At 44.1% G+C, this 72,089-nt stretch overlaps 1 pseudogene; it reads left to right on the top strand.

Annotated features, from left to right (window-relative positions):
- The first annotated feature begins 12,248 nt into the window (after positions 1-12,248).
- LOC122930510 lies at positions 12,249-69,191 on the top strand (annotated as a pseudogene).
- The last annotated feature ends 2,898 nt before the right edge of the window (positions 69,192-72,089 follow it).

Below are 72,089 nucleotides of genomic sequence, written 5' to 3'. Positions count from 1 at the left end.
TTGGAACATAAGCTGAACCATTAATTGAACCAGTGAGGGACATCTTGAAAACCAGAGATGGATTTTTTCTTATAACAGGTTTACATTCATTATATTCTATCACAAGATTCTTAATATTGACAAATCTGTCAATCAGTTGTACGATTGATGCGGTATAACATTTTTAATATATGCATAAGACTTAACTGGTGTAAAATAAATAAAATCCGGAAAAAAACGCATGTGCGGTTTTGGTGCGTTTTCAATGCGTTTTTTGCGGAATGATGTTAAAATGGGTCACGAATAAACGATACATTGATGATATATAAAAAATGATAGTAATAAATAAAAACATTAATAAATAAAATATTGTACATATATGGATTTTCAGATACTAAAAGGATGACTATCATAAAACATTGTACATATTACATCTTGGTACTGTGAAAAAACATTTTTGTGGGATGTCAATTTCCTCAGTTTCAATACCTGATTTGGATATACAGATATGGATGTAAAATATAGACGTAAAATGTAGATGTAAAAGAGGACACCTGAGCTGGCGGGAGAGAGAGATCTGGGTGTTGATAGACAACCCGACACAGATGTCACTGTCCCACCAGATCAAGCGCCCCACCTATAAAATGCAAATAGTTCCATATCTGAATTCAAACCTTTTGGCAATAGGGTATTGAACTCAAAAATCCTTTGGACTCCGTCCTGGACATCTGGAGGATATGATTACCTCCTCTCCATGTATATTTAACTTTTTCTAATGCCGTGTATTTGAGGCTAGATGGATCACTATCATGGCAATCTTTATAATGTTTTGATAGTGAGTGTAGTTCATATCCCTTTTTGATGTTTGCCACATGTTCCGACACTCTCTTTTTCAACGTTCGTTTTGTCCTGCCGATATATTGCTTGCGGCACGGACATTCAATTAGATATATGACACTCATTGAATCACATGTCAAACCTTCTTTAATATCCATAAAAAATGTATTTTGTGTCGACTGAACTTTAGAAGTTTTTTTAGGAAAATTGGTAATTTTACAGTTGGAACATCGTCCACATCTATAAAAACCATTAAAGGACAACCAATTTTGTTTTTCTACTACAGTACAATTCTTCTTTTTTACCGATGGGGCAACCCTAAGACCCAAGTTAGGGACCCTAGTGTACGTTATTTGGGGTATAGTATTTAGTAGGGGCCCAACAATCTTGTCCTCAAGCAGATGATGCCAATATTTCTTAATCACTCTCTCCATGCCTTTATACTGTGCATTGAAGGGTAAGATAATTCTCAATATGTCATCTGTTATTTCCGTCTGTGTGGGGACAAAAAAGTCTTCCCTTTTCATTACTCTAACCTCCTCCAAAGATCCCTCCAATAAGTGGATAGGGTATTTTTTGTCCATAAATTGTTGTTTCAAATTTTCTGCTTCAATCTCAAATTGTAATTCCTGAGTACAGTTACGCTTTATTCTTCTAAACTGACTTTTCGGTACATTCGTCAACCATCTTGGTAGATGGCAGCTTGTGTACAATATGTAACTATTTTTGGTAACTGGCTTTTGATATGTGTTACATATGAGTTTATCATCTTGTACTGTAATATTTAAGTCTAGGAATTGTATATTTGTCGTACTTATAGTAGAAGTGAACTTGAGGTTCCAATTATTTTCATTTATTCCTTCCAGAAATGACAACAATGTTGTAGCCGTATCCTGCCATATAAATATTATATCGTCTATGTACCTTCGCCATAGTACCAGACCCGCCCCCAGTATTGGTCCAATGGTGATGTCCTCCCACTGGGCCATAAATAAATTAGCATAACTGGGGGCGAATCTGGTACCCATGGCGGTTCCTTTTCTTTGCACATAGAATTCTTCCTTGAAAGAAAAATAATTGTGTGTCAATATATATTCAATTCCCTCTATCGTATATAGAATCTGATCTTCCTTCATACTATTATGGGCAGTGAGTTGTTGATGTATAGCTCTCAAGCCTAATTTATGATCAATTATCGTATAGAGTGAGTTGACATCTAGGGTACCCAATATCCACCCATTCTTAAAATTCACTTCCTCTAATATTTTAATAATATCAGTGGTGTCCTTTATATAAGATGGTATATTTTTGACCGCCGGTTGTAACAGCCGATCAATATATCCTGATAAATTTGAAGAAATGGAATTAATCCCAGATATTATGGGTCTCCCTGGAGGATTTTTTGGGTCCTTATGAATTTTCGGAATACAGTACAAGATGGGTAATCTTTTTTCAGTATTTGTAATGTATTTGGCCTCCTGTACCAGTAGGATCCCAGATTCAGTACCCTTTTTACAATATTGCTCTAATAACTTAAAATATTCTTCCGTAGGGTCTCGTTTAAGTTTCATATATGTAGTTTCATCCTGTAGTTGTCTTAAACATTCCTGATTGTAATCTTCTGTGTTCAGGACTACAATAGCTCCCCCCTTATCCGCTGGTCTAATAGTTATATTGTTCGCGGATTGTAACTGCTTAATAGCCTCAGTCTCTCTTTTAGTAAGGTTATTTTTTATATTATATCCTTTCAATTTTCTTAAATCATTTTCAACACATTTTTTAAAAGTTGCCATTTGATGGCTAATCTCTTGTTTTGGATATTGTTTAGAACCTGTTTTTAATCCTGTATGTACATATTTTTTATAATTAAAATCTTCATTTAATTCTTTAATAATAGGATTTTTAATAAAATATTTTTTCAAGCAAAGTTTTCGGATAAATTTCTCCACCCCTATATAGGTGGAAAATTTATCTAGCTTAGTGGTTGGAGCATATTTCAAACCTTTATTGAGCAAGTTTTTTTGTGCCTCTGTAAGTTCAGTATTGCTCAAATTAACTATGCTCGATATGGGTTCTGTTTCTCGTATCTGCTTCGTCTTACAATGTCTTCCCCTTCTGATCTTTCGTCTCCTCTGTGTGGTTGTGTCTTCCTGTATGTCCTCGATTCGTAATCCTGTACTGGGTAGTGAGTCTGTGAGGAGTAGTGGTGATTGTGATTCCGTCTGTATGGTAATTCCTTTACTGGTGTTTGTCGGTGTCGTAGGTTGTAATGATGTGTCTGTCTCTGATCCCTCCCTACTTTCCTTTTTGGTGATGGGGTCCGGACTTTTTTCATTTTGGTTTTGTGATGTGGGGGTGTGTAATCTAAAAAAAGGGGTGATGAAAGTGATTCATATCTGTTGTTAGTAGGGACATTATATGTATTTATATGGTCCTTCTTATTAGTCTCCTGTTGTGTTTGTGACTGTGTACATTGATTATGATGGTCATTGTTGGAATCTTCTTCCATACTTATATTTTGGACATCATTAGGATTAGAATTTTTCAATTTCTTTGATTTTTTATGAATGATATCTTTCTCCAGAGTATCTAAATTTCTACATATTCTCTGTTGCCATCTTTGTGTTTGGTCATTATTGGGGAATTGATCTATCACCTTCCTCAATTCAATCACCTGTTCTGAAATATCAGCCAGGATTTGTATACGTCTGTTAATAATCATATGAATTAGATTAATTGACTGTGTTTTGAGGAAGGTGTCCCACTCCTTTTTAAAGGTATCATTCATTAAATCTAAAGCTGGAGTTTTAGTTAATGTTAGCCCTTTGGGAACAAAACCACTTTGTATATATTGGTTAAGTGCTTTTATTTCCCATTTATTCCGCAATTGTTTTTGGACTAATTTTTCTAAATTACCAAACGTATCATCAATATTTCTTATAGGATCATCATAATTCTCTACAGATGTATCAAAATTGTAATTATCAATCATCTTGTATTTAGTATCCATGTGTTGCCAAATATCCATGATGGATCAGTGGGAGCTCAACCAATGGGAGATAAAGTACAAAATAGAAAAGAAATGGTGGCTCTCTCACTGTTCCACAGTTGACACACAATTATTTTTCTTTCAAGGAAGAATTCTATGTGCAAAGAAAAGGAACCGCCATGGGTACCAGATTCGCCCCCAGTTATGCTAATTTATTTATGGCCCAGTGGGAGGACATCACCATTGGACCAATACTGGGGGCGGGTCTGGTACTATGGCGAAGGTACATAGACGATATAATATTTATATGGCAGGATACGGCTACAACATTGTTGTCATTTCTGGAAGGAATAAATGAAAATAATTGGAACCTCAAGTTCACTTCTACTATAAGTACGACAAATATACAATTCCTAGACTTAAATATTACAGTACAAGATGATAAACTCATATGTAACACATATCAAAAGCAGTTACCAAAAATAGTTACATATTGTACACAAGCTGCCATCTACCAAGATGGTTGACGAATGTACCGAAAAGTCAGTTTAGAAGAATAAAGCGTAACTGTACTCAGGAATTACAATTTGAGATTGAAGCAGAAAATTTGAAACAACAATTTATGGACAAAAAATACCCTATCCACTTATTGGAGGGATCTTTGGAGGAGGTTAGAGTAATGAAAAGGGAAGACTTTTTTGTCCCCACACAGACGGAAATAACAGATGACATATTGAGAATTATCTTACCCTTCAATGCACAGTATAAAGGCATGGAGAGAGTCATCAAGAAACATTGGCACCATCTGCTTGGGGATAAGATAGTTGGCCCCCTACTAAATACAACACCCCAAATAACATATACCAGGGTTCCCAACTTGGGCCTTAAGGTTGCCCCATCAATAAAAAAGAAGAATTGCACTATAAGAGAAAAACAAAATTGGTTGTCATTTAGTGGCTTTTATAGATGTGGACGATGCTCTAACTGCAAAATTACGAACTTTCCTAAAAAAACTACTAAAGCCCAGTCAACACAAAATTCATTTTCTATGGATATTAAGGAAGGATTGACATGTGATTCAAATAGCGTAATTTATTTAATAGAATGTCCGTGCCATAAACAATATATTGGCAGGACGAAACGCACACTAAAAAAGAGGGTGTCAGAACACGTTGCGAACATTAAGAAGGGGTATGAACTACACTCACTATCGAAACATTATAAAGATTGTCATGATAGTGACCCATCCAGTTTGAAATACATGGCATTAGAAAAAGTTAAATATGCATGGAGAGGAGGTAATCATATCCTCCAGATGTCCAGGATGGAGTCCAAGAGGATTTTTGAGTTCAATACCCTATTGCCAAAAGGTTTGAATTCAGATATGGAACTATTTGCATTTCTATAGGTGGGGCGCCTGGTCTGGTGGGACAGTGACATCTGTGTCGGGTTGTCTATCAACACCCAGATCTCTCTCTCCCGCCAGCTCAGGTGTCCTCTTTTACATCTTTCACACCTACATTTTATGTCTATCCATATCTGTATATTCAAATCAGTTATTGAAACCAAGGAAATTGACAAAAATGTTTTCAAAAATGTTTTTTCATAGCACCAAGATGTAATATGGATAATGTTTTATGACAGTTATCCTTTCAGTATCTGAAAATCCATATATGTACAACATTTTATTTATTAATGTTTTTATTTATTATTATTATTATTTTTATATATTACTAATGTATCCATCGTTTATCCGTGACCCATTTTAACCTTATTCCGCAAAAAACGCATTGAAAACGCATTAAAACCGCACATGCGTTTTTTCCGGATTTTATTTATTTTACACCAGTTAAGTCTTATGCATATATTAAAAATGTTATACCGCATCAATCGTACAACTGATTGACAGATTTGTCAATATTAAGAATCTTGTGATAGAATATAATGAATGTAAACCTGTTATAAGAAAAAATCCATCTCTGGTTTTCAAGATGTCCCTCACTGGTTCAATTAATGGTTCAGCTTATGTTCCAACCCACATTTGCCAATCAAAGACACTATAAAAACTGGATACCATACCTCCACTGTCAAGCCACTGAGGAAGGGGTCCCTTTTACCCCGAAACGCGTCTGGTGAATGACAGTGAGGGACGATCAAAGAAAAGACTCTATAACCGCATATATTTTATGAACTTGCGCTAAGAAGTTTGAAAACCCCGCCTGGAAAAATAGATCACGTGACCGCCCAGTAAACCACGTGGGACGCCACCTAGGTCCTGGAAGGTCAGAGCAGCAACATCGAGCAATATCGCTACTAACGGCGTGGGGAACTTCATATACAGAGTCTACCTACAGGTCCTGACAGCTCACAAACAGCATATCCTGTTGGAAAATTGACGTCTGTGGATTCCTTGCAGGAGCGGTAAAGTACACCATATATAAACTGTGAGATTTATCTTTACCATTATCGCTATCTCCTGACTATTGAACTTGCAGTTATCTGCCAACAGTTACAGCCCTTGGATATGGTCCAGGGCCTAAATAACCTCTGAGAGACTTTCCATACATTGGAGTGCGGCATTTTAAGTGTATTTAATTTTTATGAAATGTTTTATAAAATTGTTCATTTGTAGCCTATAAGATTCATTTGTAGCCTATAAAATTTATATGGATACTAATTACCGTGTGTTTGCCTGAATATTGAGTGACCCCCATTACAACTTTTATATTCACGCTTTTTACCAGCATTTGGGAGTGCTGTGGGGTTGTGCACCTTTCCAGAAGTGGAACAGTGAGAGAGCCACCATTTCTTTTCTATTCAGTATAGTAGGCTTTAGTCTTTCAGCTCCCTTCAGGAAGCGTTTTAATGAGTGGGTCCCGAGAATGTGGCCTGTTGAGACAGGCCGAGATGGCACAAACCTGTACCTTCAAGGTAGCTGGAGATAGGCCTCTGTCTAATCCATCTTGAAGAAATTGTAGTATTGCAGGAAGGGGCGGATCTGCGGACGCCACCTGTCTGGAATCACACCATGCCACGAAGATTCTCTTGATCCTGGAGTAGGCCTTCTTTGTAGACTCTGCTCGGGAATGCGATAAAGTTCTCAGGACCGACTCTGAAAGCCCTTCTATGTTGGGAAGGGACTGATCAACCTCCAGTCTGTCAGGTTGAACCTGTGCAGATCTGGGCAGAGGTGAGTGTCCCACGACACCAGGGTCTGCTCCGGGGGGAGTCTCCAGTATTGTCCCCGACTCATCTGAATGAGCTGGGTAAACCAGGATCTCCTGGGCCAGAACGGTATGATGGCTATTACCGAGGCCTGATCCTGACGGATTTTCATCAATACCCTCGGTATCATGGAAAACGGAGGGAAGATGTAAGCCAGCCTGAACCTCCACGGTATCGACAGAGCATCTATCGCCAGGGGGTTGTCTTCCCTGTACAGGGAACAGAACCTCAGCACCTTGGCGTTGAACCTGGTCGCCATGAGATCCACCTCTGGCATACCCCATCTGTGAACTAGCTGCCTGAAGATCTCCGGATGCAGAGACCACTCCATGGTCGGTAATCCTCGACTTAAGCGGTCCGCTATCATATTGAGGGAGCCTCGAATATGAATGGCAGATAGATGGGAAAGGTTCGTCTCTGCCCACCGGAGAATCACCCCGATCTCTGACAGAAGGGGCAATGACCTTGTGCCTCCCTGCTTGTTTATATAGAGAACCGCAGTCATATTGTCTGACTGGACTTTCACTGCTTTGCCCCGAATCTGAGGGGCGAAGTGAAGGAGGGCTAGCCGGATAGCTCGCATCTCGCGAAGATTGGAAGAAAGACGCCGCTCCAGGGGGGACCAAGATCCCTGTACAGGGGATCCGTCCAGGTGAGCGCCCCAGCCTACAAGGGATGCGTCTGTAGTCAATATGACCCAAGCTGGTTGGGCCATAGACTTCCCTGCTGGTAGCAGAAACCACCATCTGAGGGAATTCCGGGTTTGACCGGACAGGGAGCACAGGGAATCTAGCCCCGTAGGGCTGCCGTTCCATAAGTGTAAGACCTCCGACTGAAGAGGACGGAGGTGCCATAGTGCCCAAGGGACTGCTGCCGCTGACATGAGCCCCAGCATCTTCATGAGAGTCCGGATAGAGACTCGACGAGGGACATAAAGGGCCTTTGCCAGGTTCTGAATCCGCGCTTTCCTATCTAGAGTCAACCGGAGGGACATCTCCCCAGAGTCGACCACGAATCCTAAATAATGGATTGAAGTCGATGGGCTCACATTCGACTTCTGCCAGTTGATAATCCAGCCCAGGCGGAGGAGAAAGGAAATTGCTATCTGAAGATGGTGGGTAAGGATCGGAACTGAAGAGGCTATGAAAAGCCAATCGTCCAGATAAGGAATAATAGTCAGTCCTTGAAGTCTCAAGGCTGCCACCACCGACACCACCACCTTGGTGAAGATAAGGGGGGCAGAAGAGATTCCGAAGGGAAGCGCGGCGAACTGAAAGTGCCTGCGGACCCCTGAAATCTGGACCGCGATCCTGAGGAGTTTCCGGGACGCGGAATGGATCGGGATGTGAAGGTACGCATCCTTGAGGTCCAGAGTAGCCATGACGTCCCCAGAGTTGAGGATATGGCTGACTGACCTTATGGTTTCCATGCGAAACCTTGTTTTTCTTATAAATCGATTGAGAAATCTCAAGTCGATGATCATCCGGAGATCTCCCGTCTTTTTGGGAACCAGGAACACTGGTGAATAAATCCCTAGGCCCCTCTCCCCTGCCGGCACCTCCTCTAGGGCTCCCTTGGAGACATAGTCCTGAATGTAAGACTCTAGGACCACTTGTTTGGCAGACCCGAAGTTTCGTGTGGCGATGAATCTCTCTGGGGGGAGAGAGATGAGATCTACCCGATACCCAACGGAAACTATGTCCTGGACCCAGGGGTCTGCAATCAACCGGCTCCAAGAATCTTTGAAATGGGTAAGACGGCCCCCCACGGGAATCTGGGGGAGGGGTACGGGAAAATCTAGAGGAGACACTGCAGGGGCAGCAGGGCTTATCCAAGAGCCTCGAAGAGGCCCATAGTCAGGAGGGTTCTGCCTCCCTGGTGGGTTTACGGGAGCGTCTCGAATATTTACGAGACGGCCCCCCCCCAATCTCTGCGCCTAGACTGCTGCCCTGGACGACCTTCGCCTTTCTTCTCCTGTCTGGGGCGTCCCCGAAAGGGCTGCTGGGGGAGGCTCTTCCCCTTTTTATCGGAGAGCCCCTCCATTATCTTGTCCAATTCGGACCCGAACAGCCTATCCGGTTCGAAGGGGAGCCCACAAAGGTTGAACTTGGACGCGTTGTCCGCGATCCATGGTTTCAGCCAAAGTGGCCTGCGGGCAGCTGAAACTAGGGCCAACTGCATCTGGGTGGAATCGACCAGAAAGTCCATAGCCAGATTGGCTGACTTGAAGGCTGCCAGGATGTCATCTCTTGATACGCTCTGATCCACGTCCGTCTGGATTTGGTTGAGCCTGGAGCGTAAATAGGCGGCTACCTCCGTGGCCGCAATTGAAGTTGATGCGGAGGCAGCAGCCGCCGCGTAACTCCTTCTAAGGGTGCACTCTGCCCTCCGGTCTAGAGGGTCCTGCAGACTAGACCCATCGTCTGCAGGAACTAGAGTGCGCCGGGACAACTTGGCTATAGCCATGTCCACCTTGGGAACGGAACCCCATGATTCCACCAAGGGTTTAGCCATCGGGTACATGAGTTTGAATTTTCTGGTGAGTACTGGACCTTTCTCAGGCTTTCTCCACTCTGTGCGCATCACAGAGAGGAGGGTCTCATCCGCTCTAAAGACACGCTGTGTCCGTCCGGCGGGATCGGAAGACTCCCCCATGTCAACATCCTGGTCCCCCGACCTGATGGACTTGAGTAACTTCTGTGTCTTTTCTGGAGGGAAAAAGCAAGAAGTGAATTCTTCTTCCTCGGAAGAAGACCCCACAGAACAGGGGGTAGGTCTTTCGACCGGTGCGACCACCTCCATGGGAGTCTGAGAGGGACCTGGTAGCCTCTCATTAAGCAGCCGTACCACTCCCTTAATGGAATCATCCACGTATGTCTTTGTCCACTGGAACATTTCCTGCATCATGGGTTCCGTGGATGCCGTGCGACAATTCTCACATCTGGAGTAAGGACAGCCGTCGTCTAAGGGTGTGTTACATTCGTAAAACACGCCAAATGCTTCCTCTTGGCCCCAGCCTTCCGCTGATCCGGATCCTTAGGGGAAGCCATAGTCTGTAATTGGAAAGAAAAAAACAGGTCATAACACCTACAATACCTGGAGGTGGAGAAACAAGACCTTAAGGGGCCCCACCAGCACTAGAAGAAATTAGAGCTGTGAAAAAAGGAACAACAAACCCCAAGCCAAGCAATATAAGAATATCTCAAGGCACAGGGAACCCTGGAGCTAACTTGTGAAAGCGACGCAACCAGAGCACTGACTGACAGGCTCTTGGGTGCTTTAAAGGAGGAAGCCCCGCCCCTTGGGCGGTTCCTTAATCGTAATTAGCCCAGCAAAATAACAGAGCCTATAATGGCTCAGCTGTTCTAAATGTCTCCCTAGATTTAATCCTGGGTCCCAGGATGTCTTTTATAAGGAGACAGTTAATAGAAATGGTGAGTTTTACAACCTCACCGCATCGCTCCGGAAAACCGGAAGTGACGTAGCGCACCTAGTGCACGTCACTTCCGGAAGATGGCGGCGCCCATAGCGCCGCACACATGCGGTTGGAGAGACGGGACACCGCATGCTGAGATGAAAGAAGAGGGGAGGGGACACCCCCTTCCCCGACTGTACCCCAGCGACAAAAAATCACCGCGATCAGGCCTAAAATAAAGGCACTGAGAGCAGGAAAAAAGCGATGCTTTAGCTTAAGGAAAAAAGAGCCCCTAAGCACTCTTCAGCTCCCTGAGGGGGAGCGATACGCCAGTCCACCTGTCCAGAGGACAGAAAAAAACACGGTGGGCTGGGGGGTGATCTCCTCCCTTTCAGGGAGCTGAAGATCATTTATTGGTTCTTGGGCTCATTAAAATTCCGCCGGTCCTACCAGTCCACAGGGGCAGTTAACCCCATCTGTGCTGCTGGTAGGACGTAAGGGAACCTCTGACTGTATGTGATGGTTTTCTGGTATCAGGCTGCCCTCTGGTGGTCACATCCTAGTATTGCACCTGACTGGTGTTTCTACTGGGTGCAGGTCACTGAGGGATCACTGATGACTTCTGATGTCTGATAGTAATCAGGAATGGTCAGGAATGTGAGAAAATAGGGGAGGGGACTGTGTATCTGCACTGACTGAAGTCATTAGGCACTGTGCCCGTCCTGCCCCCTTTCTGCACCATGGAAAGCTGGGGAACCAAAGAAGTGTAAGAGAAATACTTCCGGTTCCCATCAGTTACATCTTAGATACACGCGGAGCTCATAGTCTCCTGCCTCCACACACTGCACTGCAAGGAGCTTAGATACACACTGCACTGCCAGGAGCTTAGATACACCCGGAGCTCAGGGTTTTCCCATCGGTGCAGATTTATGAGGGTCTCAGTTTTACGGGATGAGTTGTACTTTTTTTCTGCCTCATTATCGGGGACATGAAACTCACTGATTAACCTTTATTCCTTTTTTTGGAGGGGGGATGAAGAAAACCAGCAATACGAGCCTTCTCCTGAATGAGCCACCAAGGATGGACAGGAAGGAGATCAGCAGAAGAATATTAGACCTCACCTTGGAGATCATCTCCCTGCTGAGCGGAGAGGTAAACTTTTCTAGATTTCTCTCCTCTTTATTGTATTCTGTAACAAGTCAGACATCGGGGAGGAGAATCCATCATAGGAAGTGATAGGAAGAGTCCAGGGTCCTGGAGAACAGCCTCCAGACCTTCCAAGTGACGGAGAACCTGAAGATCAGCCCCCAGTATGGTGAGTGATGTGTCATGTGACCAGTGACCAATAGTCATGTTGTAGGAGCCATGAGAAGGTAAGTAGGCACGTTGGACCAGGAGGAGAGGGCCGGAGGAGAGCACATGGCCCCTGAAGGGTTTATTCCCTAAGTATCTCTCTCCATCCACAGGAGTACACAATAGTGAAGAAGACATCGGGGGACTGTGTGACTCCCATCATCCATCTCCAGGAGTCAGGAGGGCGGAGCAGGACCCCTCCCCCCATCACAGAGCCTCCCCCTCACCCCCTGATACATGAGCAGAAGATCCTAGAACTCACCCACAAGATGATGGAGCTGCTGACTGGAGAGGTGACACTGCTGGGAATGCTGGGAAATTCTCCAGTAACAGCACTGGAGGGGTCTGGGTGATGACGGTGTCATTGTGTTGTCAGGTTCCTCTAAGGTGTCAGGACGTCACTGTCTATTTCTCCATGGAGGAGTGGGAGTATATAGAAGGACACAAGGATCTGTACAAGGAGGCCATGATGGAGGAGCACCAGCCTCTTATATCACAGGGTAAGAGCCGTCATGTGTACTGTATACACGTGTGTGCAGTGACATGTAATGGAGGAGCACCAGCCTCTTATATCACAAGGTAAGACCCGTCATGTGCAGTGTATACACGTGTGTGCAGTGACATGTAATGGAGGAGCACCAGCCTCTTATATCACAGGGTAAGAGCCGTCATGTGCAGTGTATACACGTGTGTGCAGTGACATGTAATGGAGGAGTTCTTCAGGTTCTGTCCTTGGTGTCTTCAGGACAGGAGGAGAATCTGATCACCGGCTGCTGCTCTAGGGTTAAGCATAATTTTTTGGTGTTTTCCTTTTAAATCAAATAACAGCGGAGAAGAAAGCTCCTCATCTTACTTTTATATTTCACATATGAGGCTGGGGGCAAGAACTGAGGAGACATCTGGCAACACACAAGGTCTCCTGACAAGTCACAGTGAGACATGTTGTCTTTAGGATATCAGCAGTCAGATGTCTATAATCTAGTGCCCACTATACAGCTCTCCGGGAACATGTCTTCTGGGGGGTCTCCTATAAGGGTCTATGAGGGAACCTTTCCCCCCTTATGCCCCCTCTCTGAGCGGTGACCGGCTGATGTCTATAATCTAGTGCCCACTATACAGCTCTCCGGGAACATGTCTTCTGGGGGTCTCCTATAAGGGTCTATGAGGGAACCTTTCCCCCCTTATGCCCCCTCTCTGAGCGGTGACCAGCTGATGTCTATAATCTAGTGCCCACTATACAGCTCTCCGGGAACATGTCTTCTGGGGGTCTCCTATAAGGGTCTATGGAGGGAACCTTTCCCCCTTATGCCCCCTCTCTGAGCGGTGACCGGCGGATGTCTATAATCTAGTGCCCACTATACAGCTCTCCGGGAACATGTCTTCTGGGGTCTCCTATAAGGGTCTATGGAGGGAACCTTTCCCCCCTTATGCCCCCTCTCTGAGCGGTGACCGGCTGATGTCTATAATCTAGTGCCCACTATACAGCTCTCCGGGAACATGTCTTCTGGGGGTCTCCTATAAGGGTCTATGAGGGAACCTTTCCCCCCTTATGCCCCCTCTCTGAGCGGTGACAGGCTGATGTCTATAATCTAGTGCCCACTATACAGCTCTCCGGGAACATGTCTTCTGGGGGTCTCCTATAAGGGTCTATGGAGGGAACCTTTCCCCCTTATGCCCCCTCTCTGAGCGGTGACCGGCTGATGTCTATAATGTAGTGCCCACTATACAGCTCTCCGGGAACATGTCTTCTGGGGGGTCTCCTATAAGGGTCTATCCATCTGTCAACATGTAATTGTTAGGTTCCAATCAGGTACAATGGCGCCCAGAGGCCTCACAAAGACCCCAGACCTGCTGTGTAATAAGGAGACCCCAGCGGTACAGCCTAATAGATCGCCGGTCAGTCTACTACCGCCAGTAATGCTATGGAAAACTATGAACTGTAAAGCATTGTACAAGTGATAAAGGATCATAGCTTCAAGTGCCCTAGGAAGAAAGACATTCTTCCCCCTCCGCATAAAAAAAACAATATACAATAAAAAATAACGTCCTTACGATTGTTCTATATATTTGGTTCAGACACATTTATAACGACCCCTAGAATAAGGAGAACGTATTCATATAGAACAAAGCAGTGTGTAGAAAAACTAAAAGTTGGATTCCGTATTTTCCTTTTCACCCTCCATGACGGCATACCATGAGAGATGACCCGCCTCCAACCAGGTAGGGACAGGAAGTATAAATTAGACCCTCCTTCAGCTCTTCCTTAGTGTCTTCCTGTCCCTCCAGGTAGGAGAAGGATCATCCTCATGGGACATGCTATGAGTCCGTTCTGTTTCAGGCAGGCAGAGCGGTAAGAAGAAAAACATGCCTTATCTGCACATGAGGGAGCGACAGCACCCGTGCCCTAGTTGGGTATTGAGGTGCTGTGAAGATGGCCGAGATTGCTGCTCCTTACCTCCCGCTGGGCGCGGAAGTCCATGTGCAACCGGACACTCAGCGAGTCCCTCCGGTCTATTGAAAAGCTCCTCATCACGTTCCGATAGTTTTGGTTCTTGCGATGACGCCACCGGAAGTCGTATGCGGCTCACGTGCGTTCCAAACGGTACTTCCGCTCTGTAGAACGCACGCTGAGGGGGCGGAGCTACAAGTCGGCGCGCTGGATCATGGCGGAAGTCGCCCACTGATCTGAGGTCTGCAGGTGAGAGTATTTAAGAGGGGTCTTTAGAGGGGATGGTGCAAGCTGGTGAGATGGAAACCTCTCAGGGACCCTCTATCGTAAGTCAAGGTCTCCTGGGGATGGGGAATGCTGGTTATATTACCTTTTGCTAACCCCAGTATATCTCTCTCTCTCTCTCTCTCTCTCTGTCTCTGTCTCTGTCTCTGTCTGTCTCTCTCTCTCTCTGTGTCTCTCTCTGTGTCTCTCTCTTTCTCTTTCTCTTTCTCTCTCTCTTTCTCTTTCTCTCTCTCTTTCTCTCTCTCTCTTTCTCTCTCTCTCTTTCTCTCTCTCTCTCTTTCTCTCTCTCTCTTTCTCTTCTCTCTCTCTTTCTCTCTCTCTCTTCTCTCTCTCTCTTTCTCTCTCTCTCTCTTTCTCTCTCTCTCTCTCTCTTTCTCTCTCTTTCTCTCTCTCTCTCTCTCTTTCTCTCTCTCTCTCTCTCTCCTGTAGCTCTGAAAAAAGCTAGGCCATAAACTAAAAAATGTGTTCAGCTCGATTGCCCGACACATATAACAAAAAGCTTTGCAAGAAATGTACCTCTAATATGGTGAAGGACTTAGTCCCGTCAATTAGAGAGGAGCTGCGAGATGTAATGAGGGAAGAAATGAGATCTGCCATGGCAGAAAGTCCGGCAGTTACTCCTGGAACATCTAGCTCTAAACACAGAGATTCTAAAATGAGCATCTCCGGGTCATCATCCTCTGACTCAGAACTGGAGTCGGATTCGGAGGATGAGGATTCCGAGATCTCTTCTGGGTCTGATTCAGAATATAAAAACGTCCTTTTTTCCTCTGAGGACACAAAGGAGTTAGTAAAAGCTTTCAGGGCTACTATGGGGCTTTCAGATGAAAAAGTGCAGAGGTCCGTCCAGGACCAAATGTATAGTGGTCTAGAACAAAGAATAAAGAGGGTGTTTCCGGTCCATAAAAACATGATGGAACTAATTAAAAGAGGATGGAAATCCCCAGATAAAAAACGGTTTATTCCAAAAACCATGAAACGTCACCTTCCCTTCTGTGAAGAAGACGAGACCCTATTAACAACTTGCCCCAAAGTTGATGTATCTCTATCCAAACCAGTTAAAGGGGCTAATGCTCTCCCATTTGAAGACATGGGGACTTTAAAAGACCCCATGGACAAAAAAGCTGATCAGGTTCTAAAAAAGCTCTGGGATGCTAGCACAGCGCTATTTAAGCCAAATCTGGCGGCCACATCTGTATCGAGGTCTTTACAAAGGTGGCTGTTACAGTTAGAGGTTCTCCTGAAGGAAGGAGCCTCTTATGATACTCTAAAAGACTCCTTTCCCCTACTAGTGAAGGCCGTCGATTTCCTGTCAGACTCCGCGGCAGAGTCAGTCAGAATGGCTGCTAAGACCTCGGGCCTAGCAGTAGTAGCTAGGAGAGCTCTCTGGTTAAAATTCTGGTCCGGCGATACCAGTTCAAAAACAAGACTTTATAGTTTACCCTTTCATTCGAACCTACTGTTTGGCCAAGACCTTGAATCCATTTTAGAGAAGGCCTCGGACTCAAAAAAGTCCTTCCCTAAAGATACAAACAAAAGGAAATTTCCCTTTCGCAGGATTAAAAAAGGGAGTTCTTTCCAGGCCAAAAGAACATCTAGGAACACTGCTTGGTCAAAAGGTAAAAATCAGATTAGGTTACACCTAACGGCCTGGAACCTGAAAGGATGATTTTGAGATCAAAGGGCCTATCAGAAGCCATTATTAACACTATGTCAGCCAGCAGAAAAGATGTAACTTAGAAAATTTACCGTAAGGTGTGGAGTAAATTCTGCTGTTGGTGTATCCAGGAAAAAACTTCTTCTCAGAAGTTCTCAGTCCAAGCGGTTCTAGGTTTCCTGCAGTCAGGCTTCGAAATAGGATTACGCCGAAACACTTTAAGAGTGCACATATCAGCCTTAAGTGCAGTGTTTGGTGAAAAAATTGCGGCACATCCATGGGTTATCCGTTTTCTAAGAGGGGCAGATAGGTTAAGACCGTTCCTAAGGCCTACAGTTTCCCCTTGGGATCTCAATTTGGTGCTGTTAGGTTTGACTAACGCCCCTTTTGAACCTTTGTCAGAAACCTTGTTGAGATATTTGTCACTAAAGACTTTATTCCTGGTATCAATCACCTCAGTGCTCCAAGCTCTAAAAATAGTGAAACCTTTCTGCATCGTGTTTCCTGACACAGAATTGTATTCAGATTGGACAATTCTTTTCTTCCTAAAGTGGTATCAAACTTCCACAGACAGCAAGAGATTATTGTCCCATCATTTTGCTCAAACCCAAAAACAGAAGGTGAAGTAAATTTCCACAAGTTAGATGTACGTAGGGCCGTGTTACTCTATCTAGAGGTTACAAAAACGTTCAGGAAAACAGACTATCTATTCGTCCAATTCAGTGGAACACATAAAGGGCAGAAAGCCACAAAAAACTCCTTATCCAAATGGATAAAAATGGCAATTTCGGACTCCTATAAAGTGTCAGATATTCCTCCACCAAAGTCCTTTTACAGCACATTCCACAAGATCCGTGGCTGCATCCTGGGCTGAGAGAGCGAGCGCCTCATTAGAACCGATATGCAAAGCAGCGACATGGTCAACTCCTCATACATTTATTAAACATTATAGAGTGGATACTAGAGCTAGTCAGGAGCTCGCTTTCGTAGGAAGGTGCTTCAGGCCATAGTCCCCCCCCCCCCCCCCCCTAATAAGAGTAGTATTCTGTTATATCTCATGGTATGCCGTCATGGAGGATGAAAGGGAAAACCCAAATTACTTACCGGTAATTCCCTTTTCTTGAATCCTCCATGACGGCACGGATTTCCCACCCTAAAATACGTATATGAATAAATATATGTAGGAATATGTACATACAGGCCCACATATAGGCCGATAAATATGTGAAGGAGTGTGTGGGTTTGAAAGCAAAAATAAATAAATTTTATATATATATATATATATATATATATAAAAATCGTAGATATATAATAATCCTTTATATGTGAGGATAAGACTCTCTAGGCTGTCTCCATCTCTGGTGTTGCTTCATTCATGCCGTCCCATTGAAGAACGGTCACACGTTGTTTTTACTGTGCAATAAACGGCAAAAAAACACCAAAGGCACATTGGAGGAATAGCGGGGCTTTATGTGTGCCCTCTAATCTAATATATAAAGCGGTGTGTGTGTGTGTGTGTCCACTAAAGGAATCCGCACCGTCGCATTTACAATCACCAAATTTGGCACACAGGTACATCAGGTGTCCGGGAAGGTTTTAGACCAGGTCTCAGCTCTCTAGGACGTACCGTTCCTGAGATATTCCCAAAAAATGCATTAGCCAATAGAAGCTTGGTCACATGACCCTTATCAGCCAATAGAAGCTCGCAGGATGTTAGTCTCCACATACAGACAGTTCTACTCCAGGTTTCCATAACAACCCAGCCATTTATCTTCACTGCTGTAGGAGAGCTTTGAAGGAAATCTGTCACCAGGATAATTGCTATTGAAGTAAAGCCAGGGCCTAATAGCTGTGGATGACACTGTTAAGGGAGCGAAATTCTGTGGAGGTCACGGTGCAGGGGACAGGTTGGAGGCCACCCTCAAAAGACTAACTTAAAACCCCCACCCCCAGGTCCCGCTAAGCCACAACCCCAATCCGGTTAGGCCACACACCCTCCCACTCCTTAGCCGACAGGAATTTTAAAAATTAAGGTAAAAATCAACTTCTGTCAGCTGCAGGGGTGGGAGGGAGGGTGACTTTCTCCCTGCAGCTCATGCTCAGACAGCACAGTGCTGCTGTCTGAGAGTGAGCCGTTCAAAAGGACATCCCTGTGTGCTTTCAGTCAAGTTATGAGATAAAAAACTCTAAAGATGTCTATAAACCCGAGATCTGGTGACTGTGCGGCCATTAGACCTTACAGACCGCATTGTCATGTCCGTGGATTCTCCCTGAGACGTGCGCTTCACCTCATGGTGCATGATCTTAGTAAATGTAGGATTGTGTGGTCAGAACCAGATTGTCCATAATATTATAGAGGATCTCTGTGGAGGAAATGGCTGCAATCAGACTAAACAGATATGAGGCATTTAAGACCTTGCGGGACCTATGGAGGAAGCACACCCCAAAAACCGCTCCAAAATAGGGACGAGGACGATGAAGATAGAAGAGCGGTCTTGGTTTGGGGAAATCTCAGATACTCCCTCTGACTCTCGATCTTGGACTGTTGTCGGAATTAGGTGAGACATAAGACTCTCCCTACAGACTCGGACCAGATCTGATACTTATAAACCTACAAAAAATGCCAGACTGCTTATAATGAATGAATACTTTATTACAAAATCACATATATTTCACAAACATGATCAAAAGGAATATGGTGCAAGAGATAAAAACGACATCACTGGAGAAAACATACAGCGGATACAAGTCATATATCAGTCCATTATGTAATACATGAAAGAGTTAAGTGCTAATGCAAACAAATAATCTATGATCAAAAAGACATCGGACAGTTACCCATGCTGTGTCTCCTCCAGGATGGCGCCAACCCCAACGCGCGTTTCGGCGTCTGGTTATCATATCTGATACTTGAAAGGTTTATTACTTTCATTTTGTTTTATTTATGTTTCGTTTCCTATATGTCTCTATCAGGCAGTTTACATGTGTAATATAAATGTAATCAGGTGATAATGGAAGATCTTATATCTTTATTACTTATTACTGCTGTAACAAATGTGAGGCTGCTACATATTTGTTGGATGTAAAACTTTAATTTAAAAAAAGTGATGTTAAAAAAATAATAATATAATAGAGAATCTCTCACTAAATTTCTCAATACAGACGACATGTAGTATTAAGGAGATCTCCTAGACCTGATGAGGCCGGTGTACTTACTTACTTTGAAATTCTGTGTCAGAATGGCTGATCTTAAAATGAGCATTTATGACCCCATCTAGAAAGTAAGAGCGCTCCTGAGTCCTGTATTCATGACCTCTCCTCATTCTCTGACCATCTATGGCTTAACTGACGAGCTCCTTTCAGTGCACCTCCTCTCCTGCTGCTGCTGATATCTCACACATGCTCAGTACAATGTGCAGTAAAATAAAGCAGCAGATGGAAGCCCGCACTGAAACTGCTCCTGGAGACGGGCGCTCTCTAACCAAAGAGCCAGCGAGACCGCAGCCTGTACTGAGCAGTGTGAGATCTCAGCAGCAGCAGGGGAGGAGGTGCACTAAAAAAGACAGTGTGAATTCAGCTCTAGGTGTGTATTATGACATGGATTCTTCTAGTGAGTCCACCAACATCCTCAGGGCTAGGATCTGTTAAATAATGAATGCAGGTTGTGTTGAGGAATGTGCTGACGGACCCTTTTACATAAACTTGTTAAATTAAAGCGTTGAAGGGTAAAATGTGTCGGAAGAGTGCAGGGCTGGTTGTCAGAGATGATTGGACGTTTATATATAAGTCATGACCGGGTGTAGAGCAGAATCCTGGATTCTGTCAGGAACTTGAAGAAAGCTTTATAAGGCTGGGATCACACGTGGAGTTTGGTCTGGGCAATTAATAGAAATAGAATAGAAACCAAAATGCAGACTCAGTAACTGACCTGATCGTGTCCTCGCCCTCACCGGCTCTGCTGCACTGTAAGGAGTCCCGTCATAGGGATGGGGATTTCCTCAGGGAAGGGCCCTTCGGCTGAGCTGTAAGGAGTCCTGTGGAAGGGATGGAGGTGCTTAGGGGAATATTGCTGGGTCTCAAATCCAGGATCTGCTTTATGGGAAGCAAAACTTTATTAGTTGAGCCATTGGAAGCAGCTCAGGATGGTGGTGGTGGTAGTCCTGTAATATCCTGCTGAAAATGCTTCATTTCTTATTTATTACACATAGCTGAGTGTATTGCCCTGCATAGAAGGGTGGTACTCCCAGCTGCCACTGAATTAGTCTAGTCTTCCAAGGACAGGTGGTACACCTATATAAAATAAGCTGAAGCTGGTGGAGGTGCTCCTACCATATCCAGCTGCTGTTTACTGAAGGATACAACACATAAATATATTGCCCTCCCACTAAAAGGTGGTACTCCCTCCACTCTTTGATCGTGTTTCCTTGGGACAGATGGTACTCCCATTAAAAGGAGCAGTGCCAGTGATATGTCAGGGTATGCTTGCTATGCATAACACCTTCATATATCCCAGAGAAACCACTGCCTGCAGGGATGGAGACAGCAGAGAGGGGTGGCCGCAGTCTGCCCGCACACCGCTAACGAAATATCAGTCCATTAATTGTAACCACAGAAAAATGTTCAATTAATCGTTAGTTTGATTTAAGCTAGGGCTTCACGGTGATGGTGTCATGTGACAAAGTCGCGAGACATCTCGTAATGTATTTTAACCCTTTGGCTTCCGGAGGTTTTTTTGGTTTTTGCATTTTCATTTTTCTTCCCTATTTTCCGTGAGCCATAACTTTTTTTATATTTACAGGCACACAGCTGTCTGAGGGCTTATTTTATGCGGGACAAGTTGTACTTTCTAATGCCACCGTTAATTATGCAGAAAAAAAATTCCAAATGGGGTGGAATTGCAAAAAACTCAATCACTCAACCGTTTTACGTTTTTTTTTCCGACTGTGTTTTGTTTGCAGCAAAACTGACCCATGCCCTTCATTCTCTGTGTAAGTACGATTACAACGATACACCATATGTATAGATTTTTTGTGTGTAAATAAATTTTAACTTAAATAAATAAAATATATATATATATATATATATATATATATATATATATTTTTTTTTTTTTTACATCATATTCTGACCCCCATAACTTTTTTATACTTATGTCTACTGAGCTGTTTAGGGGCTTATTTCTGCGGGACAATTCATAGTTTTATTGATTTTTGTAGTGTGCATGACTTTTGGATCACATTTAATTTAATTTTTTTGGGTAAGAGAAGCAATGAAAAAATGGGAAATCGGCCATTTTGACCCTTTTTTCCGTTACGCCATTCGCCGTATTGGATTTTTTAATTTTTTATATTATAAGCATTTTCGGTCCCGGATGATACCCAGGAGGTTTATATTTATTATTTTTATTTTTATTTATTTTTTTATTATACGGAATGGGGTGTGATTTAAACATTTAATATTTTTTTTTTATCATCATTTTAAGGCTCATAAATGACCTTATAAGTGATATTTTTTTAATTTTGACCTATAAGGGATTTAAAAAATAACAATTTCTTTGCATTTTGATCATTTCCTATGTTGGCATGCCATCTGGCGGCCAAAATAAGAATTGCAGCATTAATGCTCTGAATTTCTTCATAGAGACTCAGCGCATTCATCGCATGTACTGAAATCCCGATTGGCCTCACAGGGCTCCATGCTTCCGGGTTTTTGCGCATTCAGGTGCTGTGATCTCATTTGATCACGGCATCTAAAGCATTTAATTACCGCGATCAGCATTATTGCAGGTTGTGGTAATTAGCCGCAAGTCTCTGCTGTTTGAAACAGTAGAGACTTGTCGGCCACGACGCCCGCTGCACACGCAAGCCGGCATCATACTTGGTAGCGAAATGGTTAATGGTGTCACCATGCAACATGCTGTGACAGTGATGAGAGTCTAAAAAAAAAAAAACAAGTGGCCGTGTAGCCATAGCTTTAAGGCAATATCAATTCAGTCCTATGTGCAGTTGTTTTTTTTTTTTTTACTCAAATCCAGGAGAATGGCTTATGCTTCTCCTTCCTGTTGAATTCACTTCTAGCCTAATAGGAATGTTATGTTTTTTCTAGTTTGGAGGAAAAAATGCAATTTCTGATTTTTATCTTTACAGAAAATCCCAGCAAGAATTCTGAGGAAAGGTTTTTGTTATCACTAAAGGATGAAGATATCCTGCAGCGGTCTTCAGGAGAAAACATCATTACCCCTAATGTACATCCAGGACTTCACAATACAGATATATCCTATAATCCTCCTAATAATGAGGGACCTTCTCCTGACCAATCACAGATTGTTACCACAAGTACAAGTCAGAAAGGGGGTGAAAGGTTTCACGTTGGTATAGAGTCCACAAAAAGCTCAGCTCTTTTTACATACAGAGGAATTCACACATTAGAAAAGCCACATTCATGTTCAGAATGTGGGAAATGTTTTAAATATAAATCACATCTTGTTATACATGAAAGATGCCACACAGGAGAGAAGCCACATTCATGTTCTGAATGTGGGAAATGTTTTACACAAAAATCACATCTTCTTACACATGAGAGATGCCACACAGGAGAGAAGTCACATTCATGTTCAGAATGTGGGAAATATTTTACACATAAATCAAAGCTTGTTACACATTTAAGAAGTCACACAGGAGAGAAGCCATATTCATGTTCAGAATGTGGGAAATGTTTTACACAAAAATCACAACTTCTTACACATGAGAGAGTTCACACAGGGAAGAAGCCACATTCATGTTCAGAATGTGGGAAATGTTTTACACAAAAATCACATCTTCTTACACATGAGAGATGTCACACAGGAAATAAACCATGTTCATGTTCAGAATGTGGGAAATGTTTTACAGACAAATCAACTCTTGTTATACATCAGAGAAGTCACACAGGAGTGAAACCATATTCATGTTCAGAATGTGGGAAATGTTTTGCAGAAAAATCATATCTTTCTACACATAAGAGAAATCACACAGGAGTGAAACCATATTCATGTTCAGAATGTGGGAAATGTTTTACACAAAAATCCCATCTTCTTAGACATGACAGTTGTCACACAGGAAATAAGCCACATTCATGTTCAGAATGTGGGAAATATTTTACACAAAAATCATCGCTCTTTACACATTTAAGAAGTCACACAGGAGAGAAACCATATTCATGTTCGGAATGTGGGAAATGTTTTACATGGAAATCATATCTTGTTAACCATAAGAGAATTCACACAGGAGAGAAGCCATATTCATGTTCAGAATGTGGGAAATGTTTTACATGGAAATCAGATCTTGTTACACATAGGATAAATCACAGGGAGAAACCATATACATGTTCAGAATGTGGGAAATATTTCACAGAGAAATCACAGCTTGTTACACATTCAAGAAGTCACACAGGAGAGAAGGCATATTCATGTTCAGAATGTGGGAAATGTTTTACACAAAAATCAGACCTTGTTAAACATGAAAGATGCCACACAGGGGAGAAACCATATTCATGTTCAGAATGTGGGAAATGTTTTGCTCAAAAATCAAATCTTGTTAAACATGAAAGATGCCACACAGGGGAGAAACCATATTCATGTTCAGAATGTGGGAAATGTTTTACACAAAAATCACATCTTCTTACACATAAGAGATGTCACACAGGAGAGTAGCCATATTCATGTTCAGAATGTGGGAAATATTTTAAACATAAATAACAGCTTGTTACACATTCAAGAAGTTACACAGGAGAGAAGGCATATTCATGTTCAGAATGTGGGAAATGTTTTGCATGGAAATCAGATCTTGTTACACATAAGAGAATTCACATAGGAGAGAAACCATATTCATGTTCTGAATGTGGGAAATGTCTTTCCCAAAAATTAAATCTTTTGGCACATGAAAGAATTTACACAGGAGAGAAACATTTTCACATTATTTAACATATTAGGTTATTCGTTGACCTTAAAAAGCCAATAAGAAGATTCATTTTTTTGGTGGTATTATCCTATATTGCTTGTTTGGTGCAAATAAATATGGAAACTTTTTGAAGACAAGGCCGCAGTTTTTTTCTAATCTTCTTGACAACTGGGAGTCCAGCAGGCCGGGACTCAACACTGCAGGCACCGCCAACGAATGGTCTTTTTGAGAAATCTCAGTGAGTAGTGCTGTCTTATACTCCTTTTTTTTTTCTCTGGCTTGTTTGGTGCAAATAAGTAAGGAAACTTTTTGAAGTCGAGGATGGCCACAGTTTTTTGAATCTTCTTATTATCCTGTATTTCCCCAATGACCTAATGATATTTCTCTGACTGGTATCCATGGAAGAAAAGTATTGTGGATCTAACTCCTTAAGGACTCTTGTAGTACATGTACGTCACAGCTGGACATAACTTAAGGACCAGTGACATACATGTACAGCATGCTGATCGGGCGGTTGCAGGAGCTGAGCCTGCACGATCAGCAGCATGGACCAGGCAGTCACTGACAGCCGGGTCCCTGCTGCATACGCAGCTGACCGCGGCACATGCGGTATCCTGCCAGGTGCGGGGTGTCCACCAGGTACCCGTGCTGCTGTGATGGGGACCCGATGGCAGGCAAGGCAGTCCGATGCCTTCCGTGACAGCCTGTGAGATCCAGCCCCCTGGATCTCACAGACAGGAAGCTGTAAGTGTATTACACAGAAGTATTGTAAAGGGGATAAGACCCCCAGTGTGGGACAACAATAAAAAGTAAAACAACTGTGTTTCCCTTAACCACTTCCCATCTGGGCCATTTGCCCCCTTCCTGACCAGGCCTAATTTTGCAAAACTGACATGTCTCACTTTATGTGGTAATAACTTTGGAACGCCTTTATTTATCCAAGTCATTCAGAGATTGTTTTCTTGTGACACATTGTACTTCATGATAGTCATAAATTTGAGTCAAAATATTTCACCTTTATTTATGAAAAAATCCCAAATTTACCCAAAAATTTTACAAATTCGCAATTTTCTAAATTTCAATTTCTCTGCTTTTAAAACAGAAAGTGATACCTCATAAAATATTTATTACTTAACATTCCCCATATGTCTACTTTATGTTGGCATCATTTTGGAAATGTTATTTTATTTTTTTAGGACGTTAGAAGGCTTAGAAGTTTAGAAGAAATTCTTCAAATTTTTTAGAAAAATGCCAAAACCCACTTTATAAGGACCAGTTCAGGTCTGAAGTCACTTTGTGGGGCCTACATAGTGGATACCCCCATAAATGACCCCATTGTAGAAACTACACCCCTGAAGGTATTCAAAACCGATTTTACAAACTTTGTTAACCCTTTATGCGTTCCACAAGAATTAAAGGAAAATGGAGATCAAATTTTTAAATTTCACTTTTTTGGCAGATTTTCCATTTTAATCCAATTTTTTCTTTAACACATCGATGGTTAACAGCCAAACAAAACTCAATATTTATTACCCAGATTCTGCGGTTTACAGAAACACCCCACATGTGGTCATAAACTGCTGTATGGGCACACGGCAGGGCGCAGAAGAAAAGGAACTCCACATGGTTTTTAGATGCCATGTTCCATTTGAAGCCCCCTGATGCACCCTTACAGTAGAAACTCCCAAGAAGTGACCCCATTTTGGAAACTAGGGGATAAGGTGCCAGTTTTATTAGTACTATTTTTGGGTACATATGATTTTTTGATCATTCATTATAACACTTTATGGGGCAAGGTGACCAAAAAATTGGTTGTTTTAGCACAGTTTCTATTTATTTATTTTTACAGCGTTCACCTGAGGGGTTCAGTCAAGTGACATTTTTATAGAGCAGATTGTTACGGACGTGGCGATACCTAATATGTATACTTTTTCTCATTTATTAAAGTTTTACACAATAATAGCATTTTTGAAACAAAAAAATTATGTTTTAATGTGTCCATGTTCTGAGAGCTATAGTTTTTTTATTTTTTGAGAGATTTTCTTATGTAGGGGCTCATTTTTTGCGGGATGAGGTGACGGTTTTATTGGTACCATTTTGTGGGACATACGCGTTTTTGATCACTTGGTGTTGCACCTTTTGTGATGCAAGGTGACAAAAATTGCTTGTTTTGACACAGTTTTTTTTTTTTTTTTTACGGTGTTCATCTGAGGGGTTAGCTCATGTGATATTTTTATAGAGCTGGTTTTTACGGACGCGGCAATACCAAATATGTCTATTTTATTTTATTTTTTCTATTTTTTTATTTATTTTTTTTATTCCTTACTTGGGGACCTTTTTTTTTTACATGTGAAACTTTTTTTTATTTTATTTTTTCAACCCTTTTATTTTTTTTAATTTTTTTTTACACTTTTCGTCCCCCATAAGGTCATACAAGACCTCTGGGGGACATTTGCTTCACTTTTTCTTTTCTTTTTCACTGTTGATTTCTCCTGTAACTGGGGCTGACATAGTAGCCCCAGTTACAGTGGAAATACACCCCCCAGAGAGGCTGTACAGCGCAATACTGAGCTGTACAGCCTCAGTGCAGGGCTGATCGAGGTCTGTGAGAGACCTCACAGCTCCTGCACTCTCCGGTCCCGGCGGTCACATGACCGCCGGGCCGGAACAGGAAGCGTATAGCGCTTCCTGCTCTGCATACACAGCGCTCGGTGAGCGCTGTGTCTGCAGCGATCTAGAAGGCAGGGACACCTGGGAACTGTCCCTGCCTTATCTCTGGGTTGCCCTGCTGTCACTGACAGCGGGCAACCCGATCAGCAGCTGCACGATTAGCGTGCAGCTGCTATTTCTGAAAGGACGTTTTAAAACGTGCTTTCAGAAATAGAGATCCACCCATAGGACGTTTATATCCTATGGGCGGACGTAAAGTGGTTAATTAAAAAAGTAAAGTTTTAAGTAAAAAAAAACGCCCCTTTCCCAAAATGAAACACATAAAATTGCAAAAAAAAAAATAAAAACAGACATATTTGGTATCGCCGCATGCGTAACGACCGGCTCTATAAAAAAATCACCTAACCTCTCAGGTGAACACCGTCAAAAAAGTAAAATAAAAACTGTGCTAATCCCGCAAAAATGATACCCTACCTAAGACAATCGCCTGAAAAATAAAAAAAAATATGGCTTTTTTGGGGTTTAAAAATGCTTTTATTGTGTAAAACTTAAATAAATAAATAAAAGTATACATTTTGGATATTGCCAAGTCCATAACAACCTGCTGTATAAAAATATCTCATGAACTAACCCCTCAGGTGGACACCGTAAAAAAAATAAAAACTGTGTTGACTCAATTATTTATTTAGTTTTAAACTCGTTTTATTGAAGAGTAACAAGGCAAGGCATCAATACACATACAATCGTACAAGATTGTCAATGCACAGTACATGAAAGACCTGAGTAACAAGGACATTCCACAGTCGGTGATAAGTATATATTTGTGTATGTGAGCACCATTAGTCATGCAGTACGAATACAATAAAACAGATAAATCCTACAATGGAGTGTGTTAGCTGTGTTTTGTACTACAGCGTGAAGTTATCAGGTATTGTGGGACAGTTAGATAGGGTCAATGTTGATTCTCACCAAAGGCGCCATACTTTCAGAAATTTGTGAGGACATTTTCTATGTATAAACATTACATTCTCTAAAGGTATCACTTGATTTACAAACTTTTTCAAAAGCCCTATTGTAGGCAGGTCATCCACCTTCCATTTAAGAGCTATAACCTTCCGAGCTAGGAACAGGGTTTCCCCCAAGAATATTTTATTATAGTGTGTCCAACCGTCTTCATCCAATATACCCAATAAACACACTCTGGGGCACAATGGTATGGGTCCTAGGCCCATGGCTGAAAGTACATCAAGCACTACCTGCCAAAATGATCTGATATAGCTACATTCCAACATCATATGCCAAAAATCGGCATTCGCGTGTGAACATCTAAGGCACCTGGAGTGAGACAACCTGCTCATCTTATGCAGCCTGGTGGGAGTTAAATAACTCCTGTGCAATATGAATAGTTGTATAAGCCTGTTGTTTATAGAGGGTGAGACTTTTATAGTGGCCTCTAGTGCCTCTGACCAGTCTTCTGCAGTAAGATGAGGGATGTCCCCCCTCCATCTACTTTCAGCCATCAGTGGTTGTGATGACATATGATTCCCCAAAAGGTGTGTGTAAAGTGCAGAGATTATTTCTTTTCGGTCCTTGTGACTTTATAATTCCTATTAAAGGGTATGAGGATATACCGTGCTGCCCATAATTATTCATACCACTGGCAAATTTTGACTGAAAGTTACTTTTATTCAACCGGCAAGTAATTTTTTGACGGGAAATGACATAGGTGTCTCCCAAAAGATAATAAGACGATGTACAAGAGGCATTATTTTGGCAAAAACAAAACAAAAACATTTCTCTGCTTTTATTTACATTTGAGCAAAAAGTGTCCAGTCTAAAATTATTCATACCCTTCACAAACTGTCACAGTCTGTGGGAAAATCAAAATTTCTATACTATTCCAAATAGTCCAAACTGTTCTAAAGCATCCTAATTACCCTGATTAATTGGGAACAGCTGTTTTAATCAACTCAAGAGGTGTAAAACAGCAGCTCTCTGCAGTTGGTTTGTGGACAGTCATGGATAAGACAAAGGAGCTCAGTGAGGACCTGCGGCTGCGCATTGTGGCTGCTAACAAATAAGGAAAGGGCTACAAGGCCATTTCTAAATGTTTAAGTTCCAGTGGCTACAGTGCAAAGTATTATAAAAAATTTACGAAGAAGCCCGTAGGCTTCGAAACGCGTAGGCTCGTTTTTGGTCTCTGGATTACTCCGTAGGACAGTCGTGACGTCACGCCGCACGTTCCGGAACCCTGTACCATCACAGCTCCCTCGCGCGCACGCCAGCCACCGGCCGGGGCGGCATACGCGCTTCGAGGTTGAGCAGGAAGAAAACAAACAGGAAGCACTGCAAAGTCATCTCATCCTGTTGCCACACCGGACAGTCGGTGCATACCTCACCTGACCAAATCCCTGACCCTGCCGGAATAAGGTAAATTACCAAACTATTAATTACATCTCCAGCGCTGGTACCAAACATTAGTTTGTTCACTTTTTCATATTATAAAAAATTACAAGATGTTCTGCACTGTGGAAAATCTGAGGATGTGGTCGGAAGCCAAAAGTGACACCTGTGCTGGCCAGGAGGATAGTTAGAGAGGTGAAAAAGAATCCAAGGATCACCACCAATGCCATCCTGGTGAATCTGGGCTCTGCTGGTGGCAATGTCTCAAGGCAGACAATCCAACGGACACTGCACACTGCTGGGTTCCACGGATGCAGACCAAGGAGGACGCCACTTCTCCATATAAGGCACACAAAAGCTCGCTTGGCCTTTGCAAAAGCTCATCTGGACAAAGAAGAAGACTTCTGGTCTTCTGTGTTATGGTCAGATGAAACAAACAATGTATTGTTTGGTCACAATGATGTTTCCTTCATTTGGCGTAAAAAAGGAGAAGCCTTCAACCCAAAGAACACCATCCCCACTGTCAAACATGGTGGTGTGAACCTAATGCTTTGGGGGTGGTTTTCAGCCAATGGACCAGGGAACCTAATCACAGTAAACGGCACCATGAAAAAAGAGCAATACATAAGGATTCTCAACGACAACATCAGGCAGTCTGCAGAGAAACTTGGCCTTGGGCACCAGTGGACATTTCAACATGACAATGACCCAAAACACACAGCAAAAGTGGTAAAGAAATGGTTAGCAGACAACAACATTAACGTTTTGGAGTGTCCCAGCCAGAGTCCGACTTGAATCCAATTGAGACTCTGTGGAGGGAGCTAAAGATCAGGGTGATGGCAAGAAGACCCTCCAACCTGAAAGATTTGGAGCTCATAGCTAAAGTTGAATGGGCAAAAATACATGTGGAGACATGCAAAAAGCTGGTCTGCAATTATATGAAGCGTTTGATTGCTGTAATAACCAATAAAGGCTCAAATGTAAATAAAAGCTGAGAAATTTTATTTTTTTCCACAATAATGCCTCTTGTACATCGTCTTATTATCTTTTGGGAGACACCTATGTCATTTCCCGTTAAAAAATTACTTGCTGGTTGAATAAAAATAACTTTAAGTCAAAATTTGCCAGGGGTATGAATAATTATGGGCAGCACTGTAGCTCTTTCATTGCTCTTGAATTGTTCCCTGAGGGCATGTCTAATTTGTAAATATCTAAAAAATTTAGAGCGTATCAAGCCAGATTGTTCCTGGAGTTGAGAAAAGGAACGGAGAACCCCATCATGATAAATATCTCATAGTATAGTTATTCCATGCTCTTTCCAGATATTTCTCCCTTCAATGTTTTGTAGATGTGGAAACAATGGATTATCCCACAGTGGTATAACATCTGCCCAGTCTTTGTATTGGTGAAGTTTTGCATCCCTCCACACCTGATGAGCCAACCTGTGTATCTGCAACGCACGCCCAGAGATAAAACCGATATTCTCTAGGACTGGCCATAATGTGGAAAGTCCCAGATAATATTGTAGATAGTATTCTGCATTCTGATGCTGCTCTTCTGTAACCCATGTGTATAAATACCTCAATTGCCCCACCAAGAAATATAAGTGGAAGTTTGGCAATGCCGCTCCTCCTTGTTGTTTGGATCTTTGCAGTGTTGTAAGTGCAATGAGCAGGACACTGGGTCAGTGGGGATGCTATGCAGTGGGTCAGTATATATGTGTAATAGTTTGTGATGCCAATTGCAGCTTTGCCAGGTACTGTAGCAGGGCCCTTTAAGATGTTATAGCTCATATACCAGGTGAGGAATGCCAGAGGGGGATAATGTCTCTGTATAGCAGATATGGTAGTGTCAACGGTGTCTCCTACCTTGGTACGGCTGGACTCCTGTATCCTGGCTCACATGCAATTAATTTGAGTGTGGTTAGCAGGAGTAAATGAGGAAAAATTTAGATCCAAACAGGTGATAAAGTGCAACTTGAGTTTACTTGGTGACATGCAGCTTTGATCCATACAAGTTACAGCATAAGTCTTGGGTCCCAGCAGGTTTCGGCAATATGTGGCAGGAATCTATATGTATTCTGCTTCTTATCATATGCCTAGTAGATCTGGCAGGTATCTATCTTCTGCTCTGTCTGTAGTCTGCTTAGTTTGGGCCTGACTAGCTGAGGAGGAATTTGACTTCTCCTGGTCTTGGGATCTGTACTCACAGGACTGCTCGCAGGGTATGGTGTCTTCTTTCTGGAGATCTATAGTTCTGTGGATGGCTGCTTTCTTTCTTGTCAACCAGCTGAGATAGGTGACTCAGGCTGGGAAGATGGATCCTTAACCTCAGCCGAGGTTGGATCCTAAGTTGGGATCCCTGAAACTGGGAGCTCCTACCAACACAACCTACCCCAGCAGGGGGTGGCTGGTACACTACCTATGGCAATAGCAAACAATAGGGGGGAGAGAGGACATCCCTGCCTCGTACCCCGCTCCAGTGGAAATGAGGATGAGGCATTACCATTTATCAGTATATGGGCCCTAGGATTCTTATATATTATTTGGATACATTTAAGGAACACTGTTCCAAAACTTTTCAGAATCCCCGTCAAATATGTCCATTCTAAGGAGTCAAAGGCTTTAGCCGTATCAAATGAGGCCATAGCCCATTGTTTGCCATTTTGCACTCCTATTTGTACTATGACCTGTGCTCTGCGAATGTTATTGGACGTCGAGCGACCCGGAATAAATCCAGTCTGTATATAATGTTGGGTATTATTTTATTTAATCTATTAGCCAGGATTTTTGTGAGCACTTTGTAGTCTAGATTTAATAGGGATATGGGTCTATACGACGCACAATGGGTTCTTGTCTGGTTTCTGTAGTACCACTATGGAGGCATCGTATAGAGAATCTGGGAGCTTCCCTATTTGTTGAGCCGCTCTATACATATCGTGCAATTGTGGTCCCAAAATATCTATATATTTAGCGTAAACCTCTAGGGGGAGCCCATCTGGCCCAGGTGATTTCCCATTTGCTAGACCTCTAACAGCTTCTTGAATCTCTTCTAGTGTTATTTCCTCCTCCAGTATGTCTCTATCACTAGTGGCAAGCTGAGAGTGTGTTACTTCCTCAAGATAATTTACAAGCTCAGTGTCTGAAAAGCGCACTTTAGATTGGTATAGGTGTTGGTAAAACACTCGGAAACCTGCCACTATGCCTTCTGTATTTTCTTGTATTGTACCATCAAAGGTTTGTATACGAAGAACCGGAGGGTCTTCCCTGATTTATCTCCCATCTCAAATGCTTGCTGTTTAAAGAAGAAGAATTTACGGCTACTTTTTTCTTTAAAATGAAGAATATATAATCTCCCCTTCTGTAACCAATCCTCTCTGTTTGCCTCAGAGGGGGTCAGAGGTGAACCGAGTTTCCGATTCCTTGACACTAATACTCAGTGCCTTCTCTTTTCGTTGTGTATCTTTTTTGATATATGAAATTGAGAATTTGAGGCAACCTCTAAGATATGCTTTTAGAGTGCTCCACAATATCAGAGTATTTCATTATCCATCGTGTAACTCTAGAAACACCCTAAGTTGGTCTAGTACTCTGCCATTATTTGACATGAGAGTAAGCCAAAATGGGTGTATTCTCATTTTAGGTAGGGAGTATGTAGTGTTTGGTACATTAAATTTGGCAATCACTTGTGTGTGGTCTGATATACTCTTAGGGCCATGAAAGATGTCTGTTAGGTCCATATAAATTTTGGGAGTGCCTATCATATAATCTATTCTTGATGACGCACCTCTTGAGGGAGTGAAGCATGTGTACTCGATGAGATCTGGATGATTCTTTTTCCAGAGGTCCATCCATCCCATTTCCTCGATCCAATTGGACAAGGCAGTGGTTGTGTTATGTGAAACGGATGTAGACTCAGCGGGAAATCTATCCAATTGGTTGTTCATTACCATATTACGATCCCCCATACATATCAGTCTGGCAGGGGGATATTGAACTGCAAAGCTTGCTGCGGTCTGTAGGACAGAGATATTAGCTGGAGGGGGGGGGACAACATATGTTCATGAGTACATATGGGATACAGTTTATATGGGCAAAGACAAAAATATATTTTCCCTCTGGATCCGTTTCTACACTGTGAGGGTCCCATCTAATGGTGCAGTCTACTAGTAAGGAAACCCCTCTTGTCATGGTCTTACCTTCTTACTGTTCTCCTTCGTTTGACATGTGCTGGCGGCCATCTTGGTTTCTGGGTTTCTTGTAGCCTCCCACCCTGCGGCTTCTCCTTCCCACTGGGAGGAGCTGGATGCCCAGCTCATATATATAGGAGGTCTGTGGCTTCAGTTCCTTGCTTGGTCCTCCTGTGTTCACATGCTTCTAAGACTGCTGCTGCTTCTGGTTCCTGATCCTGGCCTCGTCTGACTACCCCGTTGGTTCCTGATCCTGGCTTCGTCTGACTACCCTGCTGGTTCCTGATCCAGGCTTCGTCTGACTACCCTTCTACTTCCTGACCCCTGTCTACGCAAGACCCTGCTTCGGTTTAGCCATCCGTTTGGACTTTTGCTTACAGCTTGATTTTCAATAAAGCCTTCTCATTTCCACTTATCTCTTGTTGTACGTCTGGTTCATGGTTCCATGACACCTCTAGATTGTGAGTTACCAAAGGCATTTCCCAACCATTGTACCCAGTTTTTTTTATTCTGCCTACTGTGTCTGTTGTTAAGTGGGTTTCTTGTAGGCCGAGGAGGTGCGGGTTAAATTTACGGATATGCGAGCATACTGCTATTCTTTTTCCCAGATTACCCATTCCTCTCACATTCCAGGACATAACATTCAAGGTGGCCATAGTATTGTTAGCCTGTATTTTTCCAGATGGTCATACATCATTAAGACTATGTGATCGCAACCTGCTCTCAGATCTTCCAGTAGGTATACCCCAGTGTTCACGTACATTCTATTATCACGTCTTGCCTTAACAAAATAGTTGAACATGGAACATAACAAAGATATCCAAAATCTTATGATATGATATAGTTGTGAAAACAACAACGGTAATGGGAGATAAATTTCCCTGTGGCTATGTGATCAGGCACCTGCATAGTTCAGGTTGTTCAAAATCTATGTAGGTGTCTGACCGGCTCCTTATGTGATATACATTAAACTGACAGATTATTAGTAACTAGAGTTGAGCGCACACCTGGATGTTCGGGTTCGACGGGTTCGGCCGAACTTGAGAAAAAAGTTCGAGTTCGGGGCCCAAACTTGACCCCGAACCCGAACCCCATTGAAGCCGATGGGGACCCGAACTTTTGAGCACTAAAATGGCTGTAAAAATGTCATGGAAAGGGCAAGAGGGCTGCAAATGTCGTCAAAATGTGGTTAAGAGCATGACAAGTGCTCTGCAAACAAATGTGGATAGAGAAATGACTTAAATTAACATAAAATACGTAAAAATAAATAAATAATAATCTTGATCTAGGAGGACCAGGTCTTTATGGAGTACGAGGTTGAGGAGGCGGTGGATGTGGTGGTGTAGGTGGAAGTGGCTGTGGAGGAGGAGGAGGTAGCCTACACTTCTTTTTGGTTTTAAATGTATTTGTATTTTTTTTAATTAGGATACACTCCAAAACATTGGGAAATATAACCTGTGATGACCCCCTCCAGTCATGCTAAACACACGTTCAGACAATACACTGGCTGCAGGGCAGGCCAGCACCTCCAAGGGGTAAAGGGCAAGCTCAAGCCATGTGCCCAATTTGGAGACCCAGAAGTTGCAGGGGCTAACCCCTGTCAGTCAGTTCGTGTAGGCGTGTGCACACTTACTGCCCCACCATGTCGCACGTCCCCGTGATGTTCACGATCCAATTTGATATCTGCTCTATCAACTTTTGACGTTCTTTTATGCGCCTAACATGGTGATCACGGGTGGCAAGGAATCAGGGTTCCAGGATGGAGAGGTAGCATGAGAAAGAGAGACCACATCCAAGGGAGGATTCATTTTTTCAAATTTAAAACTATAGAGTTGAAATATGGGAGAAATTATTAAAGCATAAAAGTGTAAAAACTTTTCAAAGTTTAAGCATTGAATGTAAGGATGTGGTGCGCATTAATTACTGAATAATATATAAAATTGTATTCCTTGTCACCTATGCATAGCAGGTGTTTATTCACGTCTAAAATTGTATAATGTCAACCCAAGAATGTAACAGAAAAATTATTGAAATGTATTAAGCTGTCAACTAGGTAGAGGAGGGGTATATTACACCCAAAAAATGTAACTGACAAATTTTTATTTTTTTTTAACCGTCCTACTAGGTATAGCAGTGTACTATACAACCAAAAATTGGTGAATTTCACCCTAAAATGTAAATAAATTTTTATTTATTTTTTAACTGGCCTACTAGGAATAGCAGTGGTGCTATACACCCAAACATTTGTTAATTTCCCCCCGAAAATGTAAATGACAATTTATTTTTATTTTTTTAACCGGCCTACTAGGAATAGCAGTGGTACTATACACCCAAAAATTGGTGAATTTCACCCGAAAATGTAAATGACAAAGTAGTGAAATAATATAAAATAAAATACGTACAAATAAAAAAAAAAAATTTGGATTTATGAGGTGGAGTTCCATATGGAGTAGGAGTTTGAGGAGGCGGTGGACATAGCGGTGTAGATGGAAGCGGCGGTGGAGGAGGATGAGGTAGCCAACACAGGTTTTTGTTTTTAATTTAATTTTTTAAAATTAGGGTACTCTCCAAAAGAGTGTGAAATATCCAAAATACAAACATCATGTCACGGAGGGTGTTACAGAAAACTAGAAGACACAAATGAAGATCTGACTGACTTGATCCAAAACTAAGGAACCAAAGGGTAAGCCCTGTAACAGCCCTAGCTCTCTCCCTTACTGCTCAGCCTATGCAAAAATCTCTATGGTAGATAATTGCATACCCTCGTTCCTCGACTGTATAACACCTGAACACCCTATAATAGTGAGGGGACACGACCACCGACTCCCTACACTTACGGAGGGAGTCAGTGTCACCTAGGATCAAGCAAACAGGAAAACACAAATAAATGAACAGACTTATCTGTAGAAGCATCAGTTGTAGCATCCAGCATGCACACACTCCAGGAAGTTGTATAAACCGCAAAGTGATGCAGTATGGGAGGGCATTTAAAGGGATGCAATCAGTGCAACTAGATGACAGCTGAGAGAGGGAAATGAGATGAAAAAACGAAAGCAAAACAAAAGAACCTCAAGCAGGAGGTTTTGAAGAACGTCTGTCAGAGCTTCTCAGATGTCTGGCAGTGACAGTACCCCTCCTTCTACGAGTGGACTCCGGACACTCAGAGCCAACCTTCTCAGGATGGGACCTATGGAAATCCCTGATGAGACGAGTGGCCTTAATGTCCGTCACTGGGACCCACGTCCTCTCCTCAGGACCATAACCCTCCCAATGAACGAGGTACTGGAGAGAACCGCGGACAACACGAGAATCCACAATCCTAGAGACCTGAAATTCAAGATTACCATCAACCACAATCGGAGAAGGAGGCAAAGAGGAGGGTACACTGGGTTGGACATAAGGTTTTAATAGGGACTTATGAAAAACATTATGGATCTTCCAAGTCTGAAGAAGATCAAGACGGTAGGCAACAGGATTGATGACGGACAAGATTTTGTAAGGCCCAATAAACTTAGGACCCAACTTCCAGGAAGGAACCTTCAATTTGATATTCTTAGTAGACAACCACACCAGATCACCAACATTCAGGTCCGGACCAGGTACACGTCTCTTATCCGCCACACGCTTATATCTCTCACTCATGCTCTTTAGATTATCCTGAATCTTTTGCCAAATAGATGACAAAGACGAGGAGAATCTCTCCTCATCAGGTAAACCAGAAGACGCCTCTCCAGAGAATGTCCCAAACTGCGGATGAAACCCATATGCACCAAAAAATGGTGACTTATCAGAGGACTCCTGACGACGGTTATTTAAAGCAAACTCAGCAAGGGACAAAAAAGAACACCAATCCTCCTGATTCTCCGCCACAAAACAGCGCAGATATGTCTCCAGATTCTGATTGACGCACTCTGTCTGGCCATTCGACTGCGGGTGGAAATCAGAAGAGAATGACAACCGAACCCCCAAGCGAGAACAGAAAGCCTTCCAGAATCTGGAAACCAACTGCGTGCCCCTATCAGAGACTATGTCTGAAGGAATACCATGCAATTTGACAATGTGCTATAGCAAATTGATTATCAATGAGATTGACAGCTGCTCCACTATCTACAAAAATCTCACAAAGAATGTTCTTGCGCTCTAGCGCCACCCTGGCAGGTAGGACAAAACGGGAACTACAAGCAAACGGAAAACCTTCAATTTCCGCATCAACCTTGCCAATAGTAACAGATGGAATGTTTTTAGAGGATTTTTTTCTTTTTGTTTCTTTATTACTCTAAAAATACTGCCTGAGTCTCCTAGAGGGACAAACATTTGCCAAATGATTTATACCTCCACAACAGAAACAAACCCTCTTCTGAGAGCTGAATCTTCTATTCTCAGAGGCAAGTAAACCCAGCTGCATGGTCTCCTGCTCAGAGGGGATTGAGAGAGACTGAGACCCCTGCACACTGAATGAGACCGCCGCACTGTCCTTGGACTGAATATGACAGGAAGGAGTGATCTCTCCTCTCTCTCTAAGACGCCTGTCAATACGTACGGCCCGAGACATGGCAGAGTCCAAGGAGGCAGGTCTCTCATGAAAGGCAAATGCATCTTTCAATCCCTCTGAAAGACCAAGTGCAGCATCATTCCAACCAGTATCAGCTGCCCATCTCCGAAATTCTGAACAGTATATCTCTGCGGACTGTTTACCCTGGCATAAAAAACGTAGTCTATATCTGACCCAGGGCTATAAAAAAAAATCATCCACTGAACGGAGGGGCCGTGCCCCCACCAGTAGCGGAAAGGCCCAAGACTGAGCGTTATCCCTGAGCAGCGAGATGATGATCCCCACCCTCTGCTCCTCATCACCAGAGGACTGGGGAAGTAGGCAAAAATTGAGTTTGCAAGCCTCTCTAAAACTAACAAAATTCTCACTACCCCCAGAGAACATATCCGGGAGCGAGATCTTAGGCTCAGAACAAACTCCATGAACGCAAGCTGAACCGGTCACCTGAAACTGAGATACAGTTTTACGGAGATCTGCTACCTCCAATGAAAGACCCTGCATATGTTCAGTCAAAAGTGAAACCGGATCCATGCTTGAGACGGTTTTGGCGGTTTATAATGTCACGGAAGGTGTTACAGAAAACTAGAAAATGTATAAAAAGGATTGCGCTGCAGGAGAGAAATCTTCTCTGGGTATTAAAGTTCTCTTTGTGCAATCTTCAACTAATAGGACCACATGCAAACTTCACAGTCCAACACTGGTAGGAAACCTGTAATGTGATAAGAAAGCGCACTATGGTGTAGTAAGCCCCAAACACTTAACGCACCATGTGAATAGGCTGTTTGGGGCTTACTACACCATAGTGCGCTTTCTCATCACATTACAGTTTTCCTACCAGTGTTGGACTGTGAAGTTTGCATGTGGTCCTATTAGTTGAAGATTGCACAAAGAGAACTTTAATACCCAGAGAAGATTTCTCTCCTGCAGCGCAATCCTTTTTATAAATTTTCTCCATTTAGCGGACTTTCTCCCACATTGTCTTTGGATTTGCAGCGCCTGAGGGAACAAGTACTTCTAACAGAGACACTATTTATTTTATTGAGTTACAGAAAACTAGAAGACACAAATGAAGATCCGACTGACTTGATCCAAAACTAAGGAACCAAAGGGTAAGCCCTGTAACAGCCCTAGCTCTCTCCCTTACTGCTCAGCCTATGCAAAAATCTCTATGGTAGATAATTGCATACCCTCGTTTCTCGACTGTATAACACCTGAACACCCTATAATAGTGAGGGGACACGACCACCGGCTCCCTACACTTAATACGGAGGGAGTCAGGGTCACCTAGGATCAAGCAAACAGAAAAAGACAAATAAATGAACAGACTTATCTGTAGAAGCATCAGTTGTAGCATCCAGCATGTACACACTCCAGGAAGTTGTATAAACCGCAAAGTGATGCAGTATGGGAGGGGATTTAAAGGGATGCAATCAGTGCACCTAGATGACAGCTGAGAGAGGGAAACGAGATGACAAAACAAAAGCAAAACAAAAGAACCTCAAGCAGGAGGTTCTAAAGAACGTCTGTCAGAGCTTCTCAGATGTCTGGCGGTGACACATGAGCAATTGCGCTGCAGTAAAACAATGGCTGGTTAGTGCCGGTATACATGTCTATTCTGGAAAAGGTACGGACAAGTCCTGAGGGATCCATGCCTGGTTCATTTTAATGAACGTGAGCTTGTCCACATTAGCTGTGGACAGGCAGCTGCGCTTGTCTGTGATGACACCCCCTGCCGTGCTAAACACACGTTCAGATAATACACTGGCTGCAGGGCAGGCCAGCACCTCCAAGGCGTAAAGGGCAAGCTTAGGCCATGTGCCCAATTTGGAGACCCAGAAGTTGAAGGGGCAGACCCGTCATTCAGTACGTGTAGGCGTGTGCACACATACTGCTCCACCATGTTGGTGAAATGCTGCCTCCTAAGACGCTCCAAGCACTCCACCGGACGGTGTCTCCGAGCTGCTTCTCCTCACACTAGGACGCCATCCCACTGCTTGCCACCAATGTAACGGAACGCCTAGCACCCCGACCGGTTACCTCCGTCGATAGATGCTCCTAGTGCTTTCCGAGGACTCCAAGCACTCCACCGGACACCGTACGCACTGCAGACCCCACGAACTGCCGCAGCTTGGTTGGGGTCTCACCGTCCTCCACCCACGCTGGACCCAAGACCGGGCTTTAGCTTCCAGTGGGTGAACCTCTCCTACACCCAGAGAGCAGGAACCATGAACAAGCTCTCACAAGAGCTTGTACTCAGGGGAGTATTGTGATATAGCAATCCCCAAGAGTGTAGTTATCGCATTCCCCAAACATGAGCCAAAACTTCATGAAGGTATAAAAGCAGCAACACTTTATTGAGGGCTACCCGCCCGTATTTATGCAACAAATTTAAACACACAATGTCACAACCCTTACAGTAAACACAGACATTTAACATATCCCCAGATAGCTCAAGTCTGAGTGCATATTATTAGGTGAATGGCACTCAGACTACACGAATACAATAAAATTAGCTATCTGGGTACCCTCACATAACAAAATACAATTCCAAAGACAGATTTAAGCTGTGCGGACGGTCTGTCTTCTCCTTTAAAGTTAGTATGGGCCATAATCCTGAGGCAAGAGGCTGGTAAACAGGCCTCTCCAAAACCCAGTGGCGAGGTTGGTTTCGCCACACATCTCCCCCTCCCAGGGAAGACTAACCAGATACCTGACCTCACGGTCAGTACCTGAGTTAGTCTGGCAGTCCAACCACAACCCAATACTGGACCTGTTGAATCTTGGGGCCTGGCTCTGTTCTGTATGTCCCCAGCTGTTGAGTGGGCATCTGCGACTCCTTGCTTCCTTGTGGTTCTCCAGCTTGGAGCTGTAGGTACTTGGTGGGCAGAGGCCGACTGCGCTCTGCCCAGATGCCAGCTCATCCGCTGGGGTAGCCTGTGTGAAGTCCAGGTCTGAAGAAGAGGATAGGGGAGGGCAGAGGCCAACGGCGCTCTGCCCTGATGCCAGCGCTTCAGCTCGGGTGCATGGTGCCAACTCCTGTTGGGTAGTAAATGAACAGTTAGGGCAGAGGCCAGCGGCGCTCTGCTCTGATGCCAGCTCTTCTGCTGGAGAGGGGTCAGTGGGGTTTAAAGCCTTACCCACTACCCTCAGTATTGGACTGGGAGAGAGCTGTGGAGGGGGGCTATCACTTACCCCCTTCTCTGGATACCCCATCTGCCGCTGGGGAGAGAGACCAACTGTCTCCTCTCCCTGTAGAGTATACTGCCTCTGGGTAGTGAGACCGGCTGTCTCCACTACCAGTGATTCTGGTTTTTGCAGAGATGAGGGACCCACAATCTCCGCTCCCTGTATTCCCAGTGGCAGTTGGGGATCTGGGCCGCCTGCCCAGCCACCCTGTTGGGCTGGTGGAGTGACTACGGTCCCATCTTCACCTGCCGACTGGGGTTCCTCCCAGTACCAGTCTATGAAGTCCCCTACCTCCACAGTTGGTGAGGAAGTAGGGGATACCTCAGCTGTGACTTGCTAGGGGTAGGGCTGCAGGTCTGGGCCTGGTATCCAACTGTCTTGTATCTTGTGCTGGGCTTGAATGGAGCGAAACAACTGTTGATAATCTTGCTCCAGCTCCCACTCCCTTTGGACCAGAAAGGTCAGATCTGCCCCCACCCCACTAGTTGTAGGCCAATTGTGCAAGTCCCACCTGTAGTCAGTAATGTCCCAAAATCTAGATTCTTCTGTGCTCCCAAAGTCAATGTCTCCAAAAGACTCCCACAATAACCCAGGGCAATTATATTCCTCACCTTCGGGCTTGGCGTACTCCTCCATCCATGGAGACTGTCGTACTGTGTCCCACCATAGTGTTTGGTAAGCGTCATCCAGCCAGGTTTCCTGCCATACCAGTGTCTCAAGCTCTGACACCCACTCCGTCAATGGTTGCTCTCCAAGTAGAGGTAGTCGCAGCGCCAATCGCATTCGTAATCTCTGCTCCTCACTGGGAAGACTCTCACCCCTCCGACGCTGCACGTCCTCCAGGGCCTGGTGCCATACGCCTTTCCGCTCGGCATCCCTGTAATCCGGGTGATCTTCCTCATTGAATGCTGTGCAGGAACCAACGGCATCCATATTGCTGTAGCCAGGGGCGCTGTATGGATACTAACTTTGCCCTCAATATACTCTACGAACGGTGTCTCCGAGCTGCTTCTCCTCACACTAGGACGCTATCCCACTGCTTGCCACCAATGTAACGGAACGCCTAGCACCCCGACCGGGTACCTCCGTTGATAGATGCTCCTAGTGCTTTCCGAGGACTCCAAGCACTCCACCGGACGGTGTCTCCGAGCTGCTTCTCCTCACACTAGGACGCCATCCCACTGCTGCCACCAATGTAACGGAACGCCTAGCACCCCGACTGGGTACCTCCGTCGATAGATGCTCCTAGTGCTTTTCGAGGACTCCAAGCACTCCACCGGACACCGAATGCACTGCAGACCCCACGAACCGCCGCAGCTTGGTTGGGGTCTCACCGTCCTCCACCCACGCTGGACCCAAGACCGGGCTTCAGCTTCCAGTGGGTGAACCTCTCCTACATCCAGAGAGCTTGTTCATGGTTCCTGCTCTCTGGATGTAGGAGAGGTTCACCCACTGGAAGCTGAAGCCCGGTCTTGGGTCCAGGGTGGGTGGAGGACGGTGAGACCCCAACCAAGCTGCGGCGGTTCGTGGGGTCTGCAGTGCATACGGTGTCCGATGGAGTGCTTGGAGTCCTCGGAAAGCACTAGGAGCATCTATCGACGGAGGTTCCCGGTCGGGGTGCTAGGCGTTCCGTTACACTCATATTTTTTGAATTTAGGATCTAGTGTTTAATTAATAGTAGAAAAGAACGACAGTATGTAAAGGGTGTATCTCACACGGCTTGAACCTGACTAGGCCTCAATTAAAGATTTCTTTTCCCAAAATGGCTGTATTTCAAATGCCTGAATCAAACCCCTGTATGTTGAGGGTGTATCTCACAGGGCCTGAACCAGTGTAGGCCTAAATTAAATATTTCTTTGCCCAAAATGGCTTTATTTCAAATGGCTGTATTTCAAATGCCTGAATCAAACCCCTGTATGTAGAGGGTGTATCTCACAAGGTCTGAACCTGTGTAGGCCTAAATGAAATATTTATTTGCCCAAAATGGCTGCATTTCAAATGGCTGTATTTCAAATGCCTGAATCAAACCTCTGTATGTAGAAGGTGTATCTCACACGGCCTGAACCAGTGTAGGCCTGAATTCAATATTGGTGCACCAAATGGCTGTATTTCAAATGCCAGAATCAAACCCCTGTATGTAGAGGGTATATCTCACACGGTCTGAACCAGTGTAGGCCTGAATTAAAGATTTCTTTGCACAAAATGGCTGTATTTCAAATGCCTGAATCAAACCCCTGTATGTAGAGGGGGTATCTCACACTGTCTGAACCTGTGTAGGCCTGATTTAAATATTTATTTGCCAAAAATGGCTGTATTTCAAATGGCTGTATTTCAAATGCCAGAATCAAACCCCTGTATGTAGAGGGTGTATCTCACACGGTCTGAACCTGTGTAGGCCTGAATTAAATATTTATTTGCCCAAAATGGCTGTATTTCAAATGGCTGTATTTCAAATGCCTGACTCAAACCCCTGTATGTAGAGGGTGTATCTCACAGGGCCTGAACCAGTGTAGGCCTAAATTAAATATTTCTTTGCTCAAAATGGCTGTATTTCAAATGGCTGTATTTCAAATGCCTGAATCAAACCCCTGTATGTAGAGGGTGTATCTCACAGGGCCTGAACCAGTGTAGGCCTGAATTCAATATTGGTACACCAAATGGCGATATTTAAAATCTCTGAATCTAACCCAAATGTATTAAGGGTGTATCTCACAATGACATCTGCATCCAAGGCTGCCAACAACATTTTTTTGTGCCCAAACGAGTGTTTGTTTAACAACTGAATTTGACAGCAGTATATAAGCCTGTAATTTCACACGTGCTGATGCTGCAAGGCCTAAAAATAGTGTTTTTTTGTCAAAAAATTGTGTTTTTCAAACCCCAGAAAATGATGGGTGTAATTCTAGCTTAAATTGCACACAGACTAATCCAGATGTTGTAGATTGCCAATATATTTTTTTTTTTGTAGCAGAATATGAAAGCTGTATATATATTAAACTTGAATGTAACACTTGCCGATCAGGAAAATACTGTTTTTTGAAAAAAAAAACAGTTTTTAAGACCCCAGAAAATGATGGGTGTATTTCTAGCTTAAATTGCACACTGACTAATCCAGATGTTGTAGATTGCCCAAAAAATGTTTTTGTAGATCGCTGAGTTAGATTCTCTCCTATTCTCTCCCTGAAATCACAAGTCCAGCAGAATCCTCTCCCTACACTTGTAACACCAGAGTGACGTGCAGCTTATATAGAGGTTGGGTCACATGCTGCTCTGGCCAATCACAGCCATGCCATTAGTAGGCTCTGCAGCCTTTCAAAAAGCGCCAAGAAAGCGCCGAACACCGAACCCGAACTTTTACTGAAATGTTCAGGTCCGGGGTCCAAAAATCGTAAAGTTCGGTACGAACCAGAACTTTACAGTTCGGGTTCACTCAACCCTATCCATCACTAATCATCAACCCTAGGGACAGACATCTGACTTCCCCGTGCTCAAATCCAGTGTCATAGGAGGCTGTTTATTAGGAATGGTTTGTCATGAAAGCTGGTGAAGAGGCCTTGGAGCATTGGGACAGATGTGTTAGGCTTTATAAGGGAAAGAATGAGGTCCAAGGGGGGACTGATAGAGATGTGGACATCATTCTAAGATCAGCTAAGAAGGCTCCCATATACTCTAGCTCTCAGACAACCCCTTATCTTCTCCAAAGAATGAAGATTCCATCCTACCTAAGATGACACGCCTCCTTGCTACGTCATATATGCTGTGTTGCTGTTAGTGAAAAAGCCATTGCAAGATGGTGCTTGTAGTTAGATATTTACATAGTTCAAATACCAAAGTTGGTAAAACAATGAACAATGTGCAGATGCCAAGTGTTATCTCTTTTCTTATTTTCATATTTTAGCCAATGGAACAATGCCACGAGCCTCAGGGGGAATGCCCCGCTGATGTCCTTATAAGATGCTTCACTTACTTGAATAAATGAGAAATTGCTTTGACCCCACAGTGAGTGTCAGTGTTATTTCTTCCGTGCACATAAAACCCTTGGATTACTACAAATTTGGATCAGTAGAGCAAACATAATCAGCCCTGATTGAGGGCAGCTCTAACAGTAGTATGGCATAGCAAGAGGCATAACGCAAGTGGCTGCAGCTGCCGCTGGTGGATCACTGCAGTCCAAATTGGTGTATCTCCGCTGTCAGACATTGTTTTTGATGTTTTGTACTAGATTAGAGGGGTAAATGCAGGCTAAATTGCAATTTAAGTGTGTGTTGCTATGGGCAACGGCGACAGAATTGCTGCATGGCTCCTTTAAGAGTCGCTGCAACTGCTCTATTTTGGAGAGTATAATGCACTGGCAGACAGATAATACTCCAAAACAGTCTTTTAGCAAGGTTATTTTCCCCAGTAGTACTCACTCAGATCTCTGGACGTTGCTTCTCAGAATCCAGGGAAAAAGAAACTGCCTTTGCCCTTTTCCAAGATGGCCACCGCTCCCGGTTGCCAGGGCTGCGTTTTCCCCCTCTTGGGCTTGGAGAAGAAGCTGTGTCATCAAGGTTAAAGATAGCTGATAAACCCTTCGGGTGCCAGCGTGCACAGATTTACGCCTGCCGCTCCGCAGTAAGTTTGCTCAAGTCAATCCTGTAGTCTTTGCACGTATTTGGCACACAGATATGTTGTTCGTATCCTGTTCGTGATGCCAAATGCAGCAGACGTGAATGCAGCCAGGGGGTCCCTTTAAGATGGAATAAGTGTTTGTCGTGACCCAGTTGCGTTTCAGCAACGAGGACATAGAGTCCCCTTTTAGTGATGTTATTGGTGGTACCCAGATGTAGGAATGCCAGAATGGTGTAGGGTGGCCTACAATGTCCCTGTATGGTGTTCTTATGCACGTGTCACGGTGCTCCTACCTGGGTATCTTTGGAAACCCCAGGCACTGTCGTCCGAAGCAGGTAAAGGGGTAATGAATGGGGATGGTGAAAAGATTGAGTCCAGACTTGGTATGAATTTTAAATGCAGCTTTACTTGAATAAACGGTAATCCAAACAGTTTCCAGACTTGGTGCTGATTCTCAGCAGGTTTTAGCATTAACAGGCAGTCAACAACTTCTGCAACAAATTCCTCTCTGCTGAATCTGTACCATCTTGGCTCTGCTATGCTGGAAATATTAAATAGGATTTTTCTTTTAGCTTTCTGTTGTAACTTCTCTTTCTGTAATCCTAGTAAACTTCTTCCTGGCTGGCTTTTAGGGAGAGCTCAGTCTCACAGGGATGAGCATCTGCTTTTCTCCCTACAGCATGGATTACTGGACTTGACTGGTTCTAACTAGATCGTAATCCCTCCTTGGAGGAGAGTCAGAGAGCTGTAAAAATGATTCCAGACTCTGCCACATAGCACTGCCAAGTTTGCTGCCACCTGCTGGGGAACCAGGTTATTTATTACATGAACAATCACAAATGCATAAGAGAAAATGCACACTACTGGTAGGACCTGGAATAAAGGAATGAGATGACATGGTTATTGCATATACAGACAGAAGCAGGGTGTAGGAGTGGTAATGCCTCATGGGGGCGTTATATTTGTAAATAGTTTTTCCTATCACGGTCCCTAGCACCTTCTGATGTCTGTCCCTGCACTAAGATGCTATGAAATGATTCTTTCTTATCCTTTCCATGCACCTTGAATAATGTTTCCCTGCACTTGTAAATCACTTTTTTTTTCACAAAGAGGTTTTTCCTATCACTGTCCCTAGTGCCTGCTGACGTCTCTCCTTGCACTAAGTAGACTGAAAAATGTCAGAATCTAAGATGGCTGAGGCTATTTATAGGGCTGTGGCATCACAGGGCTGGCTGTTGATTGGCTGCATGCATGGCATTATGGGTGATCCTGCCTTCCCAGAGTTCCTTGCCCCATGTCCTGACACATGTAGCCGCCATTTTAGCCACCATTTTAGGAAAAATTGCGATTCGTCACCACAAAGCGTGAGGAAATTCGCATTTGTTACGAATCAAATTTTTCCTGAAATTCGGATCGAATTCCACTTCATCAGCTTCGATTCACTCATCTCTAGTAACCAGTATACTTAGACTGTCCTGCCTCAGGGAGCTCAGAACTCCCCGACCCTGTATACACAGGCTCCGCAATCTATCCTTACAAACTGGGCACCGCCCGTCTCAGTGGTCCTGTTACAATACGTGGATGATTTGCTCCTGTGTGCTGAAGACAATTAGACTTGCTGTGAGGCAACTATATCTATTTTAAGTTTCCTACATCAGAACGGATGTAAAGCCTCAAAACAGAAGCTGCAGTTTTGTAAAAACAAGGTTGTATTTCTAGGACACTGTCTCTCCCACGGAGCTCGCCATCTAACCCCAGAAAGAAAGGAGGCTGCTGAAAGGATACAAGTGCCCAAAGGAGCACAAAGCCTAAGGGTGTTTTGGGGGCTGGTGTCATACTGTCGCCCCTTGATTAGACATGCCTCCATATTAATGCAGCCTCTGTATGATTGTCTGTCATCTGACCCATTTCACCTGACAGAAGAGGCAGTGAATAATTTCCGTACATTGAAGTTGTGCATAACCTCGGCCCCAGCCCTGGGTATTCCAAAATATGACGAGGAATTTCACTTGTTCTGTTCAGAAATGCTGGGTCATAGCACGGCTGTACTGACTCAGAAACATGGTGACCACCAGTGACCAGTGGCATACTTTTCATCCAGATTAGATCCTGTCGCCAGAGGCGCCCCCTTCTGTGTCAGGGAGGTAGCGGCAGTGCAGGCAATGATAGAAAAAGCCTCTGAAATTGTGTTAGACTACCCGGTGACCTCATGACATAGAAGACATATTAACACAGGTTCAACCTAAGCATATTTCTATGGCCAGGCAACTTAGACTCCAATGTGCACTCCTCATGCCTCTAACATTTCTTTCAAAAGGTGTCCTACTCTGAATCCTGCTACTTTGTTACCAATCACAGATTCAGAAATGGGGGAGGGGGGCATAGAAGGTACGGGCAGCCTCCTAAATGACATGATGGTACATGACCCCCATGACTGTGTACAATTAATGCAACAAGAAACGTCAGGATTTAATCATGTACATGAAAGCCCCCTTGATAACCCTGATTTTGACTATTTTGTAGATGGAAGCAGGTTCATGGGAGAGGATGGCCGGTTCCACACTGGATATGCAGTGGTCACAATGAATGAGGTAGGGATAGCTGAACCACTGCCACCTCACATGTCAGCGCAAGAGGCAGAGCTGAAGACACTCACCTGAGGCATGGAAATTGGCCAAGGGGAAGAAAGTGAACATCTACACTGACTCAAGGTATACTTTTGGTATTGCACATGCAGGAGCGTAGCATGGGGGGAAGCCGTGGGGGTCGTTGCCCTGGGCCCACAATTGCAGGGGGCGCCAGGCAGCTGAAATTTCAATGAGGGCCGTGGGAGCCTATGGCTCCCATCCCCTCCGTTCTTCCTCGTAGGCTTCAGGCTAGTGGCCTGAAGCCTATAAGTCAGTAGAGTGACCGTAGTGTCTAGAATGGAGTTGATCCTAAGAGTTATGATGTCAGGGGAAGAGGCGGAGTCTCGTCATCCAGGGGCGGGGCCTAAATATGAGCGGGAGATTCTACAGAGCAGGATGTTTAACCAATATTAACCGGACAGAATAACTATCAAATAAATCGAAAAAAATTGACCCGCAAGGAGTCATAATAATCACCAAAAAATGAAACTGACTTACGTATATATGAAAATCCAAAAGACTTTATTATAAATATATATGAACAATACATACATGCATAATAAAAAAAGGCAGCACAAGGCAGGACACACAGATGAGGAGCAGGACCCAAGGAGAGGCCGGGAGATCAGTGCATGAAAATAACAACAGGGAAAAAAGAATGCTAGCTAAAAAGCGTACCTCAAAACCTCCTGACAGCAACGCCCCAAACAAAGTGCAAAGGAGGTAATTGTAGAGATTGAGGTTAGAGTACATGAACAAGATTAAACATACCCGTAGTGGTGCAAAGGGCCTGAGTGGCCCTCATTGAAATTTCAGCTGCCTGGCGCCCCCTGCAATTGTGGGCCCGGGGCAACGGCCCCTACGGCTTTCCCCCATGCTACGCCCCTCTATGTGCAATACCAAAAGCATACCTTGAGTTGGCCGAGAGATCTTTGCACCACTCAGGGTATGTTTAATCTTGTTCATGTACTCTAACCTCAATCTCTACAATTGCCTCCTTTGCACTTTGTTTGGGGCGTTGCTGTCATGAGGTTTTGAGGTACGCTTTTTAGCTAGCATTCTTTTTTCCCTGTTGTTATTTTTGTGCACTGATCTCCCGGCCTCTCCTTGGGTCCTGCTCCTCATCTATGTGTCCTGCCTTGTGCTGTCTTTTTTATTATGCATGTATGTATAGTTCATATATATTTATAATAAAGTCTTTTGGATTTTCATATATACGTAAGTCAGTTTCATTTTCTGGTGATTAGAGCAGGATGTTGGAGAGAGGAGCAGAGTCTGCAGGTCAGTATGTGGAGGAGAATAGTGACTGTTATTTTTACTTGGTGCCTTTTTGCAGGGGCTGAAGGGAGAAGGAATAATCTTTGTACTGGAGATTGTATGTTAGAGGGGTCTGAAGAGAGGGTAGTGGGAGTGATATTATTTACATGGGACTGTATGATGGAGAGGCTGAAGGCAGGGGGGGGTGATATTATTTTACATAGGATTGTATGCTGGAGGAGCTGAAGGCAGGGGGACTGATGTATTTTACATAGGACTGTATGCTGGAGGGGCTGAAGGCAGGATGAGTTATGCATTTTACATGGGACTGTTTTCAAGAAGGGCTGGAAGGCAGGGGTGTGATGTACCTTACATGGGACTGTATTCTGGAGGGGCTTAAGGCAGGAGAGTGATGTATTTTATATGGGACTGTATGCTGGAGGGGCTGAAGACAGGAGAGTGATCTACCTTACATGGGACTGTATGCTGGAGGGGCTGAAGGCAGGGAAGTGATGTGTCTTACATGGGACAGTATGCTGGAGGGGCTGAAGGCAGGGGGAAGGTTGTATCTTACATGGGACTGTATGCTGGAGGGGCTGAAGGCAGGGGGAGATTGTATTGTACATGGGACTGTATGCTGGAGGGGCTGAAGGGGGGGGCATAATTATTACTATAATACTACGGAGGTGACCATTATAATATTAATAATAATAATAATAATATAGAGGAGGAAATAATAATAATACAGAGGGGCCCGTATATATTATAATTATACAGAGGGCATTATAGTTATGGGCACTATGGGGGAGGGGAGGTCTGTTATCTGAGGATGATAGTAAAGTGAGGAATCAAAAAAAATTTTTGTGAAACTCTGCAGAGACGAGACGCGGCTGAAAGAAGTTATCATGGTGGTCCTATCTCCGAATGAAGATGCTGAGGAAAGTCTACATCACAGGAGATGTCACTGGATGTAAGAGTTATGGTGCGGTATTCTCCTGTATATTTCATAGCAATGTATGTAATGTCCATCCAAATATCTGTTTGGGGGCAGGGGGGGGGGGTGGATATAGAATTTGGGCCACACTGCCGAAGCCTGGCCCCAGACTTCAGGTCACACTGTGTGTGTTCTGAATTCTGGGGCCTCACACCCATCTACTACATTATCTGTACTCAGAGAGTTATCCCTGTGTTATCTGTAATGTTACATAGGACTGCAGGTGACATCTACTGCATTATTTGTAAAAAGGGGCGTGGTCACAGGTGGGGGGGGCGCAATACTTGTCTTGCCCCGGGTGCTGGCAACCCACGCTACGCCACTGTACATGACTATGGACCCATATGGCAGTCTAGAGACTTTCTAACATCAGCAGGCCAGGCAATTAAAAATAAAGACTCTGTACCTATAATAATAATAAAATGTATTTATATAGCGCCACCATATTCCGCAGCACTTTACAAATTCATAGGGTTCATGTTCAAAACAATAGTAACTGGCTAATATGCAACTGAGACACTAGGAGTCAGGGCCCTGCTCGCAAGAGCTTGCAATCTATGAGGAATTGGGGGGGGGGGGACACATAAGGTAGTTGATTGTGATAAGTAGGATTTGAGCCATTATTGAACTGACAGGAGCGGTGCCGGCCGATCTGCTTCGGGTTTGGGACTACTAGAGGATCGAGTTTAGGCCAGAGGAGTTGGTTGGGGGGAGGTTTAGTCGGGGAATAGTCAGTTTAGGTAGCTTGATAAGCCTGCCTGAAAAGATGTGTTTTTAAGGCACGTTTGAAGGTGGAGAAGTTGTGGATTGACCTAGTATTCCGGGGCAGAGTATTCCAGAGAGTAGGTGCAGCTTGAAAATAGTTTTGAAGATGCGAGTGAGAGGTACGAATTATGGAGGTTATTAATCTTAGGTCGCTAACAGAATGGAGAGCACAAGTAGGGTGGTAGATGGAGATGAGGGAGGAGATGTATGGAGGTGCAGCATTGTGGAGAGCTTTGTGGTTGAGGATGAGAAGTTTGAACTGTATTCTGTGCTGGATGGGCAACCAGTGAAGTGACTGGCGCAGACTAGTAGCATCAGTGTAGCGGTTGGATGGATAGATGAGCCTGGCTGCAGCATTTAGGACAGACTGAAGGGGGGAGAGTTTAGTGAGAGGGAGACTGATTAGTAATGCATTGCAGTAGTTAAGACGAGAATGAATCAAGGCAACAACAAGAGTTTTTGCCGTTTTCGCCGTAAGAAAAGGGCGGATTCTGGCGATATTCTTGAGGTGCAGATGACAAGATCATGTAAGTGATTGAATATGGGGAACAAAGGAAAGATCAGAGTCAAATGTGGCTCCAAGACAGCGGGCATCTTGCACAGGAGTTATGATTGTGCTGCAGACCGAAATTGAAATATCAAGTGTAGGTGAGTTAGTAGATGGGGGAAAGACAAGAAGTTCCGTTTTTACGAGGTTCCGTTTTAGATACAGAGAGGACATGATGTTAGAGACAGCTGCCAGACAATTACTGGTGTTTTGGAGTAAAGCAGGGGTGATGTCAGGGGATGAAGTGTATAGTTGGGTGTCGTCAGCATAGAGATGGTACCGAAAGTCAAATCTACTGATAGTCTGTCCGATGGGGGCTGTATAGCGGGAGAAGAGTAGAGGACCTAGTACTGAGCCCTGAGGAATGCTGACATCAAGAGGAAGAGGAGAAGAAGAAGAGCCATCGAATGATACACTAAAGGACGGCCAGAGATATAGGAAGAGAACCAAGAGAGAGCAGTGTCCTTAAGGCCAATTGAGTGGAGCATGGTGAGGAGGAGCTTATGGTCTACGGTGTCGAACGCTGCAGAGAGATCCAGCAGAATCAGTAGAGAATAGTCACCATTTCTTTTTGCTGTTAGGAGATTAGTAAGGGCAGTTTCTGTAGAGTGAAGAGGGCGAAAGGCAGATTGTAAGGGGTCAAGAAGAGAGTTTGCAGAGAGATAGCTTATTAAGTGAGAGCAGACAAAACATTCAAGGAGTTTAGAGATGAAGGGGAGGTTAGAAACAGGTCAGTAGTCAGCAGCACAGGTCGGGTCAAGAGATGGTTTCTTTAGTAGTGGGGTTATAATAGAGTGTTTGAAAGAGGAGGGAAAGATACCAGAAGAGAGAGAGAGGTTAAAAATTGTAGTTAGGTGAGTGATGACAGCCGGGGAGAGGGACTGGAGGAGGTGTGATGGAATAGGATCACTGCTACAGGTTGTGGGTTGAGAAGAGGAGAGAAGCCTGGAAACTTCTTCCTCTGTTATAGGTTCAAAAGAGGAGAGAGAGCATGTGGAGGAATGGGAGGGAGGAGGATTGAAATTATTTGGGGACTGGGAGATTATTTTCTGCCGGATACTGCCGATCTTGTCTCTGAAGTAGGTGGCCATGCCATCAGCGCAGAGGTTTAGAAGTGAATGAAAAGTGTCAAAGAGTCGTTTTGGGTTATTTGAGAGTGAGGAGATGAGAGAGGTGAAGTACTTTTATTTGGCAATGTTGAGAGCCGAATTGTATGTTTTAAGCATAAATTTATAATGGAGGAAGTCTGCTGATATTCGCGATTTTCATCATAAGTGTTCTGCACATCTGGAGCAGCACTGGAGAAAACGTGTTTCAGGTGTGTGCCAGGGTTGTCGTGTTATGTGTCTAGAGGGTCGGATCGATATTGGAGAAACTTCATCTAGGGTGGTTTTGAGGGTCTGGAAGTGATTGGGGTAAGAGCTAATTGTAGGGTGTTAATAATTGGTAGAGAATTGGTAGAGATGGTGATTTTGGCTCGTGCTGACCCCTGTGAGTGCTTCCTCTTAGACCAGGCATCCTCAAACTGTGGCCCTCCAGCTGTTGTAAAACTTCAACTCCCACAATGCCCTGCTGTAGGCTGATACCTGTAGGCTGTTCGGGCATGCTGGGAGTTGTAGTTTTGCAACAGCTGGAGGGACGGAGTTTGAGGATGCCTGCCTTAGACTGTGTCTATATTTATAGGAAGTGATCACAGAACTAGGGGTAATTAAGCTCATTAATCAATTAATCACTGAAGTAAGGCACATGAGAAGAGAGGCTATGTGTAGGTAAACAAACAAAGCTTAGGATCTGGATGGGCCATAAAATCACTACAGATCACAAGCATTACAACAGTCACAAAAATCACAGGTCAATTGGAAGAGCATCTCTAGGACTAATCACAAGGATATCAGACTTGCAGAAAATAGTTTACATTTATGAATATGCAAAGTTCTACACCAAGGAACATGGAAACTGCACTATTAGGCTTGTGGAAAGCTGGGTGAAGCAGTATTGTCCAAATGCAATGCTTGAACTTATGAACTCTCTGTTATTACCAGATGAGGTTGCTATGATTAAAGGACGCAGACCTATAGGACAGGTATATTGCGGACATGCTAGCAGCGATCTAGCCTTGTATGTCGGCATCTCTATAACCTAAAACGAGGTGACAGAATCCCTTTAAGGTAAAGGCTCATACAAGATGTACAATGTTGGATGCAAAAGGCAATGTTCGAGCAGACAAGGCAGCCAAACAAGCTACACTTCAGCCACTAAATGCTGACGCCACCCCGGTGAGAGCCTTGAGACCTGAGGACATTTCTGTAAGTACATTTCAGAGAATGCTCGAACAAGCCCCTCCAGAGGAAAAAGAACTTTGGGCAAAACAAGGAGCCAATCCTGATGAACATGGAATCTGGAGAAAGAAGGACAAAATGTGTCTACCGTGCCCTCTATACCCAGCTATGGCTCAGGAGACCCAGGGGCCCACTCACCTATCAAAAGGTGCCATGGTAAGTGTGGTTAATGCAGGGTGGATTGCTCCAGGATTTTCTACAATAGCCGCTTGGTTTGTACAAGGATGTATGGTCTGTGCATCAAACAATCCCAGTCAAGTGGTGAAGACTCCAAGCAAGCACACCCCCCAGGCCACTTTACCCATTCCAGAGACTGCAGATAGACTATATACAACTACCTAAGGCAGGGATATATGAATTTGTCCGTGTGTGTGTTGATCTCTTCAGTGTGGCCTGAAGCCTTCCCAGTAGCAAAGGAAATGCAAAGAACACAGCAAAGAAGCTGGTCAGTGAACTGGTGTGCAGTATGGTGTCCCTGAAGTTATCGAATCAGACAGGATTATCCCCATTTGAGATTGTGTTTGGAAGGTCCCCCAGATTAGGACTGTATTTTCCACAACAGTTGCAAATGAACAATGATAGCCTTACAAGCTACATGCTGGCCCTCACAAGGAGGCTTGAGCACACCCATAAACAAGTGTGAAACGAGTGAAACGTTTTCAAGAAATCTACAGTACATCCAGTTGCCTTGATTTATTCTTTACAGATATATACCATGACCTGGATAAATGAGAACCTTCACAGACACATAAACAAGTGTTTGCTTTCCTTCCAGATCCAGACTCAGTAGAAGGAACACACAGTCTGCATTCAGGAGATTGGGTGGTAATAAAAAGACATGTGAGGAAAGGCCTGGATCCCAGATTTGATGGTCCTTCCAAGTCCTGCAGTAAAGGTTGAAGGAAAGCCTAACTGGATACACGCTTCTCACTGCAAGAAAGTGACTGGGACAATGATTGTTACATCATCACAGGTCCTTCGCCACCTCTTATCCTCTCTACTTTAGAGCTCCGCCCCTGCACTGATCACATGGTGGTGACGTCATCAGAGGTCCTTCACCACCTCTTATACTCTCGGCTGTTGAGCCCCGCCCCCTGCACTGATCACATGACGGTGACGTCACCCCAGGTCCTTCCGCTCTGGCAGTGCAGCAGATACTGGGCAGGTCCTGGTCGGTAGTCAGGGCTCTTGTTCTCTCTGGTATCAGCCATTCCTCCAGCCTGCAGGTAAGATGAGCTGTGAGGAGACAGTGTGGTGGAGAGCTCAGACATGTCACCTCTGGAGATTTTTCCGCGCTGCTGATTCTCATAATTCCTATTATGTGGCGGATATGAAATGTGATGTAAAGGATTAAATCTGCAGGATATGCATGATATGACATGACAATTCTACATGCAGTCAGTGGCGGTGTGAGAGGAGGAGATGGTGGAGTACTCGTGGGTAGAGATGGCCTTGCGGTTTGCCCAGCGGTCGTTTCGCGGCGAACTTTGTTCATTCGCTGTTCACCGGAACCATATTCTTTGCATTGTGCAAAACTTTGATCCATGACACATCCATCAGGTGGGACAGGACAGCCAATTGAGATGTTTCAGCACATGGACACTAGGGATCGACCGATTATCGGATTTACCGATATTATCGGCCGATATTCAGGATTTTGAACGCTATCGGTATCGGCATTTATTTTGCCGATATACCGATAGTGTACTGGGAACACAGATCGCGCTGCTGTCAGCGCTCTCCGTGTTCCCTCAGCAGCAGCACAGGGGAGAAGGAGCAGTGTCTCCTCCCCCTGTGCTGCTGCTGCCGCTGCCGCCAATGAAAGGACAGGGGACAAGAGGAGGGGAGGAGCTATGGCCACTGCGCCACCAATGAAGATTAATCTCTCATTTATTCATATACAGGAGGCGGGAGCTGCAGAATCACATTGCCGGCTCCCGACCTCTATGAGCTGTAGCTGCGATCTGCGGTAGTTAACCCCTCAGGTGCCGCGGATCTAAGCTACTGCTCATAGAGGTCGGGAGCCGGCTATGTGATTCTGCAGCTCCCGCCTCCTGTATATGAATAAATTAGAGATTAAGCTTCATTGGTGGCGCAGTGCGCCCCCCCTCCCCTCCCCCCCCCAGTATTAAGCATTGGTGGCGCAGTGCGCCTCCCCCCCAAGCCCCCCCAGTATTAAGCATTGGTGGCGCAGTGCGCCCCCCCTCCCCCCCAGTATTAAGCAGTGGTGGCGCATAGGGCCCCCCCACCCGAGTCGCAGTGCGCCCCCCCCCACAGGATCCCCTCTCCCTGCTCCTCCGATCGGAGCCCCAGCAGTGTAATGCTGGGGCTCCGATCGGTTACCATGGCAGCCAGGACGCTATTGAAGCCCTGGCTGCCATGATAAGCTCCATGCTGCTGTGTGCACAAAGCACACAGCAGCAGGGACAGTGTGAGCTCCTATTCACCCTGATAGATCTCTATCAGGGTGAATAGGACAAGGGTTCTAGTCCCTAAGGGGGCTAAAAGTTAGTTAAAAAAAAAAAGTTACAAAAATAAAAATAAAAACACCAAAATATTAAATATAAATGAAAAAAGAAAGATTTACAAAAAAAAATAAAATACACATTAACAATAAACATTAATTTTCAGCAGATTTGTGGGAATTTTTTTATTTTTTTTTTAAAATGAAAATTCCCAGAATATCGGTATAAATTATCGGCTATCGGCCTGAAAGTTCACAAATTATCGGTATCGGCCCTAAAAAAATCAATATCGGTCGATCCCTAATGGACACGCCCCCCACCCTATAAATAAACCCAATCTGGCCGCCATTTTATATTCTGTTTTGTTGCCAGTGTAGGGAGAGGTTGCTGTGTGGAGCAGGGACAGGCTGTTAGAGAGTATATAGACACCAAACTCTAGCTAATAGGGCCACAAAAGTAGTTTTAAGGACTGGTATAGGTGTGCTATAGATAGGTGTGATACACAGAGGGGTGCGATATACTCATAATATACTTTCTAACATAGAAAGTATATTATAGTGCATTTGTATTGTGCAGCAGTTGTGTGCGGTTCTGCTGAGATACCGCAGCTATACAGAGAGACAAACGCTATTGGAACAACTAATTGCAACTGGTGTGATATAACAGTTGCCCCCCAAAAAAATCTGATTGAGGCAGGGGTGCGATATACCTATAATATACTTTGTATATAGTGCATTTGCATTGTGCAGCAGTTGTGTGCGGTTCTGCTGAGATACCGCAGCTATATAGACAAACGCCATCAGAAAAACTACTTGCAACTTGTGTGATATACCAGTTGCCCCCCCAAAAATCTGATTGAGGCAGGGGTGTGATATACCTATAATATACTTTGTATATAGTGCATTTGCATTGTGCAGCAGTTGTGTGCGGTTCTGCTGAGATACCGCAGCTATATAGACAAACGCCATCAGAAAAACTACTTGCAACTTGTGTGATATACCAGTTGCCCCCCCAAAAATCTGATTGAGGCAGGGGTGTGATATACCTATAATATAATTTCTATATAGTGAATTTGTATTGTACAGCAGTTGTGTGCGGTTTTGCTGAGATACCGCAGCTATACAGAGGGACAAACGCTATTGGAACAACTAATTGCAACTGGTGTGATATACCAGTTACCCCCTAAAAGAACTGATTAAGGGGTTCTATATTCCTGCTTCCACAAATACCGCTCTTCTATAGGGACTTTGGCGCAGGGTAATTTTGAAAATGACAGGCAGAGGAAGAGGCAGGCCATTCCGTAGGGGGGGTAGGGGTCGGGCAGGTGCACCAGGCCGGAGCCTAAGTGGGAAGTTGGAGAAGGTGCGTGCGATTACGTCAAAGGATGCACCAGAGTTGGTTGAGTGGCTCACTCAGCCTTCCGCTTCTGCACCCTCCTCATCCTCTATCAGCACCCTCCTTACTCTCTGCTGTGTGCACCCCCAAAGACACCACTACCATTGCTCCTCCACTCGAGTCAGAGGAATTATTTTCCCATCAATTTCCAGACCTTAACGATGCTCAGCCATTATTGGCATCGGATGAGGAAGAGGAGGTAGCAACGGCTGCCACCCAGAGGTCTGACGACAGTACCCAGATCAGCCCAAGGAGGGAGGTCCCCGCTGTTGCTGCCTACTCCGAGATCTCAAATGTCAGTGTTGGTGAAGGTGACGATGATGTCGTGTCGATGGACGTCATGTGGGTTCCCACAAGAGAGGAAGAGGAGGGGAGTTCAGAGGGAGAGACGGAGCAGCAGATAGGGAGGAGAAGCAGGCAGAACTTGCAGTGCACAGGAGGCAAAAAGCAGACTGCAAATGTATCTGGAGCGAGCCATCCACCATGCACGGTCACATCTTGCGCTCCCAGGACGCCGGCACATGGCTCCGCAGTGTGGGCTTTTTTTAAAGTGTCAGCTGCTGATAATAGTGTTGCCATCTGCAGCCTGTGCTGTCAACGCATAAGTTGCGGTAAGCCCAACACTCACCTAGGGACGACCGCCCTAAGAAGGCACCTGGCCTCCCATCACCGAGCCCAGTGGGAGCAACGCCGTCAGGACCCACAAAGCCACACTCCTGGTGCTCCACATCCTGCCTCTTCTTCTCCTCTCTCCTCCCATTTGTCCTCCACTCCACCTTCCACCGCGCCGTCATCGTGTTCATCTGGCACAAGGCAGGCTTCCGTGGCCCAAATGTTAGAGCGTAAAAAAACAATTACGCTGGATAATCTTCTTGCCCAACGGTTGACCACTGGCTTGTCGGAACTGCTAGCCCGCCAACTACTGCCATTTAAATTGGTGGACTCGGAGGCCATTGGCACACCGCAATGGAAGGTCTCCGGAAGGAAATATTTCTCCCAGAAGGGCATCCCAGAGCTATATGGCCATGTTCAGCGGCAAGTGAATGTATCTCTGGCACACAGTGTCGGTGCCAAGATACATCTGACCACAGACACATGGTCTAGCAAACACTGGCAGGGAAGGTACATAACTTTTACTGCCCACTGGGTGAACCTTCTGGCGGCTGTCAAGCATGTAACCCGTGGCACCTATGTGGATTTGGTGTTACCGCCACGGATTGCATGCAGGCCTGTCTCCTCTTCTCCTCCTCCTACTCCATCCTCTGTCTCCTCCTCGGCTGACTCCTCCTTTTCCACTGCTACCGCCTCTTCCGCTGCACCCCCCAAGCTCCCCAGAACCTATTCAACGTGCCAGGTGAGAGGTTGCCATGCTGTGCTGCGGCTTTTGTGCCTGGAAGCCAAGAGCCTTACCGGTCCTGCACTCCTTTCAGCTCTGCGGTCACAGGCCGATCAGTGGCTAACCACGCTCAATTTGACAGGTGGTAAAATGGTGTGTGAAAAGTGTGCCAATCTGCTGAGGGTGCTGAAACAGGGCAAAATAACACTCATGCCATGCATGGCACACGTCCTGAACTTAGTCGTGCAGCGATTCGTTGCCAAATACCCTGTGGTCCAGGATGTCTTGCGGCAGGCCAGGAAAATATCCAGCCATTTTAGAAGATCTTACATGGCCATGGCTCGCCTTGCTGACGTTCAGCGGCGACACCACTTGCCCGTCAGATGTCTGATTTGTGACTGTCTAACGCACTGGAACTCCACCTTGTATATGCTTGATAGGCTTCTCCAGCAGAAACGTGCCATTAATGACTACCTGTATAAACTCTGCGGCGGCAGGACAGGTTCTTGGATGCTCATGCGCGGTGCATGCAGACTTCTGCGGCAATTTGATGAGATCACTAAACTAGTCAGTCACAGCCAGGGCGCCATCAGTGACATCGTACCTTACGCCTTCTTTATGGAGCATGCATTGCGTTGTTTCATTGATCAAGCTGTCGAGGAGCAGAAAGATGATGAAGTCGCAATGCTGAATAAAATCCCAGGGGGGGCTACTCCATCTGAGACAAGTAAGCAGAAGTCTGAAGAGGAGTCAGAGGAGGATAGTACCTGGGGGGAGGAGGAGAAGGAGGAGGAGCAAGAACAACAGGCTTTAAACTTTTCTGGGATCCCTGGTGTTGTCCGTGGATGGGGGGAGGAGACCAAGAACGACATTCTCCTGGGCGATAAGGAGGAGCCAAGCCGTCCCACCGCTTCCAATTTAGTGCAAATGGGGGCCTTTATGCTCCAGTGTTTTAAGAGGGACCCCCATATAAAAAGCATAAAAGGCAAGGACCAGTACTGGGTGGCAACGTACTTAGACCCCTGGTACAAACACAATATGGCAGACATGTTACTAGCATCACAGAGGGCTGTCAGAATGCAGCATTTCCAGGCCTTGCTATTGAGAGATGCTTCATTTTGCTGTTGTGGGCGCAGGCAGAGGAATTTCCACCCACAGAGAAACAGTTGCGAGTACCAATCCTACAACGCATGCAAGAAGAGGGCAGTTTGAAGATGTGTTGGTCACTTTGGATATGAGATCATTCTTGCAGACAACCCATCGACAGCCGCCCACTGGATCCAGCCTCAGGGAACGCCTAGACCGATAGGTCTCCTGTCCGAAAAGACGTTCAGCTCAGCAGGAGAGATCGTAACTGATAAGCGCACTCGCCTAGCTCACGACAGTGTGGACTACCTCACATTTCTAAAAATGAACTAGGCATGGATCTCAGAGAAATTAAACACCTTTGACGACCACGTTTAACTGAATTTCCTCATGACAGCCCACAAATATCCGCCACCACCCAGAACAAATAATGGTCCCTGTCTTAGGTAAATACAGCGGCATAAAAGACCTTTTCTGTCCGGTGAATGCCTAATGTTTGGGACCTCAGGGGAATTCAAAACCTGTGACGACCACGTGTTATCGAATTTCAACTATTATCATTTTTCAAGAGGGGGGATTTTATTAGGCATGTTTTTAATCCAATTTTATATTTTTTGTTCTTTTAAACATATGTATTTGACATCTATTTGTACTGGCCCGCAGTAAAATTGATATCCAATGACCGTCTAATATACCTCCAGCCACATAATTGCTTGTTCTTTTCTGTCTGGTGAATGCCTAATGTTTGGGGCCTGTACTACACTGGCCTGCAGTAAAATTTATATTGAATGGCCATCTAATATACCTCCAGCCACATAATCATTTGATCATTTATGTACGTTGAATGCATAATTTTTGGGGCCTGTAATCTAACTGGCCAACAGTAAAATTGTTATACGGTGACCGCCCAATGTACCTACATCCACATTATCAATTGTTCTTTTCTGTACAGTGAAGGAATAATTTTGGGGGCCTGTTTCTATAAGGTAAAAGATGAGAGAATATTTAACAGAAGAAAAACTTCTACAAGAGGACATAGTGTTAAATTAGAGGGGTAAAGGTTTAAAAGTAATATCAGGAAGTATTACTTTACTGAGAGAGTAGTGGATGCATGGAATAGCCTTCCTGCAGAAGTGGTAGCTGCAAATACAGTGGAGGAGTTTAAGCATGCATGGGATAGGCATAAGGCCATCCTTCATATAAGATAGGGCCAGGGGCTATTCATAGTATTCAGTATATTGGGCAGACTAGATGGGCCAAATGGTTCTTATCTGCTGACACATTCTATGTTTCTGTAGTCCACTGGCCTGCCATAAAATTGAAATCCTTTGACCGTCTAATATACCTCCGGCCACAAAATTTCTTGTTCTTTTCTGTCCGGTGAATGCCTAATGTTTGGGAACTCGGAGAAATTCAACACCTGTGACGATCACATGTTATCGAATTTCAACTATTATCATTTTTTTTTTTTTTCAAGAGGTAGGATTTCGTTAGCCATGTTTTTTTAACCAATTTTATATTTTTTGTTCTTTTAAACATATGTATTTGACATCTATCTGTACTGGCCTGCAGGAAAATTGATATCCATTGACCGTCTAATATTCAAACCGGATTTCAAAAAAGTTGGGACACTAAACAAATTGTGAATAAAAACTGAATGCAATGATGTGGAGATGGCAAATGTCAATATTTTATTTGTAATAGAACGTAGATGACAGATCAAACGTTTAATCCGAGTAAATGTATAATTTTAAAGGAAAAATACGTTGATTCAAATTTTCACGGTGTCAACAAATCCCCAAAAAGTTGGGACAAGTAGCAATAAGAGGCTGGAAAAAGTAAATTTGAGCATAACAAAGAGCTGGAAGACCAATTAACACTAATTCGATCATTGGCAACATGATTGGGTATAAAAAGAGCTTCTCAGAGCGGCAGTGTCTCTCAGAAGCCAAGATGGGTAGAGGATCATCAATTCCCACAATGTTGCGCAGAAAGATACTGGAGCAATATCAGAAAGGTGTTACCCAGCGAAAAATTGCAAAGACTTTGCATCTATCATCATCAACTGTGCATAACATCATCCGAAGATTCTGAGAATCTGGAACAATCTCTGTGCGTAAGGGTCAAGGCCGTAAAACCATACTGGATGCCCGTGATCTCCGGGCCCTTAAATGACACTGCACCACAAACAGGAATGCTACTGTAAAGGAAATCACAGAATGGGCTCAGGAATACTTCCAGAAACCATTGTCAGTGAACACAATCCACCGTGCCATCCGCCGTTGCCAGCTGAAACTCTACAGTGCAAAGAAGAAGCCATTTCTAAGCAAGATCCACAAGCTCAGGCGTTTTCACTGGGCCAGGGATCATTTACAATGGAGTGTGGCAAAATGGAAGACTGTTCTGTGGTCAGACGAGTCACGATTCAAAGTTCTTTTTGGAAATCTGGGATGCCATGTCATCTGGACCAAAGAGAACAAGGACAACCCAAGTTGTTATCAACGCTCAGTTCAGAAGCCTGCATCTCTGATGGTATGGGGTTGCATGAGTGCGTGTGGCATGGGCAGCTTGCATGTCTGGAAAGGCACCATCAATGCAGAAAAATATATTCAGGTTCTAGAACAACATCTGCTCCCATCCAGACGTCATCTCTTTCAGGGAAGATCCTGCATTTTTCAACAAGATAATGCCAGACCACATTCTGCATCAATCACAACATCATGGCTGCGTAGGAGAAGGATCCAGGTACTGAAATGGCCAGTCTGCAGTCCAGATCTTTCACCTATAGAGAACATTTGGCGCATCATAAAGAGGAAGGTGCAACAAAGAAGGCCCAAGACGATTGAACAGTTAGAGGCCTGTATTAGACAAGAATGGGAGAGCATTCCTATTTCTAAACTTGAGAAACTGGTCTCCTCGGTCCCCAGACGTCTGTTGAGTGTTGTAAGAAGAAGGGGAGATGCCACACAGTGGTGAAAATGGCCTTGTCCCAACTTTTTGGGGATTTGTTGACACCATGAAATTCTGATTCAACATAAACTTTTGTTCCGTGATTTATGTTCTATTCTGAATAAAATATTAGAAGTTGGCACCTCCACATCATTGCATTCAGTTTTTATTCACGATTTGTATAGTGTCCCAACTTTTTTGGAATCCGGTTTGTACCTCCAGTCACATAATTACTTGTTATTTTCTGTCCGGTGAATGCCTAATGTTTGGGACCTGTACTACACTGGCCTGCAGTAAAATTGATATTGAATGGCCGTCTAATATACCTCCAGCCACATAATCACTTGATCATTTGTGCACGGTGAATGCAAAATTTTTGGGGCCTGTAATCTAACTGGCCAACAGTAAAATTGTTATACGGTGACCGCCTAATGTACCTCTAGCCACATCATTAATTGTTATTTTCTGTATGGTGAATGAATAATTTTTGGGGCCTGTAGTCCATTGATATCCAATGACTGTGTAATATACCTCCAGCCACATAATTACTTGTTCTTTTCTGTCCGGTGAATGCCTAAGGTTTGGGGCCTGTACTCCATTGGCCTATATTAAAATTTTTATCCATTGACCGCATAATCTACCTTGAGCCACATAATCACAATTTCTTTTATGTCAGGTGAATGCCTAATTTTTAAGGACTGTACTCCCGTGACCTAAAATAACATTTTTCTAGGCACCAGCAGGGCACATTTCTGAGAATTTCCCTTTTAAGACGCATAAAAATGGCCCCTAATTAAAATACATATTTTTTGGGGGAATTTTTGCCATTAATACCCCTCAGGTATGTCACTGTCCATGTTGTGGGATGATTTGTGCTTTTCTTGTAAGTATATGGTGGCTGCAAATATGAGCTGAAGGTTTTTCAGAATCGCCTGCCATTAAAGTGAATGGGGCCCACCGCGAACTTGCAGTTCGCGAACATTTGATCGCATTCGCGAATTGTCCTGGCCGATGTTCGTCCATCACTACTCGTGGGGATAGTGGGGGGTTGTCTTTCAGTGGCCCTTGAATGTCCTGGTGAGCGGCCCCGGCATGAGCTCATCTCTCTTCAATCTCTTCTCTAGGAGTTCTGGACACAGCTGAGCACAGCCCAGAGGTAGGACCTGCATCTATCAGACATTTATCTCCTGTGGATCCACCATAAATGTCCATGTTGGGTCCCCTGAAATCCATGTGGTGGGGGTTATGAGAAGCGGGACCCCTCCAGGCTCAAGAAGTGCGGTTCTGGAGGTGACATCTGGTCTTGTCCCCTGGGTGATTCCATCTCCTCTCCTCTTCTCATAAAGGCGCCTGCAGTACTAGAAGCCTCCAGTTCCTCCAGTTCTCTCCTCTTCTCCTGAATGACCACCAAGGATGAATAGGAAGGAGATCAGCAGAAGAATATTAGACCTCGCCTTGGAGATCATCTCCCTGCTGAGCGGAGAGGTAAACTTTTCTAGATTTCTCTCCTCTTTATTGTGTTCTGTAACAAGTCAGACATCGGGAAGGAGAATCCATCATAGAAAGTGATAGGAAGAGTCCAGGGTCCTGTAGAACGGACTCCAGACCTTCCAAGTGATGGAGAACCTGAAGATCAGCCCCCAATATGGTGAGTGATGTGTCATGTGACCAGTGACCAATAGTCATGTAGGAGCCATGAGAAGGTAAGTAGGCACATGGTACCCAGGAGAAAAGGGCCGGAGGAGAGCACATGGCCCCTGAAGGGTTTATTCCCTAAGTGTCTCTCTCCATCCACAGGAGTACACAATAGTGAAGAAGACATCGGGGGACTGTGTGACTCCCATCATCCATCTCCAGGAGTCAGGAGGGCGGAGCAGGACCCCTCACCCCATCACAGAGCCTCCCCCTCACCCCCTGATACATGAGCAGAAGATCCTAGAACTCACCCACAAGATGATGGAGCTGCTGACTGGAGAGGTGACACTGCTGGGAATGCTGGGAAATTCTCCAGTAACAGCACTGGAGGTGTCTGGGTGATGACGGTGTCATTGTGTTGTCAGGTTCCTCTAAGGTGTCAGGATGTCACTGTCTATTTCTCCATGGAGGAGTGGGAGTATATAGAAGGACACAAGGATCTGTACAAGGAGGCCATGATGGAGGAGCACCAGCCTCTTATATCACAAGGTAAGAGCCGTCATGTGCAGTGTATACACGTGTGTGCAGTGATGTGTAATGGAGGAGCACCAGCCTCTTTATATCACAGGGTAAGAGCCGTCATGTGCAGTGTATACACGTGTGTGCAGTGACATGTAATGGAGGAGCACCAGCCTCTTATATCACAAGGTGAGACATGTCATGTGCAGTGTATAGACGTGTGTGCAGTGACATGTAATGGAGAAGCACCAGCCTCTTATATCACAAGGTAAGACCCGTCATGTGCAGTGTGTACGCGTGTGTGCAGTGACATGTAATGGAGGAGCACCAGCCTCTTATATCACAAGGCAAGACCCGTCATGTGCAGTGTATACACGTGTGTGCAGTGACATGTAATGGAGGAGCACCAGCCTCTTATATCACAAGGTAAGACCCGTCATGTGCAAACCCAGATGTGCTATTGTGACACAAAAGCCAACCAGTAGGGGTATAGAGATAGACAGAATTGTGTCGCCGTGCAGCAGATCTAAGCTCCAGCCATTGTTCACCCAATGGTAGCCGGATCTCCAGACCCTGAGGAGCAAAGCAGCTCCAACCATGATGCTCCTTATTATAGTAAACTTTTGTCCATTTATTCTTGAAGGGCAAAATGCATTGGCAGAGGGCAGGGCTTGTTATAAAAGTCAGGACCGACTGTAAACCAGAATCCTGGACTTTGTCAGACAGTTATAGAAGCTTTATAAGGCTGGGATCACAAGTGCAGTTTTTGTACAGTTTGTTTTTAGCCAAAGCCAGGAGAGGATTCAAAGTGAATGGCTTCTTCCAGCCTAAAGGGGTTGTCTTACGTTACTGCTACTAAGGTGAGATGAGACACAGTCTAGACCACCATCCGGCCTGTAAACAACAGAGAGCACTGACCCATGGAAGCTATGGAAACAGGATAGCACAGCAAGCTACACAGTTTCCCTAACTCAGAAACAGCATAGTTTGCTGTGCTATTCAGTTTCCATAGCTTTCATGCGTTGCAATGGGAGCTACTGAAGTTGAAGCACTCATTGTTTCCCAGCCGGCTGGTGGTCTGGAGTTAGTAACAGTGAGATAAGACAACCCCTTTAATAGGAATGTTATAAGTTTGTCGACTCTGTAATTTAGATTTTAAAAAATAACAATTTCATTTTGTATCTTTAGCAGAAAATTCCCATAAGAATTCTGAGGTAAACTTTTTGTTATCACTAAATGATAAAGCAGAAGATGAAGACATCATGCAGTACTCTTTAGGAGAAAACCTTAGTGTACATCCAAGACTTTACAGTACAGACCTATCATATATTCCCCCTGTTCATGAGGAATCTTCATCTGACCAATCACAGTTTTCTACCACAAGTGCTGGTCAGAAAGGGGGTGAAAGGTTTCAAGAGATCACAAAAAGATCAAGTCTTTCTACAGACAGAAGAATTCACACACGGGAGAAGCCGATTTCATGTCCAAAATGTGCAAAATGTTTTACACGGAAAGGAAGTCTTAATGCACATCAGAGAAGTCACAGAGGAGAGAAGCCGTATTCATGTTCAGAATGTGGAAAATGTTTTACAGAAAAATCTAAGCTTTTTAGACATAAGAGAAGTAACAGAGAGAAGCCGATTTCATGTCCAAAATGTGGGAAATATTTTGCATATAAATGGCATCTTATTAGACATGAGAGAAGTCACACAGGAGAGAAGTCATATTCATGTACAGAATGTGGGAAACATTTTACACTAAGACAAACTCTTGTTAAACATGCACTACGTCACACAGGAGAGAAGCCGTATTCATGTTCAGAATGTGGGAAATGTTTTCGTGAGATCTCAACTCTTATTAGACATAAGAGAATTCATACAGGAGAGAAACCGTATTCATGTTCAGAATGTGAGAAATGTTTTACACAGAAATCAAGTCTTGATGCACATCAGAGAAGTCACAGAGGAGAGAAACCGTATTCATGTTCAGAATGTGGGAAATGTTTTAGTGAGATCTCAAGTCTTGTTACACATGAGAGAATTCATACAGGAGAGAAACCATATTCATGTTCAGAATGTGGGAGGTGTTTTACACTTAGACAAACTCTTGTTAAACATGCACTACGTCACACAGGAGAGAAGCCGTATTCATGTTCAGAATGTGGGAAATGTTTTCGTGAGATCTCAACTCTTATTAGACATAAGAGAATTCATACAGGAGAGAAACCGTATTCATGTTCAGAATGTGAGAAATGTTTTACACAGAAATCAAGTCTTGTTGCACATCAGAGAAGTCACACAGGAGAGAAGCCGTATTCATGTTCAGAATGTGGAAAATGTTTTAGTGAGATCTCAAGTCTTGTTACACATGAGAGAAGTCACACAGGAGAGAAACCATATTCATGTTCAGAATGTGGAAAATGTTTTACACAGAAATCAAGTCTTGTTGCACATCAGATATGTCACACAGGGGAGAAGCCATATTCATGTTTAGAATGTGGGAAATGTTTTACATATAAATCAAGTCTTTTTACACATAAGAGAAGTCACGGAGAGAAGCCGTATTCATGTTCAGAATGTGGGAAACGTTTTAAACTTAGACAAACTCTTGTTAAACATGCTCTACGTCACACAGGAGAGAAGCCAAATTCATGTTCAGAATGTGGGAAATGTTTTGAAAAGAGACGCAATCTTATTAGACATGTGAAAATTCATACAGGAAAGAAGCCGTATTCATGTTCAGAATGTGAGCAATGTTTTACACAAAAATCAGATCTTGATAGTCATGAGAGAAACCATAGAAGAGTAAGGATAAGATCACAATTCCAGAATTTAGACTTTGATTTTGATTCCAATTAAAGAATGACGTTATTCGTTAACAAATAAAATAACACAAAGAAATACCCACAGTAACCCCATTTTACCCATTATGTACTTGATGAGGCACTTACTATTAATGTGAGGCACAAGGAAGTACAAATTAATAAAACCAAGTGCCTCAAATTAATAGTAACACAATCAAATACCTTCTCAGATAATGAGCAACAGGATTAATATGTGGAGGCACATGATGGAATTAATTGCTATTAATGTGATGCACATAGAAGCCCAAATTGATAAAACCATATTCCTCACATAGTAAGACCATCAAGTGCGTCCTAACGTAATGGACAACATGAGATTAAAATGGTTGTGCAGCAATATATATTGATGACCTATCCTCAATGAGCCCAATCCATACGCGGCGGGTGCTGGATGTATAATACATGGGACTGGGAACGGCAATCGCACCGAACCCTGTCACTTAACCACTTGTAATGATCCAGAGTTGGGTTATTACCACTTTTACACCCAACTACTGTTTCTCATGGTTAACGTAATGTCACCAAATGCATTTATGTCATGTCCTTCACACTGTGCATATGTATTACTATGAAATTGTTAATGTTCATGTAATCACCTGGTCAGGCTTGGACTGGCCCACAGGGGTACAGGGGAATCCCCCGGTGGGCCCCTGAGCAAGGTGGGCCCCTAGTCTCCCACCCCCTGCACAAGTGGCACATAACACATTACATTTAGTACACTACATACATATATTCAATGTACAGCACCTCAACCAGCTTATGTTCATATAAAAAAAACTTGTTAGATTATTTATTATATTTGAGTGTATCAGTACGGTGGGCCCCCAAAATAAATTTTACTGGTGGTCCCTAGGTACCCCAGTCCGACACTGCACCTGGTTCACCAGCAAATGGCAGCAGACTTGGCAGAGCTACTTAGCAGAGAAGGGAACTTGTCTTTCCTTTCCCTCTCCCTCTAAGGAGGGGAGGTTCTAGTTAGTAGGAGTCAGTTTCAGCTTCCATCTCCTGGGGAGGGGTTGTGGGGAGTTGGAGGATCTCCCTGTTGGGAGAAGGAAGCAGCAGGCCTGCATCCCTGTTAGACATGTGGCTTGCCTAGGCCAGAAGAGCAACGTTTGGCTCTCCTGGGCATTGAGGCTAAAGCCTAGAGCCTCACAAGCCAGGAAGAAGTTCCCCTGGATTTACAGATAAGGAAACAGACTCAAGATAGAAGTCGCAGCAGAAAGCAAAAGGAAAAGTTTATATTTAATATTGCCAGCAGAGCTGAGAAAGTACAGATACAGCAGAGAGGAGTTTGTTACAGAAGTTGTTGCCTGCCAAAGTCAATGCTAAAATCTGTTGGGAATCAAGCTAAAGTCTGGAAACTGTTTGGATTACCGTTTTTTCAAAGTAAAGCTGCATTTGAACTTCATACAAGGTCTGGTTTCTTCTTCATCATCCAAGTTAACTACCCCCTTTACCACTTGCTTTGGACTACAATGCCTGAGGTTCCAAGGCATCCAGGTAGGACCACCGTGACAAGTGCTAACACCATACAGGGACATTGTAGGACACTCTACACCACTCTGGCATTCCTACACCTGGATACCACCAGTCTCACTAAAAGGGAGCCTTGTGCTCTCGTTGCTGAAATGCAACTGGTGTCACGACAAACTAAAACAACTCAGAGACTGAGCAACACACTCCATCAGTTGGGGACTTCGGGGGGAATGGCCCGCTGCACACTCTTATGCTGCCTTCAACAGCGATCATTTCTGTCGATGTGAGGTAAGGCAGAGGGATGCAGCTCCCTTTGCCTTCCGATTGGAGACCCCACAGTGAAATTGCTTCTAAAGCTCCCTCTATGCCAGTGATGGCTAACCTCTGGCACTCCAGCTTTGGTGAAACTATGACTCCTAGCATGCTCCATTCATTTCTATGACGTTCTGAGAACAGCCAAGCAAGTGTGCATCTCGGGAGTCGTAGTTTTACCACAGCTAGAGTGCTGGAGGTTAGCCATCACAGCTCTATGCTGTTAGATTTTATCTGTTCGGTATGAGCAGAGCTGCTTGCCCTGAGACACCAGATTGTGCAGCGGTGGAAGCCTCCAAAGGCCTCGACTCATCTGAATTAATTGGAAAAACAACAACCTCCTTGGCCAAAGCAATATGATACCTATTACAGTGGTCTGCTCCTTCTTCATTTTCATTAATATTATCAGTATTGTATGATAAAAACTGGAGGGAAGATGTAGACCAGCCTGAACCTTCATGGTATGGACAGAATTTCCACCACCAAGGGATTGTATTTCTGATAGTGAGTCTTTTAGCCATTAGGTCTACTTCTGGCACATCCCTTCTCTTGAGTGATCTAATGAAAGATATCTGTATTCACAAACCACTCCTTGTGAAGTGAGTAACCAGATTCAGGTGGTCTGCCACCATATTGAGAGATGAATGTAAATCGCAGAGAGAAAGGGCCTCTGCCCACTTGAGAAATAACCCCACTTCCTTTAAGTCATGTAATTTATCCTTACTGCTTTCCCTCTGATCAGTGGAGAAAAATGTGTCAGAGACAGACAATTTGCCCTAAGCTGTCTTTGGTTTGAGGGTAATGTCTGCTCCTGATGACTCTAAGTGCCCCTCACTGAGACATCATCTAGGTAGCACCCCAACCCAGGAGGGTTACATCAGTTGTCAACACGCACCAGCAAAACTGGATCATGGAATCCCTGTCTATTTGGTGATGCTGCCACATCGAGATTCAGTGGTTTTCTTGTGACAGGGAGTACATTTTGTCCAGGCTTTTCTCAGTGCAATTCCAATGGTACAACACCTCTCTCTGTAGAGGTCTTAAATGCCAGAGAGCCCAAAGGACTGCGTCAGATGCTGCTGACATTAAACCTTCATGACAGTACTGATAAATACCCTTCAGGGCCTTGAAAGGAATGTTGCTGCAGCTCTTATTCTTGCTTGACTCACCAGAGATAGTGATAAGATCATCTTTCTAGAATCCAGAACAAACTCCAGAAAATATTTGGAGGTGCCTAATTGGGTGTCTGATTTTTACCAATTGACATTTAGTCCTAACTGCTGAAAAAGGTTGAGTGTATATTTCAGATGATGTCTGAGTAGCTCCTCTGAAGTCACCTTAACTAACCAATTGTCCAAATAAGGTACAACATAAATTTCAAAAATTCTTAGAGCAGCAGCCACAGCCAAGATCAACTTAAATGATGAATGTGTAAGAGCCGAGGAAATTCTGAAGTTGAATGGCAATTGTAAAAAATTGTGGAGATAAGATAGGATCATGAAGATAAGCATCTTTTATATTAATAGTTGCCATGAAATCTCCTTGTTCAGTAATTGAAACTATCGACCAGGTTGTCTCCATACAAACCGTTTTCTTTCGGACAAAATAATTGAGGTATTTTAGATCGATTATAGTTAATTCATCTCTGGAAGGTTTTGGAACTAGAAAAAATATACTTGTGATTACATTCCTGTGACTTCAGGATCTCTTCAAAAACTTTGTTCTGAAGAAAATTAAATACAGCTTCTTCTAGATCAGATGCTTTCTGGAAGGATGAAGCTTGGTTC

Source organism: Bufo gargarizans, chromosome 1 (genome assembly GCF_014858855.1).
Source record: "Bufo gargarizans isolate SCDJY-AF-19 chromosome 1, ASM1485885v1, whole genome shotgun sequence".
Taxonomy (NCBI): domain Eukaryota; kingdom Metazoa; phylum Chordata; class Amphibia; order Anura; family Bufonidae; genus Bufo; species Bufo gargarizans.
Note: the sequence above shows the minus strand (reverse complement) of the source record. Positions and strands in the feature narration are given on the sequence as shown.